A 51,130-nucleotide genomic window follows, 5' to 3' on the forward strand; every position below is an offset into this window, starting at 1 on the left:
GACAACCCATGGATGGATTTGTAGAATCAAACCTGCGGATTCAGTAATCCATTGTGGATTCTTAAGAATCAGCCAAATGATTGCTGAATCCATGGATTGGATTTTACAAATCCATCAACGGGTTGCAGAATCCGTGGAGTGTATTGGTAATAATAATAAAAATATCCGCAAAACGTGAATCACCATTTTTGAGATTGAACCGCTGAAGTCCGCGGACCAAAGTAACCGGCTGATTTGCAGTGGATCTAAACTCGCCCAAATTGTTTTCCCATCTCTACTCTATAATGTATACACTGTACCATTTACTTTTTTTCACAGTTGACCATGCTTTCTTCTTAAAGTCATTCACTTTTATGTAGTTTACGACAATATTCTTTCATGTGTTTAATTTAGTCCACTCTACAGTATATTTTACTTTTTAAAATCAACATCTATTTCACTGGCAACCTCATAAGTTTTGTAGACCAATTATTTTGATCTTTCTTTTGACATAAAAAAACCCATTTCATTCTCACTTGGATTCAAATGCCATTTGATGTAATGTCACCACAAATGTGACAGAGGCAAACAATAAGATATTTATTTTATACATTTGCTAGTCCCTTACTGTACCTGTTCATTTTCGATTTACAAAAGTATACTTTATGACATATTCTTCTGGTGTATTGTATGCATCCTTCAGAGTTGTCCTGGGCTGCATTTTCTCTTATTTTATCAAACATTGCAAGCCAATCAAGGTATATTAAAATGGGTGCATTTATTAGTACAAGTTTTGCCACAGACAAACATTATTTGGACGATTTTGATTTTGTGTTTGATTCAGTGCATTAAGCTACTCAATAAATTTATTTAGACATTCATTGCATTGGTTTTAATAACTGAGATCTCACAAACTGGCTTGTTTTCCTTTTTTTTTGGAGATACAGTATGTTCTGCTTTTATTTTTGCCAGCCACCAGTATAGCAATAAAATGAGGAAAACAAATGCATGGATCAGTAAACAGTAAATATGAAAAATTATTGCAAAACTATACAGAAAAAAGGAACATGGAAATCATGAAACACTTTTACCTCATTCCACAGGGACTGCAAAGCAAACAAGTAAAATAAATCTGCACCCGTGTCAGTTTCATTTAAGCTGTTTCTGTTAAAGGTTTTGTGGTGCTGCAATTTTCTCTGTGTGGATTTCAGTTTAAATAAAAGGGTGAACACTAAAGGAATCAAATCAGTTGCAACAGAATTAAAAAAAAAAAAGAATTACAGGGGGGGAAAAGTAGCTATGCAAATTTTTGTGAGAAGGAAAACACATGCACCTTATGTATTCATGATTTTATATTTTGTCGTGATGTGCAATGCTAGTGTGTGCCGAAATACCTACAGTAGTATCATCTGTTTAAAAAGAGGGGACCAATCTCTTGCCAGGTGAATGATATACTGTGAGAAAGTTTGATCCCAGATCCAGTGTCCCATTTTCAAACTACTGTAAGTGGGCACAAATTTACCAAGGAGCATATATAATTACCTGGAAGCTATTTGGTTTGAGCAGCCAAATGCACCAAATATGCAGTACAGATCAGAAACCATGAGATGACAATAATGCCTTTAAAAAGGAATAACCATTGGAAGAAGAGTAAAGACAGAAACCAAAAAGCACACTAAATGTGTAAACCAATTACAATAGTGAACTAATATACCAAATGAATGAGTAGACAAAGTGTATTTAAAGTGAGGTGCAAAGTAGGCTAATAAACATTTGTGAAAAACATAATAAAAAAACAAGTGTATTGAATAAATTCAATATAAACTTCCCTTTGGGTTTAATGGAGAGTCTGCAGCTATATCAAAAAGGATGACAAGGCATCCAAATCTATAGAGCAAGGAAACAAAGCACAAAGAACTCTCATAGTGTAGTATGTCAATATTTGTATTGTGTAAAAAAGTTAAGGGATGCACGTACAGAACCAATATTAGTAAAAGCAGTGGGTTTAAAACATGTATGGTCCGGATGGATCCACAATCTGCCGCTGCACAGTCGGAATTAGCACGAAGGTGCAATGATAGTTGGTGGCATCCCCTCTTGGCTTTGGGCTCACTGGGGCTGTCTTGTCGGGAGAGTCCATCCACATTCCCATGCTTGCTGCCTTTCTTGTGTTGGATGGTAAATTCAAATGCCTGCAATGCAAGACTCCAGCGAAGCAATTTGCCATTTTCCCCCGACACCCTTTGTAGCAAACTCAAAGGATTATGATCAGTGATTACTGTAAATGTCCGGCCATACAAATAGGGCTGCAGTTTTCTCAGAGCCCAAACAATGGCCAGGTGTTCTTTTTCAATGGTGGCATAAGCCACTTCCCTGGGCAGCATTTTCCTGCTCAGGTATACCACAGGTTCCCTCCCCCCCCACACTCCTCCCCTACTTAACTGAGTACAGCACCGATACCGTAATCGGAACCATCAGTCTGCACTAAGGACTTTTCCAAGTAATCTGGGGCAGCCAGAATAGGAGCACTATCCAGTGCTATCTTTAGTGCGTGGAAAGCTGTTTCACAGGCAGGAGACCAGGCTACCAGAACTGGGAATCGCTTCTGTGTTGTCAGTCAGGGGTTTGGCAAGGGCACTATACTGAGGGACAAACTTACTATAGTAGCCTGCAGTGCCTAAAAAAGCCATGACTTGCTTTTTGGTCTTAGGTACGGGCCATTGCACTATAGCTTCCACCTTAGTGGGTTCTGGCTTAAGGTGCCCTCCACCCACTCTGTGCCCTAGGTACAATACTTCCGCCATACCCACTAGACACTTGGTAGGTTTTAGTGTCAGCCCTGCTTCCCTGATCCTTGTCAGCACCGCAGCTACATGCACTAAATGTGACTCCCATGAGTTACTGAACACAGCAATGTCATCCAGGAATGCCCTTGCAAAACTTTGCATACCTTTCAGTAACCTATTGACCAGGCATTGGAAGGTAGCTGGGGCATTTTTCATCCCAAATGGCATCACCAAAAATTCATAGAGTCCACATGGAGTGATAAAGGTTGACTTCATCCTAGCCTCCTGGGTAAGTGGAATTTGCCAATACCATTTGTATAAATCCATGGTGGTCAGATACCTTGCCTCCGCGAGCTCATCTAACAGCTCGTCCATGCGGGGCATAGGATAGGCATCTGACACCGTCTCACCATTGAGCTGCTGGTACTCCACACGGAACCGAGTGGTTCCATCCTTCTTAGGTACCAGGACTATCGGACAAGCCCAAGGGCTCTGAGATGGTACAATTATCCCTAGGGCCAGCATCTCTTCTACCTCCTTCTCTATGCTACTCTATACCTCTGCTGATACTCGGTACTCATGCTTATGCAGAGGTCTTTGCTCCCCCTGTAAGCAATTGGTGCTCGGTGATATGTGTTCTGCCCGGCTTGTCCGTGAACAGAACCCTATTCTGCTCTAGCATAGCCCTTGCTTCCACCCTCTGCTGTACACTGAGCTGAGACCCTATCTCAACCTGCTCTACTGTGCTCCCCTGCCTAGATTCCCCTAGGAGATTAGGCAGAGTATTGCTCACCGCGTCCCCCATCAGTGGACTACAAATAGTCAGCACTGATGCCACACTATTTAAAATACTCCACAAGCATATTACAATGATAAGCCCTATTTCTACCTGTCTCTCAATCTAACTGTACAACATAGTTGCATCAATTCATCTTTCTGAGAACCGTGTACGGTCCAGACCAGGCAGCCATTAATTTGTTCTGCTGAGTGGGCTTCAGAACAAGTAACTGCTGCCCTGGGATGAATGATCCTGCTATGGGCATGTTGGTCATACCAAGTTATTTCTTTTTCCATATTGTGTATTGGGGTCTTGGAACCCCATTTTGAACACTGGCTGCAAGATAAACTGTTTACCTTATTGGGCAATCTTTAATCCTATGTACTGTATACACTATTTAGGATCACTTTAGCACCCCTTTCCTATAGTCTACCTTCCAATTAGATTGTAAGTGCTTCGGAGTAGGGGCTCCTTTTCCTAAATCTTAATTTTATGTCTGAATCACTTCATCCCATGATGTGTTATTTGTAATATTTGCTATTTATATGATTGTCACATGTATTACTGCTGTGAAGCACTATGTACATTAATGGCGTTATATAAATAAAGACACACATACATACAAATGCCAGGGAATGGATTTGGACTGTTCTGCCCATATCTAATCATGTGATAGACAATGGAATTGATGCAGAAGGATTCACGTGCTTCATTGAAGATTCTACACATACAGAAATGTCAACAAGACGGTCTGAAAAAACAAAAATCATGTGTGTAGCCCTCTTTCCCCTGTGTCTAGGGTGACTACTTGTGGTGCATTACCTGATAGGCTCACAGGAGGCCTGATCCTCCACTACAGGGAGCCTGGGGTGTACCTGATTCATTCTGGTGACAGCATCTCCACCTGTGAGGGATCCTAGCCGCGCTGGATAACCCATTCACAGGACACAATACAAATAACACACACACTGGTATATAATAATAGGTTTACTGAACATAGATAACACCATAACACATATTATGCAGACCTCGCATGGCCGTCCCTCCCGCAGTGCCCGACTGTCCAACCACCTTGTCCATACCCTGGTGAGGTTTCCCCCAAAGTATAAAGGTGCCCTGGGTACCTAAACACCCTGCGTCCACAGATGCCACAACCCACCCAAAGTGTGCAGTAGCACTACCCACAGAACGTGTGTGATTTGCTGGTGCATTTGATGAATTAGATACCTGCCGGGAACTCCAGCCCCCGGGTACCACCAGCCTTTGATAAGATCAGTCTGTCCCACGTGGTCGTCATCAGCGATGGCGTCCGTCTCTGCATGGGGTGAACTCCCACTGGAGTGTCCCACCATGAAGATAGTCTCTGTCTTGTGGTGGTGGTCTGGTCCCAAACCACAGGCCACATGTACTGCATGGCATTGCTGCTGTGTCCTTAACACTATAAACTAATGGGGCAATGTCCCTATCTGAGGGGCCTGTCGCTAAAGCACCCACAAGCTGTTTGGGTCTCAGGGCCTACCTGGGGCCTAAGTGGGCAACTAGGCCTAATCCTGGGAAGCGCAGCTCCCTGGACACTACCTGTTCTCTCTCTCTGCTCCCCTTTCTGACTGGCATGGCTCTCCAAGCGCGCCAAATGTATCTCTTAAGGTTGCTGAGATCCTGGCAGCCTTATTGGCTGTTCATGCCCATGTGCCTGCAGCCCCAGTGGCTGCTGGGGATTGTAGTTCCCTTGCGGAGCTCACCATGTTATTGCCACCGCTATACTGGTGCACTGCGCATGTGCAATCTTCTCTAATGACTGGCGCAACCTCACCACTCTCTGCGTAAGTTGCTTCTGTGCATGCGTGTGCAATCAAATATGGCGGCCCCCACTCGGCAGCAACCTCCCTGCACCTGCCTGACTAGCTGCACTCGCCCCAGCTGCCGCGGAGGTAAGGGGAGGGAGGCCCAAGGGGGACCCAGAGGGGAACCTGGCTATACTGTATGTGCAATTGTAAAGACATATTCACATTGAAATATGTATACTTATAATCTCAGATATGCACATCATTCTTTATAGTTACTCAAAACAAAAAAATCCTCACACAAAATACAAACTATATTGTACAATGAAAGTTACACTCTTTGAGCACACACCAGCCTTTCCCTCCACTGAGACACAGTCACAAGTGAACATTTAACAAACACACACACACACACACTTAATAAATACAGGCCAAAATAAGGCATCACAAAAAGTGCCCACATGCAGTCAGTTTAATGTAACTTTTTTTAAAGGAATGTCAACTAATCCGAATAACATATTTACATATTGTACAGTATACCACATGCAGTATACCACATGCAGCACTTATCACCTGAGATCTGACTCCAAGGGACTTTTCACGATTCCAAGGTTCAACAAAGTATCCGGCCGTTCCTCCTTCTCTTACCGTGCACCTCACAATTGGAATAATCAACCTTAGATTACCAAAACTGCCACCAGTCTAAATTGTTTCAAAACTAAAGCTGTCACATTTGAATGTGGTCTGTAACTGTTACATACAGTATGCCTATAACTTATTGTATCTTTAATTGTTCATGCAATGTATTTAGATATAATGTATAACCCTGTTCACCTAATGTAATATAATGTCATTATGTATACTGTGATGTACAGTATAACCCTTTTCACCTAATATAACAATGCATTTGTAACCATGTGTTTGTCATCATAACTCTGTGCCCAGGATATACTTGAAAACGAGTGGTAACTCTCAATGTATACTTCCTTGTAAAACATTTTATAAATAAATAAATAAATATATCTCATACGTGGTAAATGCAGGTACATACTAATGCTTATGCCAATTGGTCATGAAACAGTTAATAATTATGTGTAGAAAGCCATACAGACAGTTCTATTGGCTCTGTGTGCAAATGTTTTGGTAATCAAGCTGCAGCAGTGTTTGCAACATCTCTAAACGGTAGCAATTAATTAGTGAGTTAGTAAGCACCTGATTGTCTTGCATGCCCATGCAAAGTTAGATTAGGTAAGTTTGTTCTTTGAATATTTGATGTTTTATATTTGCACATTTTATATAGTGAACGGTTTCAGAGTTACTGTTTTCATGGGATTTATGTTACAATACAGTACTCACCCAATACCACAATGTTTTATGTATCATCAGATACCTCTTTCAACACCAACAATAGTAAAACGAATAGGTCCATTACAAATAACATATCTGTTAGGGAAAAGTAAAATAAACCCTGCTTCTCCCCCCCCCGAGACTCTTCGGTGGTGTCTAGGGTACATGGGGCTGATTACATGCGGTGTGGTGCGTACCTGTGAGGAACAGGAGGGCCTGAACTTCCCGCGGTGTTGTGGGGGAGCCAGGACCGGGCTTCTGGGGTGATAGCCTCCATGATCTCTTAGTGGTGCAGCGCCTCCATCTTCTATACTCCCAGGGTAATGGGACAGGACCGGTATAGAAGAACCCCTCAGGTCCCAGGGTTATACTCTCCAAATCACACACAGTCTGTAAGGGTGCAGAATAGTCTCTTTATTTGACAGAGCAACAATATCCCAACGATAAGGCTTCCAGCAGCCGCAATACAATCGCCAGGACGAGGTACACACCGCTCACCTCCTCTCCTTCCCTCCAAATCACTCTTCCGACAGGATGGTCTGAGCCAGGGCTTCAATACCCTGTGGCCCACCTCAGAGGTTAGCCTCGAGGTGGGTCTTGAATTCACCCCCCCCCCATCACCCCTGGCAGCGGGGTGAGGGCATTGGTCCACCAGTCTATGATTCTATCAGCTCTATTTATAGACGCTGATCATTTCAGTTCCTCTTGCTCTCATCCGGCACGCTGCGCCGGGGAGCCCGCAGCCTCCTGATACTCCTCGGACCGTTCCGTAGGATTCGTGGCTTACGGCATAATACTCTGCAACTCTAGACTCTCGATATCACTGTTCACTCGAACTCTTCCTAAGCTACTCTCTCTTCCGATGGACCATCAAAAGAGAGGAACACAACACAAAAGCACAGAAGAAGAACAACACCGAAGTCACCGGAGTTGGCTGCTAAATATAGAGCTAGCCCCTCCCCTCATGGTGTCAGCAGAGCCTCCCCTCTTGCTCACGCCTGCAGCAGAGTCCAGGCCTGCGTCTACCACTCAGGTTAGGGCTATGAAGGGGGAAAACCCATGATGATTACTGGCGCCTGATCTTAACAGGACTTATCACAGTAGAAGGAAGATAGGTATAGCCTGAGCTGTTTACAGGGGGCTACACATGTTATACACAAATGTACAAACACCTAAATATGCTGCTGTACTGTATGTCTTTTGATTGGTTAAAGGATTAGAAATTACAATTTCTTCTAAACATTCCTTACATGTGATCATACAACAGCATCTTAGTAGAGTCCCTTCAATAAACAATAAGAATGTGGTCTGTTTGTGACAATTTATTTGCATGTGTTGAATAGTATTGATCTATTAAAGAGAAAGGGAGATGAACGTAAAAGAGTATCCTTGTCTCCATTTACTACAGTAATTGGAGCTATTCCCTAAGACGGGTTCTCAAGACCCACCCAACAGGTCAGGTTTTTAGGATGTCCCTGCTTCAGCACAGATGGCTCAATCAGTGGCTCAGTCGATGATGCCACCTGTGCTGAAGCAGGGATATCCTGAAACCCTAACCTGTTGTGGGGTGTTGAGAACCCCTGCTGTATGTAATCTTACAGTTTTGCCCATTCAATGCAATGAGCTGGAAGGTGTCTAACTGCATAGCACCACTTAGTTAATATAGGCTTATGTTTTGTTTGAGGAGATAGAAGAGAAGAGGAGCACAGCTCACAGCGTCCACGAACGCAGAAAAATAAGGGCAACTCCAAACATGGGATAAAAATATATATTAGCCTTTAATAGTCAGCTTGGCAATAATACAGGACCACGCACCAACGCGTTTCATCCCTCAGGACTTTCTCATATGTTTTGTTTGCAATGATTTTGCCTGGTTCTTGCAGTAAGAAAGCACTTATAGCTCCTGTATGATACATCTGCAGAGACATTTCATATACTTCAAGCCTTTTTCCAAATTTTTTGTCATGAAAAAAGATCATATCTAATAATACTCAGATTTGCAGTTTAACCAGGCAAACAAGCAATAATTGTATATGCATACTAAAGATATTGGAAGTTGCAAGCAGAACTTCTTGAGGCTGGTACAGTGTTGCTTATAAATTCAAAGTGACGTAACGGCTAATAATAAATACAGTATGCATTAAAAAGCTTGTTAAAGTGACAAAAATCCTCCAACATACAGATGGTAATAAATACTCAAGAATGAATCCATATTTAATATCCTGAATTTATGGATATTTCAATAAGTACAGTAATCAGTATAAATAATATTGTCCGTCTGCTAAAAATTATTGGAGATATAAGCATACTTTATTCCCTAAAATTGATGTATTATAAATATGTATCAGCATTATGGCCATTTTTGTGACACCAAAGTTCTAAAACAAAAAAAAAAAATGACACTCTGGCAGCACGTCATTTCACATGAATCAACAATTGTTTCAAAGGGGGCCATGCCAAATCTTAAATATACTGTAGCATCAGCTTTGAAATATCATTGGCTACATCTGTATTTTTAAATGTTTGAAAACTGTATTCATATTCAAACAGTTGATGTTCACCTTGCAACTCGCAAACCGCTTGTAACATGATCTAATCTATTGTTTTTTGTATGCAGACAAATCTAATCTCTTTGTTATGTCGCTCAAAGCATACCCAACTCTCAGGATATGTAGGAAGCCCATGCTTACTCAATTCCTGAGATACAGATATCCATGGATCCGATACCCGGGAAAGGCAATTTCACAGGGACGCTTCCTTTCTTGCTACCAAAAAATACTCTTTATGATAAACATCTCATTACACAATAACACAGTACTGCTCCAATGATTAACAATCCCAAGCCCAAGACGATGATATTATTCACATGCCTTCGGAGTAAGACAAGGAAGTTCTGACAGGGAAATACTTATTTCACTGACAGAGACAATACTTAGGATCAGATTGTTGGTCTCACTCACAAACACACATGAACACACCAACACCAATTGTTAGTCAAATACAGTTTATTGGTTACTTAGCTTCGGATAAAATTTAGAATCTTACTGCAAGCACGATACCATATTTAGACAGCCAGTCAACCCCCATTCCTGGTAGTTGTATCTTCCTGTGCTCACGTTTTTCCCACACGCAAAGCCACCAAGTGCAAATGTACTGCACCGACACACTTTATTCGAGCAAATACCCAGTATGTACCTGGCAGATACCTGGAATGCGCCGCTCCTCACCTCTGACAAGCCCCGTTGCGTTTGCCTTCCCAGCCTGGGTGCATGCCTGGCTGATGGGCGGCTGATCTGTTAAATGATAATGATAAGGATTTAATAGGCTGCAATGCTTCGCGTGTCTACCAGATGGCATAAATTCATGAATTGTAATGCAGTATATATATATATACTGTGCAGTATTGCAGCCAGTGGGAATAAAATGCTTAAATCCCTGCATGGAAAATACCTCAATGCACTCGGGCAGAAAACAGTCACAAACCTCAATACACCCGGGTATACCCGAATTCGTGGGACTAGCCAAGCTCGAATAAAGTGTGTCGCCAGTGTACTGTATATAGTTGTTACTCAGGAAACAGATTTCAGGAAACAAAGCCCTTGAAATGGGGGACCAATGGTGGCTATCGAAACTATAAACATATAACTTTTGTGGAACTTTACATGTTGTTCCAGACATTAATATCCGTTTGCAAAACAGTAGTTATTTCAGACATAATTTCAGTCATCGTAGACATGTTAGTAAGAAGCAAGGAAAGTTAACTCATTATGTGCCTGCTATGCCATCAGAACCAGGATAAATCTCATTCTCCTTACATTCAATAATTTGGGTCATATAATTATCTTTTAGAGCCCCTAAAACTGTTTCCTTTAATGCTAATATCATTGTTCCAGTCTATGTCTGGATAATTAAAATCACCCATTATGCAAACATGATTTAGTTTTTATGCCTTCTCTATTTGCCAAGAAAAAAACTGTGCACCAACTGTGTTTAAAAGTGATGATAATAATAATAATCAATTTCTTATATGTTTAATGTTACTCAACATAGAATATAAATGAGAAAAGATTCTTATACATCAAATTCTTTCTCTAAATAACCCGTGTTGAAAGCAATTAGAACACAAATGTGTTACTAATGTGATAGTGAAGATAAATTGTGTCAACTACATTCAATAACTTTCACAAAGAAATAAGGGCCTGATGCTTGTCAAAGTGGATGGCTTTTATAATCCAGAGGATCAAACAATTGTTCTTAGGCAGTATGATAATAATTTTATTGTCATACTGCCTTTCAAGAACAATTGTTTGATCCTCTGGATTATTAAAGATACTGGGTGTAAATACATTTCCATCTGGACCGGAGGCTGATGATTGCAGCTGGTGTCCACGAAGCAAGTCATCTGTTTCTACAAGCGGTAACATGTACCCTAAACATGCCCTGCCTGTTTAACTGATATTCCTGTACAGTATGTGCATCTATTACCGCAAATTCTGTTGTATTATAATTACTTACATATTTACACTATGAGAGTCGTGCGCAGTGTTTTTTTTTCTCTTTCTCTATTTGCAAAAGTATTTTGGTTTCCTGAAACTAGCAGATATTTGGGGGTTTATGGCATATCCCTACAAACATTTTCTTTGTACTTTTACCCCCACTGTTAATTTCAATCCACAAGGTCTCTACATTATCATTATTCCCTCTAGAATAGTGATAGAGAATATCAATGAAAGCAAGTAGTGAGCAGAGAGTGAGACTGAGACAAGTGAAGCTGCTGCTATTGCAGTCAGTGATGATGAGTATTGATTTGAATGGTGAGCTGAGTGACTTCTAACTGACTTACCAATGCCCATGGTTGCATCAATACTGCTGTAACTTCCACCGCAACAACTGGACTGTGTCCACTGCAGTCAATCACTTGACCGTCAACGCTATTACTCAGTAGCACCAACTGCCAGTGACTTGTTGTTGTTACGCCGGAGTAGCCCGCAGACCAGACCTGTCCCTAGAACTGAGGTGGCAGGTATGAATACACACACCGACAGAGCGAGGGACATGTCCGGGTTGTGGTATTAGATGGTGCCAGGCCAGATGGGGAGTATTGCGTGAATACTTGCCAGTACCATTTTTTCCAGAAGAATGGTCGTTGCCGTTGCCGAATTCAGGGGTAGGAGAAGTATGGAAGGACCGAGATGAGAGCCGTGGTTGAAGGGAGCCAGAAGGTACATAAACAGGAACAATCCGAAGTCGAGAGACAAAGGGGAAGTCTGCCAAGCCGCGTCAAAATCGAGAGAATCAAAGAACAAGCACTGTGAATCACCCATACAAAAACTATGACGAGCAAGGAAGCACAAGACAGAGAGGGTATATAAAGCTGGAACAGCCAACCAGGAGAGGGGGCGTGCCTGGAGGAGCCCAGGGAGCTTCAGCGCATTGGCTACTGTTCTTAGAGCCCAGGTGACACTCAGCAAGAGCCAGATTATAACCGTGCGGTGTTTGGGGGTGGAGCCTGAGCGGGGATAAGTTCAGGGGCTAGTGTGTGTGTGCTGTAAGTCCGACATGCGCATGAGAGGAAGCAACGTGGGGTGCGCGCGGAGCAGCAATTCCGACTGCTGCGGTGTAGAGCATGGGGGAGGTAGTACCTCAAGGAGTGTCCCACCATGCCGAGGGGTAAGTGATGCAGTTGAAGGGGGCTTGCATGGTTGTAGTGGAAGGGTCTGAGCAGTGTAAGGAGAGAGCCGTGAGCTCCGCCTGTGGCACTGTGTGCTCACATTCCTAACAGTACCCCCCTCTTTATGATCGGCCTCAGGACGATTCAAGAACGGCTTCTCCGGAAATTTCCTCCTAAAAGTCTTCAGGAGGCTGGGTGCATGGATGTCTTTGAGCGGAACCCAAGACCTCTCCTCGGGTCCAAAACCCCTCCAGTGGACCAAAAACTGAAGCTGCCCCGTGGAGATGCGGGAGTCCAGTAAGGCTTGTACCTCGTATTCTTCGTTATTGAGTACCGTGACTGGATCTGGCTTGCTGGTCTGTTTAGAAAATAAATGATTGTCAATGTGGGGTTTTAATAGCGAGGCATGAAAAACGTCTGGGATCCTCATGGAGGGTGGTAGTTTAAGGCGAAACGCACTGGGTTCATCTGCTCCATGATGGGAAAGGGGCCCAAAAACCTAGGCGCCAATTTAGGGGAAGGAACTCTCAAGTGGATGTTTCTTGAAGAGAGCCATACTAAATCCCCTGGCTAGTAGTTGGGTGCCGGCCGACGGTGGCGATTGGCCTGAAGTCTAGCAGTATCAGCGGCCTTGTGGGGCGTCGATTGTACCTTGGACCAAATGTCTTCGAGAGTGGAAATCTGTTCATCTACCGCCGGTACCCCAGAAGTAACATTCGAAATAGGTAAACAGGAAGGGTGAAACCCATAATTGACAAAGAATGGAGATTCTCGGGTGGATTCGCTTCAGGCCAAATTGACCGCATACTCTGCCCATGGGAGGAGTTGGGACCAATCGTCCTGGGAATCGGAGATGAAACATCTGAGATATTTTTCCAGCGACTGGTTAGTTCTCTCTGTCTGTCCATTGGACTGGGGGTGGTATGCAGAGAAGAAGGAAGAGACAATTCCCAGTCTTTTAGTAAAGGTCCTCCAGAACTTGGAGACGAACTGGGATCCTCTGTCAGAGACAATGGAAGACGAAGCGCTGATTCTAGCGTGAAACGCGTTGAGGGGGAGACTGTGGTGTATCCTGTTGTGTTCGTGAGGTCTCAATAAAGTTATTCTACAACCCGGAAGTGCCTTGGATTTTGTCACAGGCTGTGGTGCCGGATTTTTCTTCCTTCCTAGGGTGAAACCCATAATTGACAAAGAATGGAGATTCTCGGGTGGATTTGCTTCGGGCGAAATTGACCTCGTACTCTGCCCACAGGAGGAGTTGGGACCAATCGTCCTGAGAATCGGAGATGAAACATCTGAGGTATTTTTCCAGCGACTGGTTAGTTCTCTCTGTCTGTCCATTGGACTGTGGGTGGTATGCAGAGGAGAAGGAAGATACAAATCCCAGTCTTTTAGTTAGGGTCCTCCAGAACTTGGAGACGAACTGGGATCCTCTATCAGAGACAATGGAAGACGGAATGCCATGGATCCTAAAAATATGCTCGGAGAAAATGTCTGCTAGGGCGGGAGAGGAGAGCCGTCCCTTGAGGGGGATGAAGTGGGCCATCGTCGAAAACCTATCTACGACAACTAAAATGGTGTTGAAGCCCCTAGACCTAGGGAGATCGACTATGAAATCCATGGAGATATGGGACCATGGACGAGCAGGCACTGGCAATGGGAGGAGAAGTCCCTGAGGTCTCTGTGGAAATGTCTTGTTCTGGGCGCATACAGGACAAGCGCGAGTGTATTCCGCAATGTCTTTAGACATACTGGGCCACCAAAAGTTCTGACGAATTAAGTCTAACGTCCTTCTGAAGCCCGGGTGACCTGCGGGTTTAGAAGAGTGTCCCCAATCTAGGACCTCTGGAATTAATCAGGGCGAGACTGAGAGCCTGTTAGAGGGGATCGCCATGTTTGAAGGGATCTGTTGCTGGTCCCTTTTGATCTTGTCTAGCGATTTGAAGGTGGAAGTAGCCAAAATTCTTTCGGGAGGTTGGATGGGTTCCAAAGATGCCTCAGGCCTGTCTTTCAAGGAGTATTGTCTGGATAACACATCTGCCTTCACGTTCTTCGTTCCAGGGATGTAGGATAGGTGATAGTTAAAGCGAGAGAAGAAGCGTGTCCAGCGAGCTTGTCGAGGATCGAGGCGACGTGCTCCTTCATTATACAGTAAATTTTTGTGGTCCACTAAGATAGAAAATTGCTCCTTTGACCCTTCCAACAGATGTCTCCACTCTTGTAGTGCCATCTTAACGGCCAATAACTCTCTGTTGCCGACTTCGTAATTCCTCTCGGTGGAGGAGAATTTCTTGGAGAAATACGCACAAGGGTGAAGTTTATCCTGTGAATGTACTGCCTCTGCACCGCAGTCCGAGTGTGCGAAATTCCACCGCATACTGTGTTACCGATCTTCGCCCCTGAGTTATCTGGAGGAGGGAAACAGACGCCATCTCCCGGCGTGCAGGGGAATCAAAGACTTGTCAGAACTCATCCTTGAAGGCTAGGTAGTCTTGTGTCAGGTCCGGGTGCAACTCCCAGACAGGCGAGGCCCATGCCAGCGCGCTGCCCGTCAGTAGGTTGTACACGTAGGCTACCTTCTTCTGGCCGGTGTCGTACTGAAGGGGTGCCATTTCAAATTGAACCTCGCACTGGTTAAGTAAACCTCTGCACTCCTGCGGGTTGCTGGCGTACGGCATGGGAGGCGGTATCTTCACGTCCAGAGTACTAGGTCTGACTGGTTCCGCAGCCTGTGGTGGAGAAAGAGATACAGGTGCTTCCGGTACCTGAGCCGAAAATTTGGCAATTTGGCGTGTTAAGGGCACAATCTGATCGGCCATGGCCTGGTTTTGCTGTATCAGCGTAGAGATTGCTTGCCTCAGTCTGCATCTTGTGGGCTTGTCATAATGTTACGCTGGAGTAGCCCACAGACCAGACCTGTCCCTAGAACTGAGGTGGCAGGTATGACTACACACACCGACAAAGCGAGGGACGTATCCGGGTTGTGGTATTAGATGGTGCCAGGCCAGATGGGGAGTGTTGAGTGAAAACTTGCCGGTACCAGTTTTACCAGAAGAATGGTCGTTGCCGTTGCCGAGATCAGGGGTAGGAGAAGTATGGAAGGATCGAGATGAGAGCCGTGGTCGAAGGGATCCAGAAGGTACGTAAACAGGAACAATCCGAAGTCGAGAGCCAAAGGGGGAAGTATGCCAAGCTGCGTCAAAACAGAGAGAATCAAAGAACAAGCACTGTGAAGTACCCATACAAAAACTATGACGAGCAAGGAAGCACAAGATAGAGAGGGAATATAAAGCTGGAACAGCCAACCAGGAAAGGGGGCGTGCCTGGAGGAACCCAGGAAGCTTCAGCGCATTGGCTGCTGTTCTTAGAGCCCGGGTGACACTCAGCAAGAGCCAGATTGTAACCGTGCGGTGTTTGGGGGTTGAGCCTGAGCGGGGATAAGTTCAGGGGCTGTTGTGTGTGCGCTGTGAGTCCGACGTGCGCATGAGAGGAAGCAACGTGGGGTGCGTGCGCACGGAGAGGCGATTCCGCGCCGATGGCGGCGGCATAGAGCGTGGAGGAAGTACCTCGTGGAGCGTCCCACCATGCCGAGGGGTAAGTGATGCAGCTGAAGGGGGCTTGCGTGGTTGTAGCAGTAGCGTCTGAGCAGTGTAAGGAGAGAGCCTTGAGCTCTGCCTGTGGCGCTGTGTGCTCACATCCCTAACAGTTGTGTGTCTGTCCATAATTCCACCTTCCCTACAACCATCACCAGTCCATTGTTGTCGTCATCATCATCTCTTTGCTAATGATTAAAAATTACATCCTATTTTACTTTGACCATCTAGTCTTGGCCCAAACTAAAGTTGCACAACATAGTTTCTAGGTTGAATTGGTATTGACACCTGGCTCGCACTACAGCCACGATTACATAACATCTAGGTTTGCAGTGCTTGGCTTGTTTAAAATGTTACTGTTTAAAATAGTTACTGTTCCAAAGGGCATACTTATTTTATTTTTGTATTATTATTCTGTTCTCACTCATAATTTATATTTATCACCTGTGAAAATCACTCGTTTTGAGTGATATGTGTGAATCACTTACCCAGCCACTGCCACTCCCTTTATTCATAAGTATTTAGTTGATAAATATATATTAGATTTTAAAAATGGTAAAAATGACAAGATGAAATTCCAGAAAGTTATCTCAACATGGGAGAGAAGAAACAAATGCTCTCTCACAATGAAAGAGCATGAAATTAAACTTCTGGATGTTGCATCAAATGGCTTCTTTGGTCTGGTGACTTTGCAGAGTTCTTTTTGGCTTTTGAAAAAAATCCTGGAATAAGATGTCTCAGCAAGCCGCTGAGTCTAAGAGACTTGGGCTTAACTCTACTACACCAGCGAGGGAGACCAGAGCACAAACAGGCGCTGCGTTGCTTTCTTTCCCATCTCCTCCCTTTCATCATGTTGTGACTCAAACTATGGATGTCTCTTCTATAACATTTGGCCAATAATACTAAACAGTGATGTGAGAGACCAAGTCTCCAACTCCTAGCCAGTACACTAAGAATAGGGACCTCCTAACCAACAAGTTCCTGGCATTGTCCAAGCTGATTATGTAAGATCATGTAGCAATGTTTGGAAGGGTAGTGTAATGTTTCTGTCTATAAGTTAGAATACAAACCTGAAGGGCAGAGGTAGGGAGTGACACTCTCACCTTTGCCAGGGATCAGAGTCCTAGAAATGACCGGGTAGTGATTTCCCACTCCAGCACGCAGCAGGCAAGAATGATCGATTCTGGCTACCAGGTTGTCAGGCAAAAATAGTCAGGTCACATTTCCAAGATTGTGACAGGCAAGAAGGGTCAAGGCAGGCACAAGCACAAGGTACAGATCACAGAAAAGATAAACAGCAAAGAAGCACACCCAGTATAGCAAAACTTAGCACTGTTGAGAGCAACTGGCAGGTATTTCAAACCCTGGAGCAGATGCTGACAATCAGAGTCAGAAAGAGGCTGACTTCCAGAGTGGTGGCCATCTTATGTCAAGAGTGTCCTGGTCTGTTGGCCATCTTGGCTGCAAAGCAAATTCTCACAGTACCCCTCCCCTTCATGGGTGACCTCCGGGTGACAAGAACCTGGTGTATCATGCATTGACCATGGTAGAGGCATGAACATCCTGAGCCTTTACCCAACTATTCTATTCATGACCTTTCCCCTTCCAGTCCACCAGATACTGTAAAAAGCCTCTGGAATTACGTGAGTACAATATCTGCCACTCCTCATACTCCAGTTGAACATCAACAGCTACCGAGTTAGGAAGTTGTGAAGACAAAGAAAAATTATTCCTAAAGACAGGCTTCAGGAGTGACATGTCAAAGGAATGTTCAAGGAAGGATGAAGCTCCTGTTGTAAAGCAACCTTATTTACTCTTCGGCTGATCCTGTAAGGACTGATAAAGCATAGTCCAAATTTGGTCGAAGGTTTTTGTAACCAAATTTTCCATGTCGACAGTCATACTTCGTCCCGACGACATAAGGATGCAAAGGCTCCATCATTTGCCAGACGATCTTTTTTGTTTATCCTTAGCCGAATAAGAAGTAGCTAGATCCCTTTCCAAAGATCATGAATATTCACTGCCCTGGTGTCAGCCACTGGAACCCCTACTGCTGATGAATGAGGATGAAAAGTACGGGGATGACCAATGCAACAAAAAAGGGATAACAGCCCAAAGAGTCGTGTGACAAGGAATTTTGAGCAAACTCTTCCAATTGAAGAAGCTCTGCCCAATTGTTCTGCTGTTCATTAACATAGTCTCTCAAATACTGTTCCAGGGATGAATTGGTGTGCTGACTGTTTGACTGAGGATGGTAAGCCGAGGAGAAATGGAGATCGGTCCCCAAACACCTACAGAATGTCATCCAAAACCTTGATGTAAATTGCTATCATCTGTCTGCGATGATCTTTGTTGCAGACCATGGGCCTCATGCAGTAAGCGTTGATAAGGGAATTATCACCATTTTATAGCCAAAATTGGGTTTGAGATTCAGTAAGCGCCGATAAGTGCTTGATTTCGCCAGGTTTCGGAGCCGATTATTTTGTTATGGCCAGTCGGCTGCCGATAAGCCTGTTTTCGCCACTGATCGCCACTTTTTTAAATCGGCTGGATTCAACAAAAAAAATCAGCTTATCGGGGCTGATCGGCACTACGAAATTGAGATGTTATGGCCGATTTCTCCCGCCAACTAAAGTTGGCAGTTTGGACGGGAGAACGATCGCTAAGGCTGCCGGAACGGCACTTAGAAAAAAAAAATCTTCTGTACATCAATGGAGTCAATGGAGCGGGGACGTATAACAGTATAGTACTGTTTACGTTTCATTGCTCACAATACAAACGTAATTTGCATTACAGTGTGGGGGGCATTCCCTGCATTGTGTCACGGCTGACATGTATTATTTGCATAACATTATACTTTTACATGTTTGCAGCATTTGCGGGTCACATTACTCATCATGTGATGATGTGGCAAGGGAAAATACTATACTCAACTCTTAAAGGAGAACCTCACATCATAGCACACATTTTACTGCATTGATCGACAATTGTTTACATGATGTTACACATGTCACACATGTCACACATACACCGTATATTCATGTTCCTTTACATTACACAATGCTTGTAATGTGTCACGCATCTTTAAACGTTCATGTACATCTAAATTCTCATGTTTACATCTACGTTTGGTCCTCCCTATTTTCATGACGTCACTTATTGGACGCTCAATCACATTGCATGTTTACATTGTAACCGTAGCATTACAAGCACTTCAACCTAACTTATACACACATGTACAGTAATTCAGCATTGGGACACCTTGTTAACTCATTCTATACCAACTATCCTCCTTACAGAAATGCATGCATATGCACACGACTATTCATTGTTGGCAACATGTCACAATAACATGGCTAATTACACATGTTACACAAAACTTTTCCCACATCAATCTCAGCCTTTTTGTCTCATTACATGACTGACTCTTGCGTTCACAAGTTTTACATGCATTGCACATGCAACTATTTATTTGCAAGCAATGTTTCTACAAAGCATCACGTCACATCATTGGCAAATATCATCATTCCCTGCAGAATACACACAACAACTGCACACAGCTTGCCACACAAGTACTTTATTATGTTCATGTAAAACCTTGCATTTTACTATGTCACCTGACATCATTATACCTATTTAAAGGACGCCCATTACCTGCTCATTCACAGCTACTCATTTCAAAATGTTGAGATTGTTTAGGAGACGGAGGAAAATTCTTTTCTATGACATGCTTGATGATGAAGACAATCATATAGGGCAAGGGAGGGACACACCGAGGGAGAGTGACAGGGACAGTGACGCGGATACGACAGGGACAGGGAGAGGGACAGGCCGAGGGACAGGGAGAGGGACAGGAGATCAGAGGAGAAGACAGAGGAGACAAGTTGTGCCTCGTCCGCGTCTGTACAGGGAGAGAACCCTGTTAGATGGGATGAGTGAGGAGGAGATTGTAAGTCGCTATCGTTTGAGTTCAGCAGCAATATTAGCTCTTTATCAGGAGATAAGGGGAGATTTAGATTTTTTCACAGCCAGAGGTCGTGCAGTCCCTGGGCTTGTTAAAATGCTGTGCTCATTACATTATCTTGCTTCCGCGTCATACCAGACAACTGTGGGCATAGTGGGCGGGGTCTCGCAATCTACATTCTCGCGGGCCTTGACCCAGTTTCTCTATGCACTCAATAGACGCGCTAGGAATTATATTCATTTTCCTACAGAGGCGACAGAGTGGCTGGAAGTCAGGACTGGCTTTTATAATATAGCAGGGATACCATGTGTGCTGGGTGCAATCGATTGCACACATGTTGCTTTGATTGCACCTAGTCAGAGTGAGCATGTGTACCGCAATCGGAAGCACTACCATTCACTCAATGTACAGGTGGTATGTGATGCCACGATGAGGATAATGCATGTGGTACCCAAATTCCCTGGTTCCAGTCACGATTCCTCCATCCTGAGGAACTCTTCAGTCTTCCATGCGTTCGAAGAGGGACATTTTGAACATGGTTGGCTGCTGGGTGAGTACACATTTACATGTTCTAACACAAAACACATTTTTATTTAGGAATGTTGGCATTGTACAATTTGATCACTAATGTCAGCATATGTGTGCTCCATTCATTATAGGTGACTCAGGATACGGAATTAGGCCGTGGCTCTTGACTCCGGTGCTAAACCCTCAAACTGAAGCAGAGGAGAGGTACAATGCAGCCCATATATCTACAAGATCTGTTATAGAGAGGACATTTGGCCTACTCAAGACCAGATTTAGGTGTCTGGACAGAACTGGTGGGGCTCTTCTATACAAGCCTCAAAAAGTCTCTGATATTATCCTTGCCTGTTGCATTTTGCACAATGTTGCACTCAGGCACAATGTACAATCAGACCTAGCTGAGCCTTTGGTAGACGAGCATCCCACCCATGTAGCTGCTGAAAATGAACAAACAGCCAGTGGTGGCCAGACACGCCAGAATCTCATCAATTCATTTTTTTCTTGTAAGTAAAAACATATATGTTCCTAGTACTACTTTTATAGTTAAATTATGTTATATTAACAATAATGTTTTTTTATATAACCTTCTGTTAGGACACAGATGAATATGGGTTGCACACCTTTCTTTTCTCTGCTGTGTGCACAAAGGGATGTGGCACCGGTATGTTATTGTTGCACAGGTTATATAATCCCTCTTCAATTGTACTTTAGTTGTGTGTATGTGAATACAACTGGGGTAACAAAGCACTAATATTTTAGCATTGTGTTGTTCCTTATGCTAACACAATACACATATTATGCCCATACTCATTCATGCTTCTAGTATGCTTACATACAATGTTATTGGTGCAGTGTAACATGTACATCCATATGATGTGTACACCAGGCTCATTTACATTTTGAATGTCATTAAATATACATGGTGTTGCACATTTAACACCAAATACACACTTTGATGTGTTGTTTACGGTACTGAAGATGGCATGTCAATGTTTGCAATTTATATATTGTTCCTTTGCATTATAGGTATATTTGCAGTATGACTGATCATGGTATGTATATTTGCTGACATCTCTCATAAGATGTGGCTACCTCAATCTTCCTATAATTATTTGAACTAAAAACCCAACATATTGGTTTAAACACAAATGTTACATATATGTACTTTCTGTATCATGTATATGCATTTAGCTACTCTTGAGGTTTCATGTGCATTGTATTACAAAATGATTACTCACATTTCATCACATTTTATGTATGTTTCCTTATAATTTCCATTAATGTAATATAGAGGTGTTTGGAGAAAAGGGGATAACTGTACTTATTTGTTTACTTACGGGAGCACATTCATCACTAGCATAGACACACTTTTTAAGACAACTGTTTGTGTCTCTATCAATTGGTGTAGGATCCATGTATAACACCGACAAATGATAACACCAGCTTTATTATGGTAGCTTATATCATCATATTGACTATACTATGTATTTTTAAACGATTAATAAACACCGTAAACTATAGTTAGTTAGGTTAATGAAATATACACAGAAACGTACTTCATAACATGATGGTGATGTCATATTCAGAACATCATGCATTGGAGGGGACCATAACATCTGGCCAGTAACATTATTTGCTACAGTCCCAAACCATTTTATCTACATACCCATGTAACAAGAGATTTTAAATATAAATGGCTACTTGGTTGTAAGTGTCCTTTACATTGGGAGAAGGAGTGGCTCAGTGAGTAAAGACACACACTGGCACTGATAGTTTGAAGCAGGGGAGTCTGGTTCAATTCCCGGTGTGGGCTCCTTGTGACCTTGGCCAAGTCACTTTATCTCCCTGTGCCTCATGCGGCAAAAAAACATTTGTACGTTCCACGGGCCAGGGACCTCAGGCTGAAACATGTGTCTGTAAATCGCTGCGTACAACTAGCAGCCCTATACATGAACATGCTCATATTATTATTATTATTATTGTTACATAGTTTCGACAGTCATACGTTCCATTACACAATAGAATACACAAATGTGTTAGCAGAGTGGGAATGGTTGTTATATAAAAAACACACCATGTCATAAAATGTTAGTAGTCATTAAAGAACACTCAAGAAAAATTCAATAGGCACTATTTTGCAACATCATTATGTTAATTAAGTGCTTATGCAATATAGGCATAAGGGTATCACTTTTTTAATTGTTTGTTAATAAGCGCTGCAAGCAATATAAAATTAGTTCCATATGTAGTATAGTAGTCGGTGGCTCCTCCTCACAATCATCTCATATAAAGGTAGACTCTTCTGAAATCATACATTGATCCGATTGTATCTTCCCCGACATCTCTGAAATACAGCAAACACATGATGGTCAAATATGGCACCTTACTATATATGTATCCGTGACAACGCGTTACACAGCTCTATATGATTGTGTACATACACACGTCACTCATTTATATGTTACAACTACAAGTGTACATCAGTATGTAATTTTTATTATCATTTGTAGCAGCCATAACTATGTATATGAAGTGAACGTTGCCTGTATACTGAAAAATGTGCGCGCACATCTTAGTGTGCGCACGCACTTCACGCTTGGCTCCACTAACTGTTAGCGCATGCGCAAAACAAAGCGAACGTTGTGCGTTCAATACATGTAGAAAATACCAGTAAACATCACATCTTTATTTCAAATACAATGAAGATGAAACTAAAATCATTCTAAACGAGTACATCTGTATTCTTTTAAACCAGACGTGTTTGGACAGAAAGGACGGCCGATAACACAATGCGCAAATGCAATACGTGTGACGTCATGTTAAGCCAGCGTGAAACGCACGCTAACACTCCTCCCACTCAATTAACATTCGGCTAACGCCCAGGGTACGCCTACAAACACTGAGCCGCACGCATCACACACTGCAGTTACCGTTACTATAACAAAACATGACAGCCAATAGGCTTTGAGGCGCGCACGTCGCTTGGGGGCGGGACTTACATCCGTAATCCTTTTTAAGGACGCCTTGGCCCATGACAAGGGTCCCACGTCATACGTGGTGGACCCGGTTTTCAATGTTGTAGATGTTGCATGATAACAAAACAGGTATGTGTTAGAGTTATGGAAAAATGTTGCTAATATGTTTAAAGGGATAGGAAAGTACGTATATGTATACCGTCAGCAATGTGTACTACTCTTTCAGGTTCTACTATATTGTATTAGGAAACAATTTGTTTGTGATCGCTACATGTTATGCAGTCTGCAATGTTACGCTGTATCCACGCATTGAAAGTGAAAATGGTGGTTACAAAAAAAAAAAAAATTTAAACGCAGAGTCAACGCATAACGATTGTTATATTTACCATTCTTCTAGAATTAACTCTTCGCCTGGCTGCAACTGGTCGCTCCAGAAATGCAAGGCATTTTCATCCACGCTTGACCCAACCGCTGAATCCAGTATGACACATATCTCCTCCAGGAAGCGCTCATAGGAATCGCCACTGCTTTCTTCAAATAATTGGTCGGGAGGTAGGTTCATTTCTTCGGGTTCCCATTCCAATGCATTTTCAGCTGAAAGGCTTGGTACATAATCATAGTACTTTTGTTCTTGTACAATGTGGGTTTCAGGAATGGAGGCTGCAGATATTGCAGCACGTATCGATTCAAACGGATCAGTAGTAGCGGATACATTGCTATTGCCATTAGGAATAAATATGCCTTTCACGACAATATAAGTGCCGTCTTTCAGGAGAAATTGTTTTTCCTGGGCAATCTTCCAGAAACCATAGGTGTGTTGTAGCTTATCCTGGTCACGTTCAAAAAAGTCATTACTTGATAAAGTGAATCTTATTGAGGAATTAAAATTCCGTGCATGCTTACGGTCTTGGTAATAAGGATATTTTGCTCGAATGAAATCATCGATTTGGCGTGTGCTTGCTTTCTGTCCGCGACTGTTCAAGATGGCTTCACAGATCATGTACTTATACCCTAAAAGGGGATTAATATTGGTAACGAATTCATCAGCCATGTCTGAGTAGCACAAAAGCTGTGTGCAGGTCTGTGTTATTTGCTCATCAAAATGAATGTGCTGAATGGCTAACAAACTCCTGTTTTTCCTTGTCAAGGTCATCAAAACTAACTACTTTGACTCCTTATTTCAAACGCCAATTGGCTTTGTAAATCTAATTGGGTTAACAGTTGTGGTTAGTGATATGGGACTGTGGGAGAAACATTTCTCCTTCTTTTATCTCGTTTCTGAAAAACATCCCTAGACTTTGAAATCGTTCACATAGTGTTTTTTTGAAAACTAACAAAGACCACTGTGTGAAAATAGTTCTTAGCCAGGCATATCAGTACAAACACACAACTGCAAAAAGAAATGTTTTTTCCCCGCTTACATTTCTGTGTGTATGTGAAAGTCTGGTTAACTCCCTGTCTGCATGAGTTTAAATACGTGTGTATATATATATATCTAAATATATCTCTCTTATAAAAATATATATATATTTATATATTATATTTTATTTTTTTTAATATTGCAGGAGTACACACAACATTGATGGCAGTAAGTATACCTTGTATGAAACCTATTTAAATGGTGAGAAACATGATTGAATGAAGTAATAAACATTTGTTTAAGCACAATACTGTTAGAGTCTCATACTTAGGATATTTCTCAAATATTATGCCTGTATTATTAAAATAGTGTGCTTTCACAAGGAAGCATGAAGTGTATTAGTTTGTAAAATACATGTATACCAGTTTATATAGTACTATATATATATATATATATATATATATATATACACACACACACACACACACACACACACACACACACACACACACACACACACACACACACACACACACACACACACACACACACACACACACACACACACACACACACACACACACACACACACACACACACACACACACTCTGTGTGTGTGTATATATATTTTTATACATTCTGAGATGTTATTGAAACAAGAACACACAAATGATTAAAGGACAAAATTAGAATGCCCAAGCAAGGCAAAGGTAAGTAATAATTTACACATAATCCTGCTGTACACGTACAAGAAAGATGTTTGCAGTTACTTAGGTGTTTTTATAAATGCATGTGACTAAAATGCATATGCAATTCTTACATCAATTAACACACCCAAATGCAATGTTTTGCTGCAAAGTCAATGGCAGCTTCTCTAAACTTTGCAACTGGTTCCAGGTGGACCATTACTGAACAGACGATTAATACATAAATATTTATAACACTATTCATTAATTGAGTGTTAACATTTCCAAAACTTCACGTGTACAAGAACATACTTGAAAGTTTGGAAACAACACAGTCTTCAGCATACATACAATAGTAATTAGATAATGTGAAGTCAACAAAACAAGGCCAAAGACATATTTTCTGAATTATAACATTTATTTTTTTTGTTCCTTTTGCGAGCGAGTAACAGGCCTGCTTGTTGTCTCTTGAATTTTCCTTTTTCTTTTGCCACCAACTTTAGGCACAGCAGAGCCACTTTGAGTGGCCTCTGGCACTTCACGGGCAGGGCTTGTGGCCAGTGACTCACCTACATGGCTTTTGGGCAGTGACTGTTCACCTACGGGGCTTGTGGCCAGTGATTCACCTACAGGGCTTTTGGGCAGTGATTCACCTACAGGGCTTTTGGGCAGTGATTCACCTACAGGGCTTTTGGGCAGTGATTCACCTACAGGGCTTTTGGGCAGTGATTCACCTACAGGGCTTTTGGGCAGTGATTCACCTACAGGGCTTTTGGGTAGTGACTGTTCATGGACAGGGCTTGTGCCCACTGACACATGTGAGCAAGTTGGTAGACACTGCACAAGTGATGGTTGGTCTGTTTCATGTGTGTCTTGTTTTGTTTTTGTCGCCTCCTTTGTAGGTGTCTGCTGCTGAATTTGTACAGATGGCAGCGGTAGGATGTCATCAGGAAACTGCACAGCAATGTCTGCTACTTGACCGGTAACATTTGGGCCTGGTGAATGAATATCAGATGAATGTGGTGAAAACTGACCTGCATGAACAGATCCTGCCTGTGAGGTGTTGAATCGTGGTACATTAGTCATTCTCCAGTAATTAGCTTGTGTTTGCTGAACAACTAATGCTTCGAATGAGGTGTTGATTTTTTGCAACTGTTTAGGCACTTCAATGAAGACTCTGTGGAGATGTGCCAATTGTGAAACTGTTTCTTCCTGCAGTGCAATCATCCTTTCCAGCACTGTCATCAGGTCAGAATGGCGACGATTTTCTGCTTCCACAATTTTTCCCTCAGAAGCTACAATTGCATCATATGTGGTATTTGCTGGACGTTTTGGCGGTAAAACAGTTTCAATTGGAACCTCTTCATGGTCACTTGCTTGTATTTGTGTGTCTATGGCGGCGGCGGCGGCATCATCATCATCATCATCATCATCATCATCATCATCATCATCAAAATCCTCTTCATCATGTTCTACAAATAAATGTACAAATTATTAAATGTCATGTTAATCTCTGCTGTGTTACTATGTAATTGTACTGTGTCATAAGTAACAACTAACATGTTTCCATACGTTTTATAACCTCACATTAAAAACTACCTTGACTTAAGAATAATGTTTGGACTCAGTATGAAATATGAGTGAATGAAAACTTGCTGTAAACTCACAACTCCTACATGATAGTTAACATCACTAACACAATACAAGTTGCCTTACACTTCATTTTCACTGACACTAAGTAATCCTATTTAAAGAAGATGTGCAAAACAAATAATGAACATGACAACATAACATATAGAAGAGCACATATTATATGGCCACCAACTGATACACTCACCTTCTAGGTGTGTTGAGCTGGCTGACCCAGGTGAAGACACTTGTTCAGTCTCAGGTGACACATGTCCTTCAGGGGCAACTATATATAACAATAACATAAGTTTTACATTTACATGTGTAAATATTGAACAAACAGTTATTGTATGTTCTGTATTTATGAGTATCTAACAGCATCATTTCCTTAACCCAAAATGTGTGTGTGAAAGTGAACATAAATAGTTGTAATAACAATGTACATGCCTGTGTACTTAGAAGTTTTGAGTTCCCTAACATACAACATACTATGGTTCTGCAGTAATGCGTGAGGAAAAATACATTAAATTTGTACATAAAAATCATATGTTGTGTAGTGATATCAGTATCATAATGTACATAACTATCATGAGATGACCATTCACAATGGTTATCATGAAGGTGGTCATATTGCAAAAAGTGTTGTTTTTGGTAGAGGATATGTGTGGTACATTAATATAAGATGTGGCACACCTGAATGTGGCTGTGACTAAACAAGACAACACATGCAGTGTGTGATAATGTGTCGTTGATAGTAGTTCAACTATAGATATGAGTGAACTAATGTGTGACGTACGGTTTGATAAGTAATGAGTTGTTGGGGCATTTAGTAGCTAAAGTGAAGCTTTCCAATGAGTGTGATTAACTTCAGTTGTGCTAGTGAGGTTGTAAGAACGGTTTTCCCTTCCCCAAAAAGCCTAATCAGCCACACCTTTCAATTACTTGAAACAGGTGAAAATGGTGTGAACTAAGTTGCCCCTAAAATGAGGCTGTAATTAGTGTGTGTGCTGAACCCCACCCCCTCTGTTGAAGTGTATGCTGTGATGAGATATTAATTGCAGCTGCTTTAACACAATGGTAGATGAGCTAAATAGTCGTGTGCAGTTTTTAAGTTATGAAAACAATGACATAAAATATGATACGTGTGCCTCATTATGCTGTCTGTATATGACTTAAATCAAAAATGGACCTTTTCATTAACAACTATAGATGTGTTAGTGCAAGTGATGTTTGTAGGCCGTTGCATGCAATATATTTGATGCCAGCTTAAAATAGGCAGTAATGTCATGTTTGTCGGAGTAAAATAAATAAAATACACAATAATATTCTACATATTTCTGTTCTGTACCTGTAGCTAGTAATAATTTCTGATTAACATGTGTTACACATGTGTACTACCCTGTTGTTCCCCATCTTCGCCCACCATCAATTGCTTCCACTGCAGCAATGCATTTTGGGAATTCACATGTAAATGAGCACGCAATGGCACGTGCTATATTAGTTACTGCTTTTAGTAGGACTACAACATATATGTCTATTTTGAGATATATATGTATACAGAATCAGACATATACATATATAGATGCAGGTATGCTTATATTGTGAAGACAGTATAAAAAGCAGTGTAACTATGCAAAATAACTGTAAGCAACGACACGCCTAGTACAGTAATATTTCTCACCTGGTGGAAATTGTGAGGGGTAAATTCCTATATCACGGTCACCAGGTAAGCCTTCCACGACGACGGGAAGTAATTTTGCCCGAAGCAGCTCCTCCAATGGACTTAATATGAGACGTTGTGGTGTGTCCACCTCCAGTGCCAGTAGCATGCACGCGTTGGTGTTGTATTTTCTTTTTCAATTTGGACCTAATATCATCAAATCTCTTGTGACAATTCCGCTTGTCCCTCACATGATTCCCACACGCATTGACACCAATGACTATTGTGTCCCACATTTCTTTTCTGCTTGCTGAACTTGTCCGCCCTTGAAAAACATATCAAATATATGAGGTAAATGAATAATAATATAAGCACCAGTTTCCTACACTGCTAGCTGTTCCAAGAGATAGCAAACATGCTGTTTTATGTGTAATATGTGAAGCACATGAGCATTCACTACTAAACCTATACATGTAAGCAAGGTTGCATTCATATTGTATGCAGTTATGGCAAATTGACCGCCTGTGTTTAGTTGTCCTTGTAAGGCATGCTAAAAAGCTGTGTTTCCAGACTAATTAACATAGAAAGATATTGTGAAGCCATATTTGCATATGAACAAAACTCTGATGACCTAGGATCACATGTATTTGAATAATAAATGTAAATGTACACTTACCTAGTAAATGTCCATATATACTGTCATAGTGCTCCAGAATGCCAGTGACAAGAGCTGTATTTTCCTGGTCATTGAAGCGAGGATTACGTGGCTTCTCCACACGTTTCTTCCGAGCAGGTTTAGGGTCAGAGCTTGGCTGGTGCTGACTGGACTCTCCTTCTTCCAATGGAAGAGCCTCCAAAAGCTGCCCACCAGCAAGCACGCCACCACCATCCACCCCATCAGCAACTGCGCCACCAGCAGCACTCCCAGCACCAGCACTCCCACTCCTAGCACCAGCACTCCCACTCCTAGCACCAGCACTCACACTCCTAGCACCAGCACTCACACTCCTAGCACCAGCACTCACACTCCTAGCACCAGCACTCCCAGCACCAGCACTCCCACTCCCAGCAACAGCACTCCCACTCCCAGCAACAGCACTCCCACTCCCAGCAACACCACTCGCAGCACCAGCACTCCCACTCCCTGCAACACCACTCTCACTCTCAGCAACATCACTCCCCTGAACAGTACGTTCACTCCGACGCGTACTCGCACGAGTAGCACTCCCACTCCCACCAGCATCACTCTTCCCACGCTTTGCGGGCATACTTCCAGCACTCACAAAAAACAGACAAGAAATGTACAGGCAATCACACGAAACACTTCCACATATAAAACAAGACAAAGATGTAAACAAAACAACAATGGACAAAGCTCACCCAATACACAACAAGTCTCTCAGTCAATATGCAAATGTTCAAACAGCCAGCTCTGTGCGGTTCTCTCTCTCTCACTCCCAACAACACAGAGAATGAATAGCAGTACACGTTGCCTTTAAATATGGCGCGCAATCCAAAACATGCTTGTTTCGCCTGATTCAGCAAGATTTGTGATTGGGCAACCTAACAGCACCCCGCCACGCACGCCGATACACCTGTGTGTGATCGGCTAATCATCGTGAGAGTGGGCGGATTTGTTTTCGGGTTGATTTTGAATGTATTCGGCACTTACTGCATACGGAGAGGAAAAAACGCCAATAACATGACTAATCGGTAAGATTGCCGATTTCACATAATCGACGCTTACTGCATGAGGCCCCATGTATACAAAATGCTTATTTAGTGCAGATGTCTTCCAGCTCTGATGAGGAGGGCAGCTTCTATAGTGGCACAAAGTGTGTTTGTTTTGAGAAACAATCCACGCTGTAGAGAATGGTCATCATACTGTGAGATGGGGGAGGCTCCACGATAAAGTTGTGTCCATGAACTGGAGGGATCTGGAAGCAACTGCAGAAGTCCACAAGACAATGTTTGTTAACATTGATCCTGGGACACAGACCTGGCACCTGTGCTTCTGTAAACCAGTTCACATGATCCGCTTGTTTCTTGGTCATGGCCGTGATGGGCGCAACGATTTTAGAAAAGTCCCGAATAAAGCATCTATAATAATTTGAAAATCCAAGAAACCTCTGGATAACAGCCAATCCAGCACAGCAGAAACCTTGTTTTTATTCTTTAATTTGCGTTAAGAGTTTTACACTAAGGGTCATTAAAATTGTTTTTACAGCTACTTATTAGCAGCACTTTATAATTATAAGTTCCTGCTACCAATCTATTATAAGGTCTCACAATTTTGTATTCACCTATATGGGCCTTCTAATACCTTTTTGGTTCAGCTTCAACCCTTGATATTCAGATTATCTGTGTCTGTCGACCATTAATTATGGATATCCTTATGAGGTCAGTCTACCAATATACTGTACTTATTGGGACAACAATACCTGGGGACCTTGTCAGCCCCCCATGTTCTGCCCCAATTAACCTTCATTTGATGGTCTGGGGTATTGGTGGTATATGGCCACCTGCCCTATTTTTTAAAGTGTGCACCAATCAAGAGGATCCCTGTTATCTCTCATGCAATTGCTAGATAATTGCCTTCTTATTCTCAGGTGGCCCCTCAATATACTCTAGTGAGTTATACACTCCACTCAACGTTACAGCGAAGCATCCCATCCTCCCCTTCCCCCGCTCAACCCCAAAAATGGAAAATCTGTATTTCTCTAATTCACATTTCTCGAATTTGGCAAAGAGATTGTTCTCTAGGAGATGCTGAAGAACCATTCTCACATGATGATGATGTTGCTCAATGGTGTTTGAGTAGAGGAGGATGTCATCAAGGTAGATAATAATGGAAGAGTCTAGCATGTCTCTGAAAATCTTTTTTTACAAAAAATTGGAACACTGCAGGTACATTGCATAATCTGAAAGGAATCAAGTTGAGCCAATGTCATCAAATGAACCATATAAATCTTTTGGTTTAAAAAAAACAGGCTTATTGTAATTCTTCATTTAAATTGTGCAGATGTAATAAGCTAAGGGTGAAGGTCCAGAACACTGCCCGTTTCAGTAGTCCATATCCCTCTCAACCCCCCCCCCCCTGTTGAGTGTCTAATCTGCACAATTTCCATTACTTTAAAAGAAGGAGGATACTGGTGTTGTTGTATACAGTGCTGTGTCAAGATCATGTCACCTTTCCCTTTCCTGATTACGCTTTTATTTTCTATGAATCTCTGTTTCAACATTCTCAGAGTTGTCCCACATACTGTATAGAAGAGCACATGGACATTTAATATATAAATCATGTTTGTGAATATAAAAGTGATACGGGATTTAACCTGAAATGTTTTCCCACTGTCTGGGTGTGAAAAACCACAATCACACAGCGCAAGCAGAAGTAGGTTTGCTTTTACTTAGTAATGCATACTCTCATAATATTCCTTGACATCCTATTTGATCAGGCGATAAGCAATGTTTTTGCCCCTTTAAAGGCCAAAAGGGATCATTGAACTCCATTTGTCTAAGGTTTGATCATTCTTCAGTAAGTTCCAGTGTCTGTGCATAGATGATATGAGAAGTTGACTACCCTTTGTATATTTGGTGACAAAAATCAGCCCTTAGATTTGCTGGTTTTGTCTGCGGTTTGAATTGCCTGGTGAATGCCTTATCGAGAATTAGTTTGTTGTATCCCTTTATCTCAAAAAGTTCCCCAAGTGTGTTGAGGTTTTTTTTTTCTTCAATTCGGTGGGTCTGTCTATTTTATTTTCTACTCTACTCTCTGTGAGAAAGGTAATGTTTGTTTGAGAGTGTCTGGATGGAAACTATTAGCATGTAAAGTAGAGTTCCTATTAGTCAGATTATGACATAGGACAGTATGTGTGTGTGTGTCTTTTCTATACATACTGAAACATCTAGGGACGAGATTTGTGTTTTACTCCTACTTTAAAAGTTCAATCTTTTTTGTGAATTAAAAAAAATGCAAATTTCCCTTTTTACCCAAATTTAGGTAAAAAGTTTGCACATGTCCAGTGTTAATAGTGCAATGAGGGCAAACTGTTCATGCAAAAAAAGTGAAATATGTTGCACTTGACAATGCTTGATCAATAGAATATTATTAAGAGCTTAAACAGAGGAAAGGAAGTTGTGGGTTGCAAAACCTTTTTTTTTTTTTTTAAATACATACATCACAATGCAAAGCTTTTATAATAGTATATTCTATCTCGAGCTAATAAGAGTTCAATATTAATCATAATATCAATATGTCGATCTGATATTCTAATGGAACTTACAGTAAGTATTTACAGAAAGTACAGATAAAGCTGCCATTATTGTGCCTTTTAACTCTTTAGAAGTTTATAGGAACTGTAACTCAATTTTCCCTAAACTCTTGCTGCTTGTTATGTCTTTTTGATGTGACCTATCCTGCCCTAATGCATTAACTGGGACAATAATGGTTACTACTGCACAGGCTGAATATGTATTTATTTACATTGTACCATGTCTAGAAAATGCTTGAGTGCATACAATGTAATTAATAGTGAATAGAGATGACATGAATGTTTTTAATGATACAGTACTGTATAAACATTGATGTTTAATTTAGCTGTTACTCTCTCTGTTGTTAACTTGAAAGCCAAGGGGAATGCCTTGAATTATAATCAGTTTAATTGTGAATTGTTTGGGGACTTGTGCTGTTTATTATAGGGTGGATATGTGTATATGTAGTGGAGATTTCATAAAGACTTTTTGTAGGTACATAAGTGAAATGTAACTATTTTAAAAGTGTTGAAATATAATCAATTTATGCATTTCAGAACATTTTTTTCCCTATAGGATTGATTTGAGTTATAAGTCACTGAGTGCTCCAGAGAGCGCAGAGATGTACCAAGACTTACTGTTTCTGTGACCGTGTGTCAAGGGTTGATCTACGGCTTGAGTGGATCCCTGTAGCAGGAACAGCAGGGAGCATGGTCGAGGTCACAAGCAAAAGTCAGAGGCAGGCAGCAGGTAGTGTGGTTGAGGTCACAAGCAAAGGACGGAGGCAGGCTGCAGGTAGCATGGTCAAGGTCACAAGCAAAGGTTGGCAATGGGGAGGCAGGAACAGGACTGGGACTCGGGAACAGGACTGGAAATCGGGAAAAGGACTGGGACTCGGGAACAGGACAGGGACTAGGAAAAGGGCAACACTCACTATATACATTTTTATGGCTGGAAAAATGTAATCCAAGGGTGTGAATCACCCTGTACGGCCACTTTAAAGGTGTGAGAACAGTTAAAATAACAATTTATTAAACATATATACTAATGTACAAGCTATTAAAAATACGGTGGAATGAACAGCAGCGGAGAAGTCTTATTAGCCAAATACAGTTGATTAATACACTATATTTATCCAGTCAGGATATAGGGAGGACAGAGGGAAATATCGTAAGTGAATCTGCGGTCTGTATGCTAGCGTATGATTACTAGTATAGACACAGAGGTTCTACTTGATATCCAACGGCAATCTACTTGGCATGGTCCATAATTAATTGGTATGAACAAAACCCACTGTCACGGTAGCTTATGACAAGATATAATGAACACCAAATATCTGGGTTGAACTGAACGAGGCTTAGATATAATAAAATATAATTTATTCCTTAAAAAAGGTGAACACAGCAATATAGTACAATTAACAGGAAAGAAGATAACACTTACTTAGGGTTGGGGGATGGAAAAGTATCCACTAGCAATTCTCCAGCAGTCCAGTGACATTCAAGATGGAATCAGAAGCACAACTCCAGCAATCCAGTGACATTCAAGATGGTATCAGAAGCACAACTCCAGCACAACAAATAATAACCCCTAGGGTCAGCATCTCCTCTATCTCCCTCTCCATACTGGTCTTGACCTCTGCTGACACTCTATAAGCGTGCTTATGCAGAGGCCGCAGGTCCCCTGTGAGCACTGGGTGTTTTGTGAGATGTGTGGTCCCTGGCATATCAGTGAAGAGGGCCCCATACTTAGCTAGCATGTCCCTGGCTTCTCCCTTCTGCCTAGCACTCAACTGTGCCCCTATCTCCACCTGCTCCACAGTGTGTCCCTGCCTGCTAGAAATCATAAGGGGTCCTACAAGATCCATCGCTACTTTCTGGAAGGGTTCCCCTATTATCGGTAGGGGTTTCAGGGGTGGCTTCACACGATCGCCCGCCTTACCCACTCGCTGGCAGGCATCACAAGAGCGGCAGAAATTGCCCACATCTCGAGATGCCCCCGGCCAGTAGTAATGCTGTAATAACCGGGCTCGCGTTCTGTTGACCCCCTGATGTCCCGCTAACGAAATAGAGTGAGCTACCCGTAACAGTTGCTGTCGGTACCCCTGGGGCACTACTAGCTGTCGCTTACCAGTCAATCCCTCCTCTATCCCTGGGTTCCCTTCTTCTCTATACAGGAGTCCCTTATACCATAGGCAGTGCTCAGTGCCTTCCCCTGCCTGAGATTCGGACGCCCGAAGTCTCACATCGGCCAGGGTAGGGTCTGTCTTCACTGCCTCCCTAAACTGGGCTCCTAATTCTGGCCACCCCCCCGTCAGGTCATTGTCCGGAGAATGGGTAAGGGTGAGGGGGAACAGTAAGTCAGTCTGTGGTTGCAACTGATCCTGGCTTACCTCCCCGGGCTCCTCTGCGCCCTCCGCTAACATTGGTCCCAAAGGCTCGGGGACTGGCATCGCCGCCATGGCCGCTGTCTGGCTCCGGGTAACCGCCGCCACTGCAGCGGGCTTGGGCACTCGGTCATAGGTGCAAGTCTTCGGTCCCAGATCGTTGCCAAGAAGAACATCGGCATCCAAACCGGGTAAAACCCCCACCTCCCGCACACCCTGGCCCTCCCCCCAATCCAAAAAGATTCTGGCCACTTGCAGAAAACGTGGCTCTCCGTTGGCCACAGTGATCTGTATCCCAGGGCCTGGGATCAATTCCTCTGGCCGGACCATATCAGGTCGGACCAGGGTCACTGCAGCTCCTGAATCCAGCAAGCCGACTGCTTGCCGGTCACCGACTGTGACCGGGGTGAGATGTCTGCTCCGGGCGTCCATCTGCTGCAGGTCCGCACTGAGATGTCCTCCGCTCCTGGCTGTAGGCACCGATGAAACCGGGACAGGTGTGGCATGGGACGCCTTGCTGGGAGTTGGTTCCATGACCGGTCCGGTGTCTTTGGTGGAAGCTACCCGCACGAGGGCTACCGGCTTCGCAGCTGGGGTGCGTTGCCCCTGATGGGGTCCGCCGGAATGCAGGGGTTCCAGGCAATCTGGTCTGATGTGACCAGGGTGGTTGCAGTGGTAGCTCCGGCGCTCGTGCCGGAGCTCCCCCGCCTTCGGTGGACTGCTGCCCGCAGGCGGCCTCTGAGTCCATTGGGGGCTATTCGCAGACTTTCTGGCCGGTGCTGCCACCATCGCCGCCTTGGCTACTGGTTTGGCGGTCATCAGGGCTCGGCTGGCCACATAGTCATCTGCAAGCCTCGCCGCCTCCTGGTAAGTCTTGGGCTTCTTGTCGTACACCCAAGCCTTCACCGCTGGTGGGCACTGCTGCATGAGCTGCTCCTGAAAGATGAGGCCCAGCAGGCATTATAGGCCTTATAGCCCTCCACCCAGCGTATCCCATATAAAGCCATGCGGGTCACATAGGTAACATAGGACTCCTGGGGCTGCCTCTCCTCCTGCCGGAATTTACCCCGGTAGGCTTCTGGGGTAAAACCGTACTGAAACAATAACAGTTCTTTCAGGTTTTCGTAGTCATCAGCATACTCATCTGGAAGCGCCATCATTGTCTGCTTAGCCAAGCCGGACAGTAAGGGGTCCAAACGTTCAACCCTATGCTGGGGAAGCACTTTGTACCGCCGACACTGTGTCTCAAAGTTCTTTAGAAAACTGTCGATCTGATCAGTACCTTCCACGAACTTGGTGAGACTGTGCTGATCCAGTTTAAGTTCATCGTTGTTGGGTTGGACAGGGGGGCAATAAGCGTGTCTGTTCACTGCCATAGTGAAAAACTGCAGTCGCTCCTCCGGTGTCCCTCTGTCTCCCCATGCAGTAATTAGTGCCAACATTTCAAGGGTGAACGGACTGGTAGCCGCAGCAACCAGTACCCCTCCTGTTGCACTCGTTCCCTCCCCGAGATTCCGCCGCCCCGGCACTGGGTTCCTTCCCTGATCTCCGGGTGGCTGTAAAAGGGCAAGCTGAGCCGTATCCTGAGGCTCTGCAAGCCGGGCTTCATAGTCACCATCAGCCTCGCTCATGGTTCAGTCGCAGCAGTGAGGTGGTGTTACAACTTGTGTTAACTGTTGCACTACTGTGTGTTCAATATCTTTAGTCCCAGGAACGTGCAATTCCCTTCGAGTTCCCACTATATTACAGGGTAATTACTGTACACTGTAATACAGGTTCAGTTCAATCCCGCCGCTTGCCACCAGTTAATTATAGAGCTTGTCACGGTAGCTTATGACAAGATATAATGAACACCAAATATCTGGGTTGAATTGAACGAGGCTTAGATATAATAAAATATAATTTATTCCTTAAAAAAGGTGAACACAGCAATATAGTACAATTAACAGGCAAGAAGATAACACTTACTTAGGGTTGGGGGATGGAGAAGTATCCACTAGCAATTCTCTAGCAGTCCAGTGACATTCAAGATGGAATCAGAAGCACAACTCCAGCAATCCACTGACATTCAAGATGGTATCAGAAGCACAACTCCAGCACAACAAAAAACTGTAGGGTTGACACAGTTTATATACCTGTGCAACCCTATTCTTAACATTGAACACAGCCTATTGGTGAGCAATTATCTGTATTCCCACTGTAATGTGGAGACACAGACTAACAGACTAACCCATGCCCTCAGGTAACAATTAGACTGGCAGAGTTTGTTGATTGACTAATACTTAATCCCTAGACATTGGGTAACAATCAAGGCAGTTACTTTTTGATCACCGTGCTTAGGCTACTCAGCCGTCTGCCCTTCATGACTTATTAGCCTAGCAAATGGCGTCTGCATTTTCAGAACAGATCCAAAATAAAATACATATACACTTTAATATCTACACATAGTATTAAGTTCCATTCTGGTGGGCTCAGTGGGTCGACCTTTGCCAGTTTTTAATGCCTACAGTGACTCTACATATTGGCCAAATATGAACTCTCTGCAACCTCCAGAACTGGAGATACAGAAATGCACTTTAAAACATTAAAATACATGCTTATAATGAAACATGGGAACAGGGGAACATACATTTTCAAGGTACAACAAGGTGCAAACCTCATCCCTGGACCGCAGTCCAGTTAACCCCTTGTCTCTCTGGTGAGGTCAGGGGATGGCCATATGGGGTGCAACCCCTTTAATACCGGGCCACCCCCTTTCTCCCTCTACACCTCCCCTTCTTAATGGGTGACCTGTGGCCCACTGTCCCTAACGGGGAGTGGGGCACTGGTGGCACCCTTAACGAACTCAGTCTCAGAGGGATAGTCCTGATGTGAAAGTCCATCAGCATTGCTGTTTTTACTACCCTTTTTGTGCTGAATCATAAACTCAAACTCTTGCAAGGCCAAGCTCCACCTTAGCAACTTGGCATTCTCCCCTGATGCACTCTGCAGCCAACTCAAGGGGTTGTTGTCTGTGAGGACCGTGAAAGCCCTTCCATACACATAGGGCTGGAGATTTTGAGTGCCCACACAATGGCCAAGCACTCTTTCTCAATGATGGCATAGGCCACCTCTCTGGGAAGTAGTTTTCGGCTGAGGTACACCACAGGGTGCTCTCTACCGTCGTCCCCCACTTGGCTCAACACAGCCCCAATGCCATAGTCCGAGGCATCAGTCTGTATGAGGAAATGTTTGGTATAGTCTGGGGCAGCCAGTATGGGGGCCCCAGCAAGCGCAGTTTTCAGTGCCTGGAAAGCAGTTTCACAGGCAGGAGTCTAGGTGATAAGCACAGGCAGTTGCTTCTTAGTCAAATCAGTCAGGGGTTTGGCCACGGCGCTGTACTGTGGGACAAACTTCCTATAGTACCCTGCGGTGCCAAAAAATGCCATGACCTGTTTCTTGGTCTTTGGAACAGGCCACTGAACTATGGCTTCTACCTTGGCTGGCTCTGGTTTGAGGTGTCCTCCACCCACCCTGTGCCCTAAGTACAGGACCTCTGCCATCCCTACCATACACTTAGTGGGTTTCAAGGTAAGCCCAGCCTCCCTGATCCTATGCAGCACCGCAGCTACATGTCCTAAATGGGAGTCCCAGGAATTACTAAAGACAGCAATGTCATCTAAGTAAGCCCTGGCATAGTTCTGCATCCCTTCCAGTAACCTATTGACCAGGCGTTGGAAGGTAGCCGGGGCATTCTTCATCCCAAATGGCATCACTAAAAACTCATACAGGCCACTTGGAGTGATGAATGCTGACTTCTCCCTAGCCTCAAGGGTCAGTGGGATTTGCCAATAGCCTTTGCTCAAATCCATGGTGGTCAGATACTTTGCCCCCGCGAGTTCATCTAGTAACTCATCCATGCGGGGCATGGGATAGGCATCTGACACCGTCCCAGCATTGAGCAAGCGGTAGTCCACACAAAACCGGGTGGTCTTGTCCTTCTTAGGAACTAGGACTACCGGACTTGCCCAAGGACTCTGGGACGGAGTAATAACCCCTAGGGTCAGCATCTCCTCTATCTCCCTCTCCATACTGGTCTTGACCTCTGCTGACACTCTATAAGCGTGCTTATGCAGAGGCCGCAGGTCCCCTGTGAGCACTGGGTGTTTTGTGAGTTGTGTGGTCCCTGGCATATCAGTGAAGAGGGCCCCATACTTAGCTAGCATGTCCCTGGCTTCTCCCTTCTGCCTAGCACTCAACTGTGCCCCTATCTCCACCTGCTCCACAGTGTGTCCCTGCCTGCTAGAAATCATAAGGGGTCCTACAAGATCCATCGCTACTTTCTGGAAGGGTTCCCCTATTATCGGTAGGGGTTTCAGGGGTGGCTGCACACGATCGCCCGCCTTACCCACTCGCTGGCAGGCATCACAAGAGCGGCAGAAATTTCCAACATCTCGAGATGCCCCCGGCCAGTAGTAATGCTGTAATAACCGGGCTCGCGTCCCGTTGACCCCCTGATGTCCCGCTAACGGAATAGAGTGAGCTACCCGTAACAGTTGCTGTCGGTACCCCTGGGGCACTACTAGCTGTCGCTTACCAGTCAATCCCTCCTCTATCCCTGGGTTCCCTTCTTCTCTATACAGGAGTCCCTTATACCATAGGCAGTGCTCAGTGCCTTCCCCTGCCTGAGATTCGGACGCCCGAAGTCTCACGTCGGCCAGGGTAGGGTCTGTCTTCACTGCCTCCCTAAACTGGGCTCCTAATTCTGGCCACCCCCCCGTCAGGTCATTGTCCGGAGAATGGGTAAGGGTGAGGGGGAACAGTAAGTCAGTCTGTGGTTGCAACTGATCCTGGCTTACCTCCCCGGGCTCCCCTGCGTCCTCCGCTAACATTGGTCCCAAAGGCTGGGGGACTGGCATCGCCGCCATGGCCGCTGTCTGGCTCCGGGTAACCGCAGCCACTGCAGCGGGCTTGGGCACTCGGTCATAGGTGCAAGTCATCGGTCCCAGATCATTGCCAAGAAGAACATCGGCATCCAAACCGGGTAAAACCCCCACCTCCCGCACACCCTGGCCCTCCCCCCAATCCAAAAAGATTCTGGCCACTTGCAGAAAACGTGGCTCTCCGTTGGCCACAGTGATCTGTATCCCAGGGCCTGGGATCAATTCCTCTGGCCGGACCATATCAGGTCGGACCAGGGTCACTGCAGCTCCTGAATCCAGCAAGCCGACTGCTTGCCGGTCACCGACTGTGACCGGGGTGAGATGTCTGCTCCGGGCGTCCATCTGCTGCAGGTCCGCACTGAGATGTCCTCCGCTCCTGGCTGTAGGCACCGATGAAACCGGGACAGGTGTGGCATGGGACGCCTTGCTGGGAGTTGGTTCCATGACCGGTCCGGTGTCTTTGGTGGAAGCTACCCGCACGTGGGCTACCGGCTTCGCAGCTGGGGTGCATTGCCCCTGATCGGGTCCGCCGGAATGCAGGAGTTCCAGGCAATCTGGTCTGATGTGACCAGGGTGGTTGCAGTGGTAGCACCGGCGCTCGTGCCGGAGCTCCCCCGCCTTCGGTGGACTGCTGCCCGCAGGCGGCCTCTGAGTCCATTGGGGGCTATTCGCAGACTTTCTGGCCGGTGCTGCCACCATCGCCGCCTTGGCTACTGGTTTGGCGGTCATCAGGGCTCGGCTGGCCACATAGTCATCTGCAAGCCTCGCCGTCTCCTGGTAAGTCTTGGGCTTCTTGTCGTACACCCAAGCCTTCACCGCTGGCGGGCACTGCTGCATGAGCTGCTCCTGAAAGATGAGGCCCAGCAGGCGTTGGTAAGTCCGTGCCTTATAGCCCTCCACCCAGCGTATCCCGTATAAAGCCATGCAGGTCACATAGGTAACATAGGACTCCTGGGGCTGCCTCTCCTCCTGCCGGAATTTACCCGGTAGGCTTCAGGGGTAAAACCGTACTGAAACAATAACAGTTCTTTCAGGTTTTCGTAGTCATCAGCATACTCATCTGGAAGCGCCATCATTGTCTGCTTAGCCAAGCCGGACAGTAAGGGGTCCAAACGTTCAACCCTATGCTGGGGAAGCACTTTGTACCGCCGACACTGTGTCTCAAAGTTCTTTAGAAAACTGTCGATCTGATCAGTACCTTCCACGAACTTGGTGAGACTGTGCTGATCCAGTTTAAGTTCATCGTTGTTGGGTTGGACAGGGGGGCAATAAGCGTGTCTGTTCACTGCCATAGTGAAAAACTGCAGTCGCTCCTCCGGTGTCCCTCTGTCTCCCCATGCAGTAATTAGTGCCAACATTTCAAGGGTGAACGGACTGGTAGCCGCAGCAACCAGTACCCCTCCTGTTGCACTCGTTCCCTCCCCGAGATTCCGCCGCCCCGGCACTGGGTTCCTTCCCTGATCTCCGGGTGGCTGTAAAAGGGCAAGCTGAGCCGTATCCTGAGGCTCTGCAAGCCGGGCTTCATAGTCACCATCAGCCTCGCTCATGGTTCAGTCGCAGCAGTGAGGTGGTGTTACAACTTGTGTTAACTGTTGCACTACTGTGTGTTCAATATCTTTAGTCCCAGGAACGTGCAATTCCCTTCGAGTTCCCACTATATTACAGGGTAATTACTGTACACTGTAATACAGGTTCAGTTCAATCCCGCCGCTTGCCACCAGTTAATTATAGAGCTTGTCACGGTAGCTTATGACAAGATATAATGAACACCAAATATCTGGGTTGAATTGAACGAGGCTTAGATATAATAAAATATAATTTATTCCTTAAAAAAGGTGAACACAGCAATATAGTACAATTAACAGGCAAGAAGATAACACTTACTTAGGGTTGGGGGATGGAGAAGTATCCACTAGCAATTCTCTAGCAGTCCAGTGACATTCAAGATGGAATCAGAAGCACAACTCCAGCAATCCACTGACATTCAAGATGGTATCAGAAGCACAACTCCAGCACAACAAAAAACTGTAGGGTTGACACAGTTTATATACCTGTGCAACCCTATTCTTAACATTGAACACAGCCTATTGGTGAGCAATTATCTGTATTCACACTCTAATGTGGAGACACAGACTAACAGACTAACCCATGCCCTCAGGTAACAATTAGACTGGCAGAGTTTGTTGATTGACTAATACTTAATCCCTAGACATTGGGTAACAATCAAGGCAGTTACTTTTTGATCACCGTGCTTAGGCTACTCAGCCGTCTGCCCTTCATGACTTATTAGCCTAGCAAATGGCGTCTGCATTTTCAGAACAGATCCAAAATAAAATACATATACACTTTAATATCTACACATAGTATTAAGTTCCATTCTGGTGGGCTCAGTGGGTCGACCTTTGCCAGTTTTTAATGCCTACAGTGACTCTACATATTGGCCAAATATGAACTCTCTGCGACCTCCAGAACTGGAGATACAGAAATGCACTTTAAAACATTAAAATACATGCTTATAATGAAACATGGGAACAGGGGAACATACATTTTCAAGGTACAACAAGGTGCAAACCTCATCCCTGGACCGCAGTCCAGTTAACCCCTTGTCTCTCTGGTGAGGTCAGGGGATGGCCATATGGGGTGCAACCCCTTTAATACCGGGCCACCCCCTTTCTCCCTCTACACCTCCCCTTCTTAATGGGTGACCTGTGGCCCACTGTCCCTAACGGGGAGTGGGGCACTGGTGGCACCCTTAACGAACTCAGTCTCAGAGGGATAGTCCTGATGTGAAAGTCCATCAGCATTGCTGTTTTTACTACCCTTTTTGTGCTGAATCATAAACTCAAACTCTTGCAAGGCCAAGCTCCACCTTAGCAACTTGGCATTCTCCCCTGATGCACTCTGCAGCCAACTCAAGGGGTTGTTGTCTGTGAGGACCGTGAAAGCCCTTCCATACACATAGGGCTGGAGATTTTGAGTGCCCACACAATGGCCAAGCACTCTTTCTCAATGATGGCATAGGCCACCTCTCTGGGAAGTAGTTTTCGGCTGAGGTACACCACAGGGTGCTCTCTACCGTCGTCCCCCACTTGGCTCAACACAGCCCCAATGCCATAGTCCGAGGCATCAGTCTGTATGAGGAAATGTTTGGTATAGTCTGGGGCAGCCAGTATGGGGGCCCCAGCAAGCGCAGTTTTCAGTGCCTGGAAAGCAGTTTCACAGGCAGGAGTCTAGGTGATAAGCACAGGCAGTTGCTTCTTAGTCAAATCAGTCAGGGGTTTGGCCACGGCGCTGTACTGTGGGACAAACTTCCTATAGTACCCTGCGGTGCCAAAAAATGCCATGACCTGTTTCTTGGTCTTTGGAACAGGCCACTGAACTATGGCTTCTACCTTGGCTGGCTCTGGTTTGAGGTGTCCTCCACCCACCCTGTGCCCTAAGTACAGGACCTCTGCCATCCCTACCATACACTTAGTGGGTTTCAAGGTAAGCCCAGCCTCCCTGATCCTATGCAGCACCGCAGCTACATGTCCTAAATGGGAGTCCCAGGAATTACTAAAGACAGCAATGTCATCTAAGTAAGCCCTGGCATAGTTCTGCATCCCTTCCAGTAACCTATTGACCAGGCGTTGGAAGGTAGCCGGGGCATTCTTCATCCCAAATGGCATCACTAAAAACTCATACAGGCCACTTGGAGTGATGAATGCTGACTTCTCCCTAGCCTCAAGGGTCAGTGGGATTTGCCAATAGCCTTTGCTCAAATCCATGGTGGTCAGATACTTTGCCCCCGCGAGTTCATCTAGTAACTCATCCATGCGGGGCATGGGATAGGCATCTGACACCGTCCCAGCATTGAGCAAGCGGTAGTCCACACAAAACCGGGTGGTCTTGTCCTTCTTAGGAACTAGGACTACCGGACTTGCCCAAGGACTCTGGGACGGAGTAATAACCCCTAGGGTCAGCATCTCCTCTATCTCCCTCTCCATACTGGTCTTGACCTCTGCTGACACTCTATAAGCGTGCTTATGCAGAGGCCGCAGGTCCCCTGTGAGCACTGGGTGTTTTGTGAGTTGTGTGGTCCCTGGCATATCAGTGAAGAGGGCCCCATACTTAGCTAGCATGTCCCTGGCTTCTCCCTTCTGCCTAGCACTCAACTGTGCCCCTATCTCCACCTGCTCCACAGTGTGTCCCTGCCTGCTAGAAATCATAAGGGGTCCTACAAGATCCATCGCTACTTTCTGGAAGGGTTCCCCTATTATCGGTAGGGGTTTCAGGGGTGGCTTCACACGATCGCCCGCCTTACCCACTCGCTGGCAGGCATCACAAGAGCGGCAGAAATTGCCAACATCTCGAGATGCCCCCGGCCAGTAGTAATGCTGTAATAACCGGGCTCGCGTCCCGTTGACCCCCTGATGTCCCGCTAACGGAATAGAGTGAGCTACCCGTAACAGTTGCTGTCGGTACCCCTGGGGCACTACTAGCTGTCGCTTACCAGTCAATCCCTCCTCTATCCCTGGGTTCCCTTCTTCTCTATACAGGAGTCCCTTATACCATAGGCAGTGCTCAGTGCCTTCCCCTGCCTGAGATTCGGACGCCCGAAGTCTCACGTCGGCCAGGGTAGGGTCTGTCTTCACTGCCTCCCTAAACTGGGCTCCTAATTCTGGCCACCCCCCCGTCAGGTCATTGTCCGGAGAATGGGTAAGGGTGAGGGGGAACAGTAAGTCAGTCTGTGGTTGCAACTGATCCTGGCTTTCCTTCCCGGGCTCCCCTGGCTTTCCTTCCCGGGCTCCGCTAACATTGGTCCAAAAGGCTGGGGGACTGGCATCGCCGCCATGGCCGCTGTCTGGCTCCGGGTAACCGCAGCCACTGCAGCGGGCTTGGGCACTCGGTCATAGGTGCAAGTCATCGGTCCCAGATCATTGCCAAGAAGAACATCGGCATCCAAACCGGGTAAAACCCCCACCTCCCGCACACCCTGGCCCTCCCCCAATCCAAAAAGATTCTGGCCACTTGCAGAAAACGTGGCTCTCCGTTGGCCACAGTGATCTGTATCCCAGGGCCTGGGATCAATTCCTCTGGCCGGACCATATCAGGTCGGACCAGGGTCACTGCAGCTCCTGAATCCAGCAAGCCGACTGCTTGCCGGTCACCGACTGTGACCGGGGTGAGATGTCTGCTCCGGGCGTCCATCTGCTGCAGGTCCGCACTGAGATGTCCTCCGCTCCTGGCTGTAGGCACCGATGAAACCGGGACAGGTGTGGCATGGGACGCCTTGCTGGGAGTTGGTTCCATGACCGGTCCGGTGTCTTTGGTGGAAGCTACCCGCACGTGGGCTACCGGCTTCGCAGCTGGGGTGCGTTGCCCCTGATCGGGTCCGCCGGAATGCAGGAGTTCCAGGCAATCTGGTCTGATGTGACCAGGGTGGTTGCAGTGGTAGCACCGGCGCTCGTGCCGGAGCTCCCCCGCCTTCGGTGGACTGCTGCCCGCAGGCGGCCTCTGAGTCCATTGGGGGCTATTCGCAGACTTTCTGGCCGGTGCTGCCACCATCGCCGCCTTGGCTACTGGTTTGGCGGTCATCAGGGCTCGGCTGGCCACATAGTCATCTGCAAGCCTCGCCGTCTCCTGGTAAGTCTTGGGCTTCTTGTCGTACACCCAAGCCTTCACCGCTGGCGGGCACTGCTGCATGAGCTGCTCCTGAAAGATGAGGCCCAGCAGGCGTTGGTAAGTCCGTGCCTTATAGCCCTCCACCCAGCGTATCCCGTATAAAGCCATGCGGGTCACATAGGTAACATAGGACTCCTGGGGCTGCCTCTCCTCCTGCCGGAATTTACCCGGTAGGCTTCAGGGGTAAAACCGTACTGAAACAATAACAGTTCTTTCAGGTTTTCGTAGTCATCAGCATACTCATCTGGAAGCGCCATCATTGTCTGCTTAGCCAAGCCGGACAGTAAGGGGTCCAAACGTTCAACCCTATGCTGGGGAAGCACTTTGTACCGCCGACACTGTGTCTCAAAGTTCTTTAGAAAACTGTCGATCTGATCAGTACCTTCCACGAACTTGGTGAGACTGTGCTGATCCAGTTTAAGTTCATCGTTGTTGGGTTGGACAGGGGGGCAATAAGCGTGTCTGTTCACTGCCATAGTGAAAAACTGCAGTCGCTCCTCCGGTGTCCCTCTGTCTCCCCATGCAGTAATTAGTGCCAACATTTCAAGGGTGAACGGACTGGTAGCCGCAGCAACCAGTACCCCTCCTGTTGCACTCGTTCCCTCCCCGAGATTCCGCCGCCCCGGCACTGGGTTCCTTCCCTGATCTCCGGGTGGCTGTAAAAGGGCAAGCTGAGCCATATCCTGAGGCTCTGCAAGCCGGGCTTCATAGTCACCATCAGCCTCGCTCATGGTTCAGTCGCAGCAGTGAGGTGGTGTTACAACTTGTGTTAACTGTTGCACTACTGTGTGTTCAATATCTTTAGTCCCAGGAACGTGCAATTCCCTTCGAGTTCCCACTATATTACAGGGTAATTACTGTACACTGTAATACAGGTTCAGTTCAATCCCGCCGCTTGCCACCAGTTAATTATAGAGCTTGTCACGGTAGCTTATGACAAGATATAATGAACACCAAATATCTGGGTTGAATTGAACGAGGCTTAGATATAATAAAATATAATTTATTCCTTAAAAAAGGTGAACACAGCAATATAGTACAATTAACAGGCAAGAAGATAACACTTACTTAGGGTTGGGGGATGGAGAAGTATCCACTAGCAATTCTCTAGCAGTCCAGTGACATTCAAGATGGAATCAGAAGCACAACTCCAGCAATCCACTGACATTCAAGATGGTATCAGAAGCACAACTCCAGCACAACAAAAAACTGTAGGGTTGACACAGTTTATATACCTGTGCAACCCTATTCTTAACATTGAACACAGCCTATTGGTGAGCAATTATCTGTATTCACACTCTAATGTGGAGACACAGACTAACAGACTAACCCATGCCCTCAGGTAACAATTAGACTGGCAGAGTTTGTTGATTGACTAATACTTAATCCCTAGACATTGGGTAACAATCAAGGCAGTTACTTTTTGATCACCGTGCTTAGGCTACTCAGCCGTCTGCCCTTCATGACTTATTAGCCTAGCAAATGGCGTCTGCATTTTCAGAACAGATCCAAAATAAAATACATATACACTTTAATATCTACACATAGTATTAAGTTCCATTCTGGTGGGCTCAGTGGGTCGACCTTTGCCAGTTTTTAATGCCTACAGCGACTCTACATATTGGCCAAATATGAACTCTCTGCGACCTCCAGAACTGGAGATACAGAAATGCACTTTAAAACATTAAAATACATGCTTATAATGAAACATGGGAACAGGGGAACATACATTTTCAAGGTACAACAAGGTGCAAACCTCATCCCTGGACCGCAGTCCAGTTAACCCCTTGTCTCTCTGGTGAGGTCAGGGGATGGCCATATGGGGTGCAACCCCTTTAATACCGGGCCACCCCCTTTCTCCCTCTACACCTCCCCTTCTTAATGGGTGACCTGTGGCCCACTGTCCCTAACGGGGAGTGGGGCACTGGTGGCACCCTTAACGAACTCAGTCTCAGAGGGATAGTCCTGATGTGAAAGTCCATCAGCATTGCTGTTTTTACTACCCTTTTTGTGCTGAATCATAAACTCAAACTCTTGCAAGGCCAAGCTCCACCTTAGCAACTTGGCATTCTCCCCTGATGCACTCTGCAGCCAACTCAAGGGGTTGTTGTCTGTGAGGACCGTGAAAGCCCTTCCATACACATAGGGCTGGAGATTTTGAGTGCCCACACAATGGCCAAGCACTCTTTCTCAATGATGGCATAGGCCACCTCTCTGGGAAGTAGTTTTCGGCTGAGGTACACCACAGGGTGCTCTCTACCGTCGTCCCCCACTTGGCTCAACACAGCCCCAATGCCATAGTCCGAGGCATCAGTCTGTATGAGGAAATGTTTGGTATAGTCTGGGGCAGCCAGTATGGGGGCCCCAGCAAGCGCAGTTTTCAGTGCCTGGAAAGCAGTTTCACAGGCAGGAGTCTAGGTGATAAGCACAGGCAGTTGCTTCTTAGTCAAATCAGTCAGGGGTTTGGCCACGGCGCTGTACTGTGGGACAAACTTCCTATAGTACCCTGCGGTGCCAAAAAATGCCATGACCTGTTTCTTGGTCTTTGGAACAGGCCACTGAACTATGGCTTCTACCTTGGCTGGCTCTGGTTTGAGGTGTCCTCCACCCACCCTGTGCCCTAAGTACAGGACCTCTGCCATCCCTACCATACACTTAGTGGGTTTCAAGGTAAGCCCAGCCTCCCTGATCCTATGCAGCACCGCAGCTACATGTCCTAAATGGGAGTCCCAGGAATTACTAAAGACAGCAATGTCATCTAAGTAAGCCCTGGCATAGTTCTGCATCCCTTCCAGTAACCTATTGACCAGGCGTTGGAAGGTAGCCGGGGCATTCTTCATCCCAAATGGCATCACTAAAAACTCATACAGGCCACTTGGAGTGATGAATGCTGACTTCTCCCTAGCCTCAAGGGTCAGTGGGATTTGCCAATAGCCTTTGCTCAAATCCATGGTGGTCAGATACTTTGCCCCCGCGAGTTCATCTAGTAACTCATCCATGCGGGGCATGGGATAGGCATCTGACACCGTCCCAGCATTGAGCAAGCGGTAGTCCACACAAAACCGGGTGGTCTTGTCCTTCTTAGGAACTAGGACTACCGGACTTGCCCAAGGACTCTGGGACGGAGTAATAACCCCTAGGGTCAGCATCTCCTCTATCTCCCTCTCCATACTGGTCTTGACCTCTGCTGACACTCTATAAGCGTGCTTATGCAGAGGCCGCAGGTCCCCTGTGAGCACTGGGTGTTTTGTGAGTTGTGTGGTCCCTGGCATATCAGTGAAGAGGGCCCCATACTTAGCTAGCATGTCCCTGGCTTCTCCCTTCTGCCTAGCACTCAACTGTGCCCCTATCTCCACCTGCTCCACAGTGTGTCCCTGCCTGCTAGAAATCATAAGGGGTCCTACAAGATCCATCGCTACTTTCTGGAAGGGTTCCCCTATTATCGGTAGGGGTTTCAGGGGTGGCTTCACACGATCGCCCGCCTTACCCACTCGCTGGCAGGCATCACAAGAGCGGCAGAAATTGCCAACATCTCGAGATGCCCCCGGCCAGTAGTAATGCTGTAATAACCGGGCTCGCGTCCCGTTGACCCCCTGATGTCCCGCTAACGGAATAGAGTGAGCTACCCGTAACAGTTGCTGTCGGTACCCCTGGGGCACTACTAGCTGTCGCTTACCAGTCAATCCCTCCTCTATCCCTGGGTTCCCTTCTTCTCTATACAGGAGTCCCTTATACCATAGGCAGTGCTCAGTGCCTTCCCCTGCCTGAGATTCGGACGCCCGAAGTCTCACGTCGGCCAGGGTAGGGTCTGTCTTCACTGCCTCCCTAAACTGGGCTCCTAATTCTGGCCACCCCCCCGTCAGGTCATTGTCCGGAGAATGGGTAAGGGTGAGGGGGAACAGTAAGTCAGTCTGTGGTTGCAACTGATCCTGGCTTACCTCCCCGGGCTCCCCTGCGCCCTCCGCTAACATTGGTCCCAAAGGCTGGGGGACTGGCATCGCCGCCATGGCCGCTGTCTGGCTCCGGGTAACCGCAGCCACTGCAGCGGGCTTGGGCACTCGGTCATAGGTGCAAGTCATCGGTCCCAGATCATTGCCAAGAAGAACATCGGCATCCAAACCGGGTAAAACCCCCACCTCCCGCACACCCTGGCCCTCCCCCCAATCCAAAAAGATTCTGGCCACTTGCAGAAAACGTGGCTCTCCGTTGGCCACAGTGATCTGTATCCCAGGGCCTGGGATCAATTCCTCTGGCCGGACCATATCAGGTCGGACCAGGGTCACTGCAGCTCCTGAATCCAGCAAGCCGACTGCTTGCCGGTCACCGACTGTGACCGGGGTGAGATGTCTGCTCCGGGCGTCCATCTGCTGCAGGTCCGCACTGAGATGTCCTCCGCTCCTGGCTGTAGGCACCGATGAAACCGGGACAGGTGTGGCATGGGACGCCTTGCTGGGAGTTGGTTCCATGACCGGTCCGGTGTCTTTGGTGGAAGCTACCCGCACGTGGGCTACCGGCTTCGCAGCTGGGGTGCGTTGCCCCTGATCGGGTCCGCCGGAATGCAGGAGTTCCAGGCAATCTGGTCTGATGTGACCAGGGTGGTTGCAATGGTAGCACCGGCGCTCGTGCCGGAGCTCCCCCGCCTTCGGTGGACTGCTGCCCGCAGGCGGCCTCTGAGTCCATTGGGGGCTATTCGCAGACTTTCTGGCCGGTGCTGCCACCATCGCCGCCTTGGCTACTGGTTTGGCGGTCATCAGGGCTCGGCTGGCCACATAGTCATCTGCAAGCCTCGCCGTCTCCTGGTAAGTCTTGGGATTCTTGTCGTACACCCAAGCCTTCACCGCTGGCGGGCACTGCTGCATGAGCTGCTCCTGAAAGATGAGGCCCAGCAGGCGTTGGTAAGTCCGTGCCTTATAGCCCTCCACCCAGCGTATCCCGTATAAAGCCATGCGGGTCACATAGGTAACATAGGACTCCTGGGGCTGCCTCTCCTCCTGCCGGAATTTACCCGGTAGGCTTCAGGGGTAAAACCGTACTGAAACAATAACAGTTCTTTCAGGTTTTCGTAGTCATCAGCATACTCATCTGGAAGCGCCATCATTGTCTGCTTAGCCAAGCCGGACAGTAAGGGGTCCAAACGTTCAACCCTATGCTGGGGAAGCACTTTGT

At 45.6% G+C, this 51,130-nt stretch overlaps 1 protein-coding gene across 1 annotated transcript; it reads right to left on the minus strand.

Annotated features, from left to right (window-relative positions):
* Positions 1 to 13,450: 13,450 nt before the first annotated feature.
* On the minus strand, positions 13,451 to 28,907 carry LOC142477228 (uncharacterized). Its single transcript, XM_075582222.1, has 5 exons — positions 28,760 to 28,907; positions 27,287 to 27,364; positions 26,266 to 26,921; positions 26,023 to 26,232; positions 13,451 to 13,618 (listed from the first exon to the last, which is right to left on the minus strand). The coding sequence occupies exons 1-5, from the start codon at positions 28,905 to 28,907 to the stop codon at positions 13,451 to 13,453; spliced, it is 1,260 nt and encodes a 419-aa protein (XP_075438337.1).
* Between the last annotated feature and the right edge of the window lie 22,223 nt (positions 28,908 to 51,130).

Source organism: Ascaphus truei, unplaced genomic scaffold, assembly GCF_040206685.1.
Source record: "Ascaphus truei isolate aAscTru1 unplaced genomic scaffold, aAscTru1.hap1 HAP1_SCAFFOLD_2059, whole genome shotgun sequence".
Classification (NCBI taxonomy): domain Eukaryota; kingdom Metazoa; phylum Chordata; class Amphibia; order Anura; family Ascaphidae; genus Ascaphus; species Ascaphus truei.

What these genes read in the sequence shown, in the direction of transcription:
- LOC142477228 (XM_075582222.1), bottom strand. Translation starts at nt 28,907, where the DNA reads ATGCTACTGGCACTGGAGGTGGACACACCACAACGTCTCATATTAAGT. An exon ending in CAGCTCAACACACCTAGAAG is followed by an intron (nt 26,922 to 27,286) that starts GTGAGTGTATCA and finishes ATTTATTTGTAG; the next exon opens with AACATGATGAAGAGGATTTT. An exon ending in GTCTACCAACTTGCTCACAT is followed by an intron (nt 26,233 to 26,265) that starts GTGTCAGTGGGC and finishes GTCCATGAACAG; the next exon opens with TCACTACCCAAAAGCCCTGT.